This window comes from Molothrus aeneus, chromosome 2 (genome assembly GCF_037042795.1).
Source record: "Molothrus aeneus isolate 106 chromosome 2, BPBGC_Maene_1.0, whole genome shotgun sequence".
Lineage (NCBI taxonomy): Eukaryota > Metazoa > Chordata > Aves > Passeriformes > Icteridae > Molothrus > Molothrus aeneus.
In genome coordinates, this window is record NC_089647.1 from 28,243,855 (window position 1) to 28,314,051 (window position 70,197).

The 70,197-nt window shown below is 42.4% G+C and overlaps 3 protein-coding genes across 13 annotated transcripts in view; 1 reads left to right on the forward strand and 2 right to left on the reverse strand.

Moving 5' to 3' along the window:
- The first annotated feature begins 5,682 nt into the window (after positions 1-5,682).
- Positions 5,683-50,319, forward strand: LOC136571653 (rap1 GTPase-activating protein 1-like). 11 transcript variants are annotated; one of them, XM_066572210.1, is made up of 24 exons: positions 9,041-9,129; positions 14,094-14,187; positions 14,640-14,675; positions 19,861-19,908; positions 21,027-21,065; positions 21,190-21,381; positions 26,411-26,514; positions 27,996-28,074; positions 28,364-28,417; positions 28,508-28,591; positions 28,970-29,070; positions 29,694-29,823; positions 30,079-30,234; positions 33,058-33,129; positions 33,311-33,397; positions 34,058-34,192; positions 35,562-35,708; positions 36,920-37,023; positions 39,277-39,393; positions 44,082-44,208; positions 44,299-44,401; positions 47,352-47,437; positions 47,592-47,662; positions 49,622-50,319. In XM_066572210.1, exons 1-23 carry the CDS (start codon positions 9,086-9,088, stop codon positions 47,613-47,615), a joined length of 2,163 nt encoding a protein of 720 aa, XP_066428307.1. In that variant the 5' UTR covers positions 9,041-9,085; the 3' UTR covers positions 47,616-47,662; positions 49,622-50,319. The 11 variants fall into 11 exon arrangements, with proteins under 11 accessions (XP_066428312.1, XP_066428311.1, XP_066428314.1 ...); XM_066572211.1 differs by having other exon boundaries at positions 47,592-47,649; XM_066572212.1 differs by having other exon boundaries at positions 47,592-47,649; positions 49,872-50,319.
- A 139-nt stretch (positions 50,320-50,458) lies between these two features.
- On the reverse strand, positions 50,459-57,953 carry GSTK1 (glutathione S-transferase kappa 1). The gene is made up of 8 exons (XM_066572234.1): positions 57,799-57,953; positions 57,157-57,238; positions 56,250-56,378; positions 55,841-55,941; positions 55,398-55,433; positions 52,654-52,770; positions 52,077-52,170; positions 50,459-50,758 (listed from the first exon to the last, which is right to left on the reverse strand). The coding sequence occupies exons 1-8, from the start codon at positions 57,862-57,864 to the stop codon at positions 50,718-50,720; spliced, it is 666 nt and encodes a 221-aa protein (XP_066428331.1). The 5' UTR covers positions 57,865-57,953; the 3' UTR covers positions 50,459-50,717.
- A 3,353-nt stretch (positions 57,954-61,306) lies between these two features.
- The window catches only part of LOC136571382 (antigen WC1.1-like), a 13,671-nt gene continuing 4,780 nt past the window's right edge, over positions 61,307-70,197 (reverse strand). Inside the window, exons 4-15 of the mRNA XM_066571760.1 lie at positions 69,298-69,612; positions 68,172-68,483; positions 67,559-67,876; positions 66,538-66,852; positions 65,550-65,864; positions 64,661-64,723; positions 64,260-64,574; positions 64,040-64,075; positions 63,593-63,734; positions 63,192-63,290; positions 62,571-62,638; positions 61,307-61,506 (exon numbers count right to left, since the gene is read on the reverse strand). Of these exons, the coding sequence (XP_066427857.1) occupies positions 61,307-61,506; positions 62,571-62,638; positions 63,192-63,290; positions 63,593-63,734; positions 64,040-64,075; positions 64,260-64,574; positions 64,661-64,723; positions 65,550-65,864; positions 66,538-66,852; positions 67,559-67,876; positions 68,172-68,483; positions 69,298-69,612 (2,498 nt within the window). The remainder of the gene's footprint in view (positions 61,507-62,570; positions 62,639-63,191; positions 63,291-63,592; positions 63,735-64,039; positions 64,076-64,259; positions 64,575-64,660; positions 64,724-65,549; positions 65,865-66,537; positions 66,853-67,558; positions 67,877-68,171; positions 68,484-69,297; positions 69,613-70,197) is intronic.

A 70,197-nucleotide genomic window follows, 5' to 3' on the forward strand; every position in this document is an offset into this window, starting at 1 on the left:
TTTTCTAGATATTTAGTGTATGGTTCCTAAGTGATAGGCACATTCTTACCAAATGGCATGAAGTGATTCTTTTTAAGTTTTTATATATGCCAAGTATTTGTCAAAGCAAGTGTCAGCTGTTCTCTGCTGTTGTACATGCTTACACTATAGAACCCTCCTTATTCTCTATGTGTTCTTATTGATTAACAAATAAATGATCCACTATTTTGTCTCTTAATACTCTGCATAAACCACCCTTACCGCTTTTCAGATGGCCTGTTGATGTGGAATAATTACTAGGTGTTTTCCAATGAAATTCTGTTGGTTAATTAATTGTGAATAGTCTGCATGTTGTTTGTTTAACTGTCCTGATTCCTGTAAGTAAGAATGTCCTTGTCTTGCCCTGACTGGAGAAAGGCACTGCTGTATCGCAGGTGGGAAGGAAGAGGGAAACAAGGAGACTGTTCCTGTAACTGGCACTGACTTCTGATTTGGGTCATCTCAGATCAAATTCCAGTTACTACAAAGCCTTCAGCTGTGACTTTAACGAAATCCTTTCATTCTCACTACAGGTCTCTCAGAGAATGGACTCTTTTGGAATGGGGACTGACTCTTACTTTGTGCCTTGGAAACAGGGCTGAGATTTTCCTGAGCTACCTTGCATCCTCCTTCAATGAAAAGAAAAAAAATAGCAATATTTCACTGAAGTACAAATGTTTCACTGAAACAGATCATTTCACGGTATTTCAGGTGTTGATCACGTCTAACAAGCTGTCAGCACGACCCCCGCCTGTATTAATGCCCCGAGGGTGTAAGCCCCGTTGAGCGTCCCTGACACGCTCCGGGCACAGCCGCCTGTAGGCGGGCGGGCGGGCGCCCCTCTCCCGCTTCCTTCTCCTGCTCTCGCTCCCTTCTCCCGCTCCGCAGTGGATCGTGCCGTCCACACTAATCAGCACCGGCTCCCGTTATTAAAGGGGCCGCCGCACCCTTCTCATTTCCCAGAGGAGGGGGCCCGGGTGTTCCGTCCCCGGGGATTCCGCAGCTCGGCACGGTCTGACCGGGGCCGCTCCGCCACCCTTTGTGCTGCAGGCTGCTTTAACCCCTTCTGCTCCCTTCAGAGTTGCAGCAGAGGTTTGTAGGGAAAAATCTCAGCTGGTCCAGATTATCTGGACAGAAGGAAATTGCAAGCACCTTTATCCCTAATTTTGCAAAAGAAATTTACTTGTCCGATTGCCTTTTCATCCACACATTGTCCTTATCTGCACAGCATCTAGTTCTGACCTCCCTTCCTTCTCATCCCATGTATCTTTCTAGCAGCCACAAAAAAAATCTTGCCTGTGCTTCCTGCCCTTTTGTTTGGATTAAGCAGCTATTATTCCCCTTGTTTGAATACCATTTCATTACTGCAAATTGTTAAACTTGTTGATCCAACCTAGGCAAGGCCAATATCCTTACCCTTGTGCTTTTCAGCCTTTCCTCAGTCTAATGACTTGCCTCTCTGCTGTCCATCCATCTGTTTTTACATGACCCTGGCAATCCTTTCACTTCCCTGTCTTGGTTTCATACGCAATTCACGGATGCAAACTGGCTTTGTATATTCATATAACGCTGCTTTTAAAGGATTATGCTTACTGAGAGTGTAGAGAGTTTTCCTTTGTTAAAATCATTAGTTAAAGCCTATTATGAAGTTAATGGTGCAGTAAAGCCTAGAAACTATGTCCTTTCTCTAAGCATGATTATTATATAGGTAATGCAGTACTGTTTGCAAAATATGGTCTTTAATTAGAGGGTCTTCCTCTGCTAGAGCTGTCCTCACATCTTGCTCTCTGAGTTATCCTCTTGTTGAGCCTCTGTGATATATGGCCAGGGCAAGACTTGCCCTGGACTTTGCTGGATGATACAAACTATGATTTTCCAAGTGCTTGCACATATGCCAAGAAAATTTTTACCTGCTGAATGATTAGAGAACTTGATTTCTGGGTGGAAACCATCAGTGACGAATTTCAACTTGGTTATGATCTGACACACTGCAGAACTTGAAGGTCTTACATATTATACTGAAATTATGAACTTTGACCTTTTGAACATTTCATGCCACAGATTTTCTAACATGCAGTGGATAAAACCATAGAATACATTAGTATGAAAAGGTCTCATTTAGGTCAACTGTGCACTAAATGGTCAACTTCAAAGCTAGAAGGGCCTTGTATGTATATCTCTGAAGATCTCCAAGAATGATATTACTGAGTCTCGGCACTTCTTAGTACTGAATCACCCTCATAGAAGGAACAAATTTTTCCTTGAATATAGCTGAAATTTTCCTTGGTGCAACCTGAATGTTGTCACTTGTCCTTTTGCTGTGCCTATAGAGATGAACCTAAATGTCACTTCTGTGGAGGAGCTGCTTCATCTTTTCCGAATTGTGGCCATTCCAGTCTTCTCTGAAATTAGCAAGCAATCTCATAATTTCCTTCTTAATGAATTTTCCTTTTTGACAAATTTCCAAAGTTATACTATCAAAATCCCCCCATTTCCCCAATTCATTCAGTACTGACAGACAGATAAATTGATAAATATTTCTCATAAAATTAAGTTTTACTAGCTGGCAATTTTGCTCAAAACTTAAATGTAAACTGAGTCATTATCTAAGGGCGCTGGAGAGAGACTGATGCTGCACTGATATCATGGGCCAGTTTAAAATCCAGTTGCTTGCAAAGGAGTCCTGCCATATCCCTTTTCCATTGGCCACTTGTTCCAGTCCCCTTCATTGCACCACCACTGGCATTCAGGATGTCACCAGGACCCACTGGCTGATCTGAGTGGGGCTCTCCTGTGTCAGCACAGTATGGAGGCATCTCAAGCTGTTTATACAGCTGTACTGATGGACTCAGAACTCTGTTTCCTTTCTGTGGCCCTGGGAGATAGTGAGGGTTAGTATCTCTGTGCCAGTTTATCCTAATGTGGAGGAGTGGTAATAATGGGAACCAATATCAGTAATGAATTGTGAGATATGCAAATAATGGTGGCAAGGAAGTGGGAAGTGTTTGTATTTATATGGAAACAATTTCTTCTACAGTCTTGTCGGAACCCAGGAAATTCCTCTGGCTGCCCTGGAGGGCTTGAGCCCCTGCCCGGGGGGCTCAGAGACCTTGGCACAGAGCCCAAGACCCGTGTGCCTTTGATCTTGACCCATGGAAAAACAATTACCAACCTTTATATGAAGAATTACAAGTCAAAAGAGTTTAAGTAGCATAATAGTTTATTTGTCACAGGGTTAAAAATAGATTTTTTGGGGTTTTTAGAATGGGGGTTCAGGGGGCAAGATGGAGGAATCTGGGAGTGTCCAGCCTTTCTCCTTCTTCTTCTTGGCCTCCATCTTCTGCTGTGATATTGGCACTTTTAGATTGGTTTAGAGTAGAAGCTCACTGTCTAACATAGGTGATAGGAATTGGAAAGTTATTGTGAATATTGTACACGTAGTTTTTAGTATAAAAAGACAACACCGCCTCTGAGGCAGGCAAAGTGCCTCTGACTGTCCTCTTGAACGGACCTCGGCAGGCCAGGAGAAAGAATTTTATAGCTAAGATACAATAAACAACCTTGAGACTGAGAACTGAAGAGTTCTGACTCCTTCTTTGACTGCCAGGCTGGGAAAAGAGATTTTCTAACGCAGCTTGGGGTCACTCTGACTGGCAGAGATTCTGAGACAGTCTTTACAGACAGATGGGAAGACCCAGTCAGTTTATAATCAAAGGGTGATTTAAAGACTTGTATGAAGGGCAGGGTGTTAAAATTATATTGATCAGGTTATGAATAATACTCATTTTTAGTATATAATACTAAATTGTATGCAGTATATAAATTGTATATATACTATATAATATGAATAATACTAAATTGTAAGATACCAAAATAGTCATACAATTAGTCCAGTAAGAGTCTAATATTCTGAAAAATATACATAAATCTATGCTCCTATATCTGTAGGTAGATGCACAGGTATATTTGCTGCTAACTGAAAAGCCAAAAATTACTGTTTTCTAATATTTATAATTATGATTTTCTTACTGTTATTGAGTTTTACCATGTCTTGTTCTTAGTCTGCTTTTCTGGAAATAAAACTTACTTTAAACAGTCTGCCTGTGCCTTATATACCTGTATACCATTATTCCTTTACAACCTCTGTAATAGCTCTCTTTTACCAAAATTAGGGTATCAAGGTCTCAAAGATAATTTGTTGATTTGATAATTTTCTTAAAATTATGTTCTGATAACTTGATAATTTTTGCTTTGATAATTATCTCATTGAGCCTTTTTTCTGTTATCTCAGAGAAAAGGCTCCTTTAAATTTAATTAAAATGGCCAATGAGGAAAAAAGATCCAAAGGAGGGAAAGGTTTCAAAGTGAACCTCATCAAAGATCCAGCACAAGAGATGGGTCTTGTAACTGCTCCAGCAGGCTCAATTAGAGTTCTTGGACCTGGAACAACTGCACAAAACAAATCTTTGGGAAATTTGTTGTTATTCCATCCATAGAACTTGGTAGTTCCAATGCTCATACGAAAAGAAAAAGGTGATGACTTTTTCTTAATTTAAATTAAAACTTTTCCAGCCTGCAGAATTGTGGAGAAATGCTTGACAAAGCTTGATCTGTAAAGTTTTGAAAATGAGAAGATAATTGAAAACAATCAGAGTACCCTCTTAAAAAGAGTTGCTGGTCTTCAGGAGTTTTACTCTTAACTGTAGTTGCAATACCAACGTTTTCTATTTGGCATTTTATTTTTAATGTAATTTCAGGATATTCTTCACTACTTCTGGTAAAATTCCTGCAGACATTGTTTTCAAAAGATGGGAAAAGTTAAATGACCTACTGTTTGAGCACTCTGGCTTGGTTTTTTTTTTTTTTTTATTTGTCTCTGTGGTGATTCTGGCACAGCTATGATCATGTGAAGAAATAACAGAACAAATTAATGTGATGTTTGAGACGACACAGCAGGAGGGTCCCCAGCAAACTGATGGCACTGGGATGATTCAGGGTGAGTTACTCCAGTGCAAAATGGAGCAGTTGATTTGTCCTGGGATTTCAACCTAATTTTGCTGTGAGGCAGATCTAGAACATTCACCCAGTTGTGGGCAGTAGCCCTCTACAAAGGCAAAATGCTTTAAATGCCTTCACCCAGGTCTGCCAGAATTCATTTTACCTTTGCCTAAGACTGGTACCACATAAGAATCCTTTAATTATCTACAAAAATTGCGACTGAAGAATCATTCAAACCCACAGGTCAATCTCATGATTCATGATGACCAAAAGCATTTACAGAAAGTACCATGTCATCCTGTCCCCTTAAATTATCCTCTCCCTGTGCCTTTGCTATGGGACTAAATCAGTACTACGTAATCATGTTTCAGATTTTTCCAGTCTTCTACTTTCCCTTCCTGCTCTGATCTATACACATGAATTGGCATGACCCAGTTCACTGTCACCAAATAACAGTCATTATACTTGAGAAGACTAGGAAAATGTGCTTTTCTCTGGTAAAAAAAAAAACCAACAAAACACCAAAAAACCAAACCTAACAAAACCAAAAAGCCTTCTTTCATTTTTAAAGGTCATCCCTGCAGGTCTGAGATTAGAAGCGCAGGGAGCAGGATGTGGATGTACAGAGCTGCCTGTCTTCCACCTCTGGAGCTGCCAGTCTGTCCCCTTCTGCCAGGGCAAATCTCTGCTTAAGAGCACAGCTGCTCCACAGGCTGGCTGTTCAATCGACAATGATCTCTAGTTTCAAGTGTGACAGCACCGACCTGCTCGATCTCCATTCAGCTGCAGGTGGGGGCAGCGGAAGGGAAAGGGAGGGAGGGAGAGGGAGGACACTGCAACCTACGTGAATAATTGATAGTGCAAGGAAAGGAGAGCAGCTGGGTTCCCTGTCTCCATCTGCTCACCAGCTGGGGATGAGAGATCCTTGCTCAGGTAGGGGATGAACAGCTTAGCTGCTTTTATTCTTGTCTTGCTTGCAATGCCAATTAAAAATATTTTGCATCTAGAAGGAATGGGAGCAAAGCTAGGTGGGGGAGGGTTGATCCAGATCTTCTCTGCTGCTTGTGTGGTGTTGTGTAATGGATAGAGTTTGGGGCAGTTTCAGCCTCATCAGGGAAAGTGTGTGTGCTTTTTAAAAGACATTGTGCTATTCTGCATTGTGTAGAGAAGCAGTTGCAGAGAGAGAAATGGAGAGTGGAGGTGGGGAGAGCGGATGTCTGTGTAGGAAATGAAACAAACTGAAGGGATGGGGGGGCATGAGAGAGGGTCTGCCTAGACTCAAAGGAATCCCACCCTGATTATGTCAGTCCTGGACATAAAATGAGGAGTCCAAGTGCGCTGCGGGAGGTGCTGTCTGTGCACACCCGGTGCTATATTTAGAAACTGTGTGCATAGATCTGTGGAAACAGCTGATGTGAGAACATGTGTGTTTCTGTCTGTGGATGCAGCTATGAGTTTGCGTAATATTGAAGTAAAACTTAAAAAAATACAGGTTTTGCCCTGAAGAGTTTACCCTTGAAGGATATACTGCTGTGTTTATGTGGTACTGCGCAGCTTCCGTGGAGCTGCTGATGTTCTTACAATGACTCAATTAACAGAATTGCAGGGACCAGTTTCTGTGTACAGCTAATACAGACTTCTCCTATGTGAGCAAGAGAAAATGCTAATGAAATGAAACATATTGAAAAAATCTACTAACAAAGATGGGAAAATACATTGCAAAAGATATAGACAGCAATTACTGTAATACATATATTAATGTGCCTACAAGGATACCTGAAAGAACAAAAACTTATATCCCAGTTCCTAAAACACGTCATCACTATAAAATGCCTAATGATCCATGCAGGTATGGACACATATAGGGATTAAAATCTGAGACTGTAAGTATACTGTATTAGTCATATAAGAACACAAGTATTAATAGGAGCTGAATCTACTTACTGCAACAGAAGGCTTATAACAGAGAATATTTTTGCATCAGCAGGGTAAATAGTAACAATCGCTGGCTTGATTGTAAGTTGAGGAACAGAAGCGGTCCTGTGATTTGCTTACATGTGATTTATTCATATTGCTCTTGCTAAAGGAAGGTAATTAGAACAGTAATTAGGGTATTTAATAATTGTTTGTTGTTTTGCTTATGCGTGTTGAGGGCTTTGTACACAACTGGAGTTATACAGAAGGTTAGGTAAAGCTGTGAGGCAGCTAAATGAAAGCTGAGTTCAGTGTGGTTTTGTATGTGAACAAAGTTGGCTCTTGTCTGTTGTGGCAAGCTGCCGAAGAACAAGAATGGCAGAAAGACCTGAGCCTCTCTGTATGCTTTGCTTTCACCGTGGCCAGGCTTGATAGCGCTGCTGATAATGACCCTGAGATGGGGGAGGGCAGTAGTTACTGCTGGCAGCCCTCTCTAACAGCAAAAAATAATGTCTCTTCCTCCTTCCTAGATGCAGCAGAAATGGCAAGCTTGGCTCTTTGCCTTGGTCCAGTCACATCTCTACTCAGAGATTCAGGTGAATGAGTTAAGACCTGCTTGTGCAGAGAGCAGCTGCTCTATTCAGTGCCCTGGGTCCATTTAGGAGGCATTTGAGTTGGAGTGAGGATGTATGAATTATCCCATGCTTCAGCATCAGATCTTCTGGGGAATTACAAGAGGTAGACAAAAGGAAATTGAGTCACCATGGCTCCATGCAAGTTACTAAAAACAGCAAGTGGACCCTTTCTTTGTCCATTCAAAGTTGTCACCTATCTTGATTCCTTACTCTTACAGTCTCTTTGCCCACCCACAGATCCTTGAAGTCCCCATAATAATTTCTATCCAGGTCTTTCAAGAGTAGAATTTATAGGAAGCATTAGGATGAAAATGGTGCATTCATCCCCAAAACCTTGAAATAACTCCTTGCTCTCTGAATTTTTCTTTTTTTCTCTATCTGCTAGCTCATATTTTCTGCCTGGTCTGTCTGCATACTGTTTGCACTCTTCCTTTACATCTTTTCCTAGCTCTCTGGCAAATTTCTGTCTCCTGTTTTGTGTCTTCTTCATTAGTTAGGAAAAACCCAGTGTGAGGCTGACATTTGGCATAAGGCTGTAGTTGCTGCTTTTATAGGTCTTGATGTAAAGAGAATAAATGACATCATCCTGTGGAATGAAAGTGAGAAGCACAGGGAAAAAAAATGTGTCCAGAAGAACTCTGTGTTCTCATTTAAACACAGGTATATTCATATTTTTCTATAGCAGACCATGTTCTCATGCTCAGTTTTTTCTTTTTTTTTTTTTTAATCAGGAATGACAATCTGTTGATGAGTGAATCTGTTGATGAGCGAATGGAAATACATGTGGTTAAGGCATTTGTGACCTCTGAAAAATTGAGCCTCCCTAGTTTACACATAGCATCAATAAGCTATTTCATAAGGGGTGCAGAGCCAAATCTCTGCGGTACTTGATGTATGTCAGATCCAAATGACACGGATTTAGATTTAGTGGATGCAGTATCTTCCTAGCCTTCCCTTTAAAAGAATGGGGATTTGGGGAGAACTGCTTTGATGCTCACTTTCCTCACTGGATATTGAGAACCTGAAGATGTGATGTTGTTCTACAGCAGAGTTGAATAAGTGAAACCCCTCTGCTGTCCCTGTCTAACGCTGTGCTTGTGTTGCCCTCACACAACCTGGAGAGCAGCGTCCTCGGCTCGGCTGTCCCAGCAGCTGCTCCTGCACGCTGTGCTCCATCCATGGGCTCCCACAGCGGGGGCTCCAGGGGAACCGCTCTGCCAAGCGGAGGAGGGGCAGAAGCCATCACCCCATCCCCCTTGTCTCCTCGTCCTCCATCCTTCCTCCTCCTCCCCTCCGTGCTCTCCGGGGCCGCTGCCCGCCAGGGCCCGGTCCCGGCCGTGCGGATCCCTTCCCTTTCTACTCGGTGAATCCCGACCCGAGAGGAAGAGGAGGGGTGGGGGCGGGAGCCGGGGCTTCGCGGGGGGCCGGCAGGGAGCTTGTGCCCTTCTTCATGGCGAGGCCGGGGGAGAGCAAGCTCCCGAGGAGGGAACCCGGGAGCTGACTCAGCGGAGCAGTCCAGCATGTTTTCCCGGGAGCACGGCTTCCCTGCCGGAGCCAGCGGAGGGTAGGTACCGGCACCGGGACCGGTGCCGGCGGCAGTGGGGCCTGGGGCCCTGCCTTTCCCGGGCAGCCCGGGGACGGCGCAGGGCAGCGGCTGCCGGCGTTGGGATCGCAGTGCTGGAGCAGCACGAAGAGCCCTGGCGGGTTGGCTGGAAGGGCGGAGGACCGGGGAGGGGGAAGGCGATGGCCGTGCCCAGCCAGGCAGGTCCGGGTCTGGCTGTGGGCCCGGCCCTCGCTCCCTCCCTCCCTCCGGCCCTCCCGGCTCCGCTCCGGCCGGGGGAGGCGGGCCGTGGGGCGGCAGCGGGTGCCCGTCTCCCTGGAAGGAAAGAGGGAGGCTCGGCAGGCTTTCTCCTGCCGTCCTGGGAGTGGGGGACCTCTCCTGTTGGGACTTCTCAGGAGGTGGGAGTGCGGGTTGGATGGCAAGATTAATTTCCCCCTGGAGTCCTCCTTTCTCCTGCCCCGCAAGGAGAGCTGGCGGGGAGAGTTCTCTGGGCTCTCCCGGTACCCTGCCCACCTCTTTGTGCGTGCACGAAGTCCTGAGCACGGGCTGCCCACGAGTGGGAGCGGTGCCCTCCACGGGAGCTGCCCAGCAGCCAGAGGGGAGCGCGGGTGGGAGGGAGGTTCCTTACTGGATGTCAGAGTCTGTGGGCAGAAAGTTTGTGACCAGCTGAGAGCAAACTGCCTCTCATCTCTAGTGGTAGCTTCCTTTTCCTAGTTCTGCTTCAGTAATTCCTTCTCTTGAGCTCTAGGAATCCATGTGTAAGCAATTTTCAAAGCTGTACAGGTGTTCTGAGAGTAGGGCTACTCGTGTCGTGTTTTCAGCTGTCTCCACCGAATAGCTGACAATTGTATGTGCTAAAGCAAATGCACCTCTCTGAGGCAGAAATAAGGGAGTGAAACGGCAGAAGCTGTTACTCAGGAGAAGTGGTTGCCCAGAGTTTTCCTTATGAGCATTTCAGGCCTGTTCTTGTCTCACATTACCTTCAGTTCTTCTGAATTGCCTGTCCCTTCTAGTGAGGGATTTAAAAAACACATTAGCGTCTCTCTGCAAGAAACTCTTATCAGGCTGGGACACCAGTTATTATGCTGACTGTTGTTCCATAGATAGCTGCAAATCATGCTGTGGTGTTTCTCCTACTGGAAGGCTTCCAGATGAGCAGAAGTATTTACAACAGCTATACACCTGCTTCCCTGTGAACTTTCAAGAAAACAGTTATCTGAGGATTTGGGGCACTTGCCTTTTAGAGTGCAACAAATCCCCATTTGCTCTGGAATATTTATGAAAGGATGTATGAAATTCTGTCCAATTTGTGTTTTTCTTAGAGCAAATACTTGCATTGATTTGGTTATTGAACTGGCTCAGCTACTGCAGATAGCAATGATTTTGAAAGCTGGGTAGAGAGATCCTATGACTGAAGTAGCAGAGGATGCTGCAAGACAGGAATACAAGGCACGATCACAATTGTAGTGGCTTAGAGATGTTCAAATGTTCTTCTTGTTCTGTTTCAGAATTGAGAGTGGAATTTATCAGTGGATCAGCAGTACCTAGATGTAGTTTGACTGCCTGCTTGAAATTAATGTACTGGTTAGTGTCACTAGCAAATCCCAATTTAGCCTTCAGCATTTTCTAGGCCCTATGTTTCCCCTTATTGCCATTTCCTAAGAATAAAGCTTCAGCAAGTCTACATTTGCACATAAATATTCCTCTCCCAATCTGCAGAATTGCTTTCCTTTTTCAGAAGGATGATGTTCTTCTTTTCTGTGGTCAAGGAGTTTGAAGTTTCAATTTGAAAAGAAGTATGTTCCCTTTTTATAATACAGTCTAGTGCTTTTCATTCCAGAAGTTCAAAGTTCCAGAAATTGAATGTGGACTTCAAAGTGATAATTATAATAGCCCCAAATTTTTGTGATATTTTATAAAAGATAATGTAAAATCTAAGGCATTCTCTTGGATTTTCAAAGGCCTGTGGTGTATTCCCAATTTGGGATAATTACAGAATTGTGAACATCCCTGAATCTACAGTAAGACTGGTGATTTTGGCATCTACTGGACTCATTTGGTCAATAGAACTGTGCTAGGATTCAATGGTAAAGAACAGTTTCTGCCTGAAGTTTTCCAGTCAGTCCAGAGTGTTGAGATAAATTTATGGTTAGAGGACAGGGGCAGGACTGGCCACACTGACCATGTAGGAGCTGCCAGATTTCCATGATGCAGGTGTGTATTTAACTCCTCTGAATGATTCAGCATTCACCTCAGTGACATGCCAAAGAAAACACTAGCATGAAACAAGGCCCCAGGACATCCAGTTACACAAAAGGTTCTATTGTTACACTTCTTTCTGAAAAAGATAATTTATCAAATTAAACTTGTGCCTTTTTAGGGCTTACAGAAAAGAATCTTCAGATTTTTATGAGACAGGGAAAATGTTTCATGTACTGCCTTGGACATAAATTTTGCTCATCCCAAACATTCTTCAAGTAAATGAAGAGGATGATAAATAAAGCATGTATTAGTATAGTATTAATATTAATTTAAAATACATTTGCCATCAAAATATTTCAATATTTATTTGAGGTTGTCAAGACTAACTCCTACGTCTTCCCTCACAGACACGTTATGGCATTAATTTCTAGATGCATTATACAGATCTCTCTCATTTGAATTTCAGGAGAAAATTGTGGGATGGAAGCATTGTGTTATTTTGTGTTGATGAGCCTTATGCAAGTTACATTATGCCATTGGGCCACTAAAATGAATTGTGAATTGTCAAAGAACTGGTGAGCATTAGGATTCTTGGAGCTTTTGACAGAGTAGTTTCAAGATTACAGAAATATGTGGTACCTCCATACAAGAGGGAATGTAGCCACTGCTTTCAAAGCTAGGGTCTGCATAACCACTCTCCTAGCATGGAATCAGCAGCAGTCATGCATCTAATAGCTACAGGACAGCAATTCTTGATTGCCTGGTAGGATTATTATATGCCTTGTATGATGATTGTATGGCCAGTGATGAGTGGTGTCTCTCGGGCTCTGTCTTGGGACTGGTGTCTTTGAGATCTTTACCAATGATGTAGGCAGTGGGACTGAGTGCACCCTCAGCAGGTTTGCAGGTGACACAGAGCTGAGGGGTGTGGTTGACACAACAGAAGAAGGGACCATCCAAAGAGACCCGGACAAGCTTGAGAAGTGGTGGTCCTGTAAGAATCTCATGAAGTTCAACAAGTCCAAGTGCAATGTGTTGCACCTGGTTTGGGGCAATCCCAGACATGGGCACAGACTGGGAGATGAATTCATTGAGAGCAGCCCCGTGGAGAAGGACTTGGAGGTTCTGGTAGAGGAAAAGCTGGGCATGAGCCTGCAGTGTGTGCTTACAGCCCAGAAAGCCAAATGTACCCTGGACTGCATCACAAGAGGAGTGGCCAGCAGGTTGAGAGAGGTGATTTTCCCTCTCTACTCTGCTCTTGTGAGACCACATGTGGTATACTGCATTCAGCTCTGGGATCCCCAGCACAAGAGAGATGTGAACCTCCTAGAGTAGGTCTAGGGGAGGCCACAAAGGTGTTCTGAGGGCTGGAGCTCCTCTCCTACAAATATAGGCTGAGAGAGCTGAGCTGGGGTTGTTCAGCATGGAGAAAAGAAGAATCTAGTACTTAGAAGGGGCTTATTAAAAAGGGAGAGTGACTTTTTACGGGGCAAGTAGTAACAGGACAATGGGGAATGGTTTTAAACTAAAAGAGAAGATACTTGTATTACATGTTAGGAAGAAATTCTTTACTCAGAGGATAGCAAAGCACTGGAACAGGTTGCCGAGAGAAGCTGTGGGTGGCCCACCCCTAGAAGTGTTTAAGGCCAGGTTGGATGGGGCCCTGAGCAATCTGATGTAGTAGGTGACATCAGCAGAGGGGTTGGGACTAGATGATCTTTAAGGTCACTTCCAACCCAGACTGTTCTGTGACCACCTTACAATAGTTCTGTGAACTATTCTATGACCACCTAACAATCATATTCATGATTTCATTACAAAGTGGATGAGTCTTGTGTCTTGTAAACCTGTGCTTAGTTCCCAGCCCCACCTATGTGGCCTTCACCATGACTTAACCCCAATTGTGACTGCTAGTAAAAACTGTGAGAGGTGTGGAATGCTTGTAAAGTAACAGTAGGAGAGGTGCAGCTGGCTGTGAGGCTGTCTGTAGTGCCTTGGGCAATGCCAGATATGTCTTCTCAACTACAGTGTAGTGTTTGTGTTGCTTTTTATTTTCTCTTCTATGAAATCAAATAAAGTCCTCCTTGCTGTTTGTACCCATTGCTGCTCTAGCAGGGACCATAGTAATAATATATTTTCCATAGCAGATGTGCAGACAAAAGCTCACCTAATCTCCATGCTGCTGTACCAGCAGTGGTAACACAAAACGGTGCCTGCATCTCTGCAGGGTGTTATCGGTTCTGTTCTAGTGCCATCTCTGTTATACTCCTGTCTTTGAGATTAATACCCAGGCTGTGGCAACTGGGGCTGTTCTTTTGGTGCTGATTTCAGTGATGGTTCAGAACTACTTTCATCCTTTTTTATGTGGTTCTGTTTTGAGATGTGATTACAAAGCTTCTTATGAGACGTGTCTTAATTCTGCTCCAAATCCATGATGGAAGAGGAACTTGGCAAAGAAAAATCATTCAGCACTTCCATGACAGTTGTGAGGAAAATATTGTATGTGAGCAGAGACAGAGCAGTCAGAAGCCAGAAAATTTTTGCTGTTACATCCAGGATGTTTGAAAGTGGCAAGTGGTAAGTTCAGCCACCTCAGGGATTCTCAAAGGTAATGACAGCTTCCTTATAGGCAAGAAATGGCCTGGGTAGAGGAGTAGTATCCAAAGGGCAAAGGAGGCACTGCAGGCAAGCACTGACATCTTGAATTCTCTTAAGAGTTAATTTTTTCTTTCTTTTTTTTTCTCTTCCACCTCTGTCTGTTGCAGGAGGTCTGAGGAGGTGGTGCAGGGTTTTAGTGATGTTATAGACTCTCCCACTGAAGGCTTTCCATGTGTCCTCACTTCTGCTGTCCCCAACAAGGTAAAAGCAGTCCATGTTTGGCTCGGGGTTGGTGTATGCTTTGAGTTATGTGTGCAGAGGAATTGACTGAAATCAAGCTTGTGTGCATGTATGTCTTACAGGTATAGTTGCCTCCTTTTGTGAGAATCCTAAACTTGCTAATTTGACCAGTTCTTATGCCATTCTATCTCAAGTCAATCTGACCCATTGAAAGAGAGAAATTCCTGATACTGACTGACCGGGTTTCAGGTCAAGCTTTTGCAACACAAGCAGAAGACAATTTGGCCAGTTGTATTGTCCATGCTACCAATTAAGGAAGAACAATTTCATCAGGTCTTCAGCAAGCAAATAGTTTCATTGCCAAAATATGGAAGGAGCTGTTGGCTCCTTCAATATCTGGGTTACCACAGAAGATAATGTTAGCTTCTGCAAATGTCAAATTGTTTTTCTCTGTTGTCTTTTCTTTTTCACAGACTGTGGACTTGTTTGAGATGATTGAAAAAATGCAGGTAAGGAGAAGTAATTCTGTCAAACTTTGGGATCTCTTAATTTTTGTAGCAAACAAATAATCAGCTACTATTTGTGCCATTGCTTCACTCACAATATCCTTTATTGTGGTCTTACAGAATGTTTAGGTCTTCTAGGCTCAATCTCTTACTCTTCAATGGGATTTCAAAAGCATTTTTCTGTGTTCATTTTTCCGTGTTCATTTTTCCATGTCAGCATGATGGAAGTGATAGACACAGGTTATTATAATCCTGTCTGTTCTTTGCAGAAGTGTGATTCTGAGAGAAAATCAAAGTTGCAGTAAGTTATGTCTGGCATCTTCTTCAGGAAACTCTGTTCTGCTGGGTAGCAGATATAATGACAGGTGATTAATGGGATGTTAACCTAACTGCATTTAGCAAGGTCAGACAGTTTAATAAACAACTACTGTAGGTCCTGTCTTTAACTTGTGCAAGAAGGAAGGACTCTGGCTTAATTCTTACACAGAAATACATGCATTTGGCTGCATATATTTTGTTATAAACTTAAAACAGGACAGAGTTGGTTTTTTCCCCCTTTTACCGTATCAGATAAAGACATAGCAATATGTTATATGTGTTAATACCTAGCAATGAAGTCTTCATATTTTTCAGATTATGTGTTTTCAGAGCATCCTTGCAGGTTACCAGTATTTTCCCTGAGTGGTGCACCTTCTTTAAAGTGCTGTGGTTAACTTTGACCTAACACAACCCATAACATGGCACATAACTCCTGCCTTTTATTATGTACAGGGATTAAACTTACCAAAACAACTTAACTTCTTTTCTGGAATTTGGGTAATCAAATTATGAATATGAGGAAAATGTCAGAATTTAGTGAGACTACAAAGGTGAGGAGATGGAAGGTAGCAGCAAAATGCTGAATTTAGAGTTATGAGGCTGAAGTACTTTTTGGCAGACTGGAGAGGAGGGTGGAAGGGAGGGGCTGAAGATTTATCTGCCATGTATTCATGCATCCATGTATTCTGTGCAGACAGACACAGACCTTGCAACCACTGCACTGACATCCAAACTGTGTTTGGGATGTGTTCTCAGTGCTTTAGAGTAGCAAGCTCTGTAAGTGTGCCTGGCTCATTTAACTGCAGGAAAGTAAGCTTGAGCAAGCAGTGCTGCGTCAATTCAAGCACATGTTTGAAGGCTGTGACAGTCCTTTCCAGGCCTTTTAAATATGGATAAGGATGAGTCCCTACCAGGTGTCCCTCAGTGGAAGACTGGTGCTTAAGATTGTCAGTGTTTCAGTTTACCATATGGAAAGTCTGACTGAATTTGCACCTCTTTAGTTAGAGAGATAGCAGGGAGCTGATGGGAATCTCCAAGGCATGCAGACTGCCTAATTTTGCATCTATGATGTTTTCTTAGCTGCCCACTATCAAGACTTTATAGCTTTTTTTTTAATTATTTAATCTTGTTTTGTCACCTAAGATGCACGAGGAGGATCAATAACTGCTGTTTCAGTATAACAGATTTTTTTGAAAGTTAAGTGCTTTCCAAAAGAAAAAAAATTCTAATACTATTTATTGTCTTTGTTTAGATTTTTACTGATTCTTTATTCTCTTTTGTTTGTTTTTGCTTTCCCTTTCCTTCCATTTGACTGTGACTATCCTTTAGATTTGTTGAATCATTCTTGTAAACAAAATCTGGGATTTTCCTTAGCAATCAAAGTGAGTGAAAACCAAAGCAGGAGACTTGAATATTTCTTCCGTAAAATAACAACAAAAAAGCCTCAGGATAGAATTGATTATTGAGTACTTTACCATTGGATTGGAATATAATTGTTGGACTGAAAATTAGGATAGCCATTTCACATACTGTGTGATAAATTGACAGGTAAAGTTGTACTCTCTTTTTACACTGAAACAAATCCCAAGATCTGGGAAAGGAAGTTTACTTTTTTTTTTTTCTTTCTCTTTTTTTTTTTTGTTTTTCTCTTCAATTTTATTAATCATTTCTTGGAAATAAATGGGCTACTGGCCACTTTGTTCTGTGCTTACAGATCTAGTGAAGTCACTGTATATACTCTCTTAAGGACATTTAGTAACACGTTCCTCACTTGCTTTGCAGTGCAGGCAATCGAAAAACAAGGAAATTTTATTTCATCCAATAAGCTCAGATATTTCAGGTCTTCGTATGTTTGCATAGCCAGTCCCTCTTCACTTGACTGCTTTTGTTCACTCCCTCTGTTCTGCATTCTTACAATTTCTGCATATTCAGTTTTATTTTCTCACAAGTACTTTCATGGCTTTTTTTCCTGTGTCCCCTTTTGTATGCAAGTTGTCTGTTTCGAACTAGTCCCCTCAAAGCAATGCTCTTTCCCCATAAAATATGTGTATTATCATAGCGTTGTTATGCCATGTTGGACCCTGACTCTGGGTCTGGACATCTTTTTCTCTGTCATTCATTCTTTCATCTCGCTCAGGCCAGGTGTTTACCCTGTGCAAGACCTTGGGAATATGAGATTCCCAGGCTGATATGAGATTCCCAGAGTGATGCTGTCTCCAGTTAGCTACCCAGGGAAACTGGCAGTGCTGCAAGCCAAACCAGCTCAAACCAGAAGGATGTCTCAAGGGGTGGCTGAGACTGTTTATTCCTCTCCCTTTTGAGGCACGACGGTGATCATCAAGCAGTTGTTCTGCCGATGCTTTGACGCTTCAACAACTTATGCTGCATGTTTCCTGTGGTCTGGTTACCCTTTAAAGTAAAGCTTTGGACTGTACATCCCAGGGTTGCATTACTCTTACCTTAAGCTTTGCTCTAGAGGAGAGGCTGGTAGATTTAAACTTGTCTTCTGCTTCCAGGCTATCAAGAGCTTCCTTAACAGTGCAGAGCCATGGAATGTACTGGTACATTCCTTTGCTCTCTGTAGAGGCTCTGATACAGAGCTCCTTTACAGCAGCCCAGAAAGTTTTCCCTCAGGCTTGCTGAGATACTGGTCTCCTACCAGGACCTCCTTTGAAACTGGAAAATTCTTGCAGTTCTCAGATCTGCCAAAAATGCCAAGGAAGGAGAGAGAAATATTAGAAGATTGCAGTTTCCCAATCTCCATTTCTATCCCAGTACTTCCCCCAGTCTCTTGCGGAAGTCTGTGGCTGTTTTGTATCTGTGTGTCCATCGTGCCTCAGCCCTGTTTTGACAGTACCGGACTTTCTGGTAGTGACAGAACTTTCTGTCTCTTTTTCAAATCCCTGTTTCAGAACCTGGTCTTCCTTGTGAACCTCAGCTCAGTAGGTTGACAACTGAAATTCGAGACCACATCAACAAAGCACTTTTTAGCACTTACATTCCGTGAACTCAACTTTTTCACCTTTACAACTTCCCTAAATGCAAAATGGTTACTAAGTACTTCTGCAAAATATAAAGGTCGCTTGTCAACCTGTGTTCCATCTTAATTTCACAACTCACCATATCCTGGTAATTGGTTATTCATTTTGTCAATGCTGTGTACTGACATCACAATTCAAAACAAATTCTAAAGGTTTCCCATGAAGAATGTTTCCCAGCTGGTATTTGTTTAGTCTCCATTGTTGAAAGTACAAAAGGAAAACAATGTTTTTGGGGAGGGTATGTAACTGTCTTTAAACTCAGCTTTTGTAGTTTAATCTTGTGTCACCCTGTAGACAACATGTGAAGCTTCTTTCTCCTAGTAGAGCTAAGGAAAATAATTTGGTTTTTTGTTACCTGCTCATCGTTCCTCGCTCACTTTACTGTGTTTCTATATTTAACCAATTAAAATTTGTTGTTACTGCTACTTTTTGTGATTGAACTCAACTTCAGACTTCTGAAGAATAATCTCATGCATCTATTACTAGTCTCCCTTACCCTGGAGTGTGGCCATACTGTTTTACTTCTGATGTTTCTAAGAGTATTTTAAAGGTGTTAAGCATTTGTTGTGTACTCAAGGTCTGGCTCCTCATGAGTTCATGAACGTTTAAGTTTTTTTATGGCTCCTTCTTAGGTTCTTTTAATAAACTTTCTCATTTTCCTAAAACCTTGTTTTTATGTGAAGTAGATGTGTTGGGTTTTTTCTTTCCTTTTTTTTCCCCTTTTGTTGCTCCTGCAAAGAGCATCCTGATTATTATGAATCCTCAGTAGTAAGGTTGCTGTTGCTCAGTGTTAGTGGTACTATGCTAGCAGTTTTTGCACCCTGTACAGCTGGAGCATTGCCCAAAACTTTTGTTCCTGAGCCTCCTAAGTCTCCACTGTAGAGCTCCTCTGAGATTTACCTATTTCTACCAGAATCTAGTTGACAAGCTAGTTCCACTGTAGAATATGTGCACAGGCATGGCTGTTATAAATCAAATCCTGCTTATTTTCACAACAAAGTCAAGAGCTGCTTATCCTGTCTGGAATCCCTGATTAGCCACGCCAGTAACTGATGGTATATAAAAATGTAGTCTCAGCAACATGTTCCAGTATGAGAGTTACAAGATTTAGGTGACAGTAGTTGAATGCTCACCTGCATTTTAAATTCTGGTCCTCACCTTCCTATCTGATGATGCAAATTCTGCTTCTTACTCTTCTGTCTGTGATGCCCACTTGGACTATGGCCTGTTGACCCTCATATCTTCTGGTCTGGGCCTCTGCTCAGTCTGTGTTGGGACTCTCCTCACTGAAATTGTCCTATTCCTCTGTGCTTCTGCTGCGGAGGTGTGGTGGAAATGAGCTACTTTGCCGTGGTGAGGAGGCAGAGGATGGAATAACCTTAAGGAGGAGATTCAAGTCTGGATGCCAGCTCCTGATTCAGGAGGAAACTAGGCAGCCAGTAGCCTTTTGCTCTGTTCTTTCAACCCACCTCATAGTCATTCCATTTTTTCTTTTTGTTGCTTAGGATAGGAAGGAAGGTAGCTAGAACAGATTAGAGAATCAAGTAAGAGAATCAGTCTGGGAGGTTGTTTTTAATATCTGCCAGTTGTCTGCTTTTTAAGAGATGTAAGCTTGGGGATAGCATTTCAGTTTTAATGCCATATTAGGGGGCTGGACAAGTTCTAGCTTCACTTTTCCTTTTTATTCCAATCTTCCAAAGTTGCCTAAAATAGCAGATTTTATAGAGAGATAAAATATGCATATTGAGGATATGGAAAAGGACACAGAGGGTAAGTGAAGCAGACATGCTGAAATACAGGATTCACTGTCTGTGACTTTATGTTTCCAGGGGAGTCGTCTGGATGAACAAAGATGTTCCCTTCCAGCTCCTCTCAAGGTCAGGCCGACTTGTTGTTGCCTCCTAAATTGCTGAGAATGGCCGATAATTACTGACCTGGCTTGCAGTGTACTTTCATACTGGAATGAACAGGGAGTCTGCAAACATCCCAAAAACACATGCTTGCCTTTTTTATTTTCTTTTTTTTTTTCTAGTTGCTCCACAAGAGAATGAAACTATGTAGCTGAAATAGAACTCACTTTTCCCTTTTTCTAATTTAAGTGGCTCCAATAAGAGTTTATTGTTATTAAAAGTGTTAGTTTTGACTAAGTAATTTCTTAAATTTATTCAATTTAAGAGCTGTAATAATATTTATGAAACTACATAGTATTTATTTCCGTAATCTGCGTGATGACTCAGAGATGCTACTAGAAAGTTGATCTGTTTTGCCAATATTAAGGCAGTAAGAGCAGATTCCTATCTTTAAATCGTCAAGCTGAGGATTAAACGCCACTTCTTCAGTCTCAGCTCAGGCCTATTAACCTTAAAATCAAACCTGACCGTGACTTTTGTCTTGGGATGACCTGTAAAATAGCCACATCGAGAATTGATACAGCTTTACTCTGACAGAGATAGTCAGTGCTCTTTGTGGCGATGGAGGGGGCATCCAACTGGCATAAATTGGCTCAGCTACTGCTTCTGTTCTCTGAGTCACACCTCAGCATTGCTCAGATGCATACCACAGAGCAGCCATGGAGATGACACAGCCTCAATCTGACTGTAAATTACAGCACTTTTTCTACCATTCCTACTGTCATCCCTGTCAGCAGAAGGACAGCAGCTCTCTAACACTGTATGGAAGGAAAGGAGAGAGGCTGCCACTCCTAACCACATCAAATTTGCCTATAGTTTGGCTACTTCCTCATTTTGCATGCCTGTATTCCCTGTAGTTTGGAGGAGGAGGGTGGGTAGAATCTGACTCCTAAGTTTATTGTTCACAGAGTTCTTTATTATAATGCCGAGACCTTGGAAATGGAGTCTAACCTTAAGTCCTGAAGTAAAACTCTAAGGATGACCTAGGGCAGAGTAGAAGCTGAGGGCACAGTTTGCACAGTCGTGAGAGCAAAACACCTTTAAAGAAGTCACATATTTTTGCTAATGGCCTGTTCTGATTTCAGACAGAAGAGGAGTATATTCCTTATCCCAGCATCCATGAGGTGAGTTAGTACTGCTCTCTCCTCTCTCTGTTTGTCCTTGGACTTCACTGGTTTTTCAGCTTATTAGCTTTCCGGTTTTCAGACCCATCAGCTTTAATGCTTTCTGTCCTTCTGAAAAATCCAGGTATTACAGAAAGGGTGGCCATATCCTCTCATTATCCTACCCCAGTTTGGGGGCTACTGGATTGAAGGGACCAGCCACAACCTCTCCAGCTTGAGTCCAACTCTGTCTGATGTACCCTTTTCCTGGAGTGGTAAAGTGAAACTCGAAAGTGACCCTACTGCCAAGCTGTACCGCAAACATTTTCTGGGAAAGGTAAGGGTGACCTTCAGAGCCTTCTTTGCCCACCCAGCCACAAGGCTGAAATGTTTCTCAGGCTTTTTTTGGTGGATTTAAAAATGTATGCACTGCTGCTGCATTTCAGTTCCTTATGATGCCTTGAACTGATGTAAATGAGGTACATACTAAGATACTGTCTGTAGTGTTTCCAATTGGTTGTGTCCCCATGTGAAATGTGCATCATCCTGTGCGTTAATAGAAAGATTTGCATGGGAAATGCTTTTATTTAGTTAAGAAGGTCTTTTGAGACTCCTATACAGATACCAGCCTTGGGATAGCAAGTGGACAAAAGTGTAATAGTATTGGAAGTGGAAATGGCATTATTTTTAGAGGGGACTTCAGCACTGACAGTGCAAGCTCCTGAGTAGGAAGCAGAACAGTCTGTTTCCCTCAGTGCATGGTCATTACAGAATGTATGTGATGAAATCACACCATGTGTTTTATAGTGGTTGATATAAGTGAGTTTGGTGCTGAATGTTCCATGACTTTAAAAATTTCAGTTTGACACAAAGGGAAACAGAGCAAGGCCTCATAAAGTGAATGTTTGCTGGCCAATCATTAAGGTCCATCTGGATGGGCCTGTTTAGGGAATTGGCTGATTACCAGACTGAATCTCAGGATGACATTAGCCATAAAGAACAAGTGTGAAAAACCCATGATGTTTTTTTGAGATTTGGTTCATGGCATCAGGAGATAAGAAAGCTTGACAAGTATGCTCACACTGCATCTTATTCAGTGATCTCCCTCAGTGACTGCTGAATAAGTTCAAAGCCAGGAATAGGTGGTGCTTTGCACAGTGCTGGGGACCTGTTCTGCAGTAGTTATTCTTGTCAGAGTGATCTTCTGTAGAGAATCTTGTTCCACAACAGTGGAAGATTATATATTAATATGATTTATAAATAATTAGGGAAAAAAGAAAGCCTTCCTGGAGGCTTCCCCTCAAGTATACAGATCTGCTGTGCAATCTGTTAATGGACATTTATCCTGTAACCTTCTGAAAGCTTTCAGTATGCCAACTGTAATTATTTTTCTGTCATGGTAAATATAGGGTTGTGCTTGAAGGCTTCCAGAGCCAGACAGGACAAGAGGCAAATTTGGATATGATTTTTTCAGTCCAATTGTAGGATTCACTGCTGACCTGATATTACAAAACAGTTGAGGTTGGAAGGGGCCCCTGGGGCTTATCTTGTCCAGACTCCTGCTCAAGTGAGGCCATATCATCATTGTTCCTTCCAAGTGAGATCCAGGACTTCCTCTGTTGTGGAGCTTTGCCTTTGCAAAGTGCCCGACTGCTAGTGCCTCTGTACTACAGAAAAACTCTCTCCTATATTCTTCCTTTTCTGGTGTCCAGTGTTTTATTCTTTGCCTTAACTGACACGAATGTGTGTCCATGTTCAGTTAGACATGCAAGTTTTTTCAGCAATCCAGTGTCAGAAAAGATCAAGGTGAACAGGAGTCTTGTGCCACTGAAAACTCTACCCATGGCTAGAAAACTTCCCCAATGGTTTAAAAACTTAGTTATGGAGAGAGCTCAGAGCTTTTCCACTAGAAGAGTATTTCTTCAGTGCACAGTTAGCAGTGATTTTGATGCTATGTTGGATCTTTTTCTTGTTGGTAACATGGGAAGGTTATTTCAACAATGTCAGGAAAGGTCTCTTTCATGCTTTGAATAACAGCAAACAGTTCTTAGCTGAAGAAGAGTCTGAAAGCATCACATGATGGGAGAGGCATAGCCAGTGGTTTAGGTAATATCCTTTAAGCAAGACAGGAGATCAAAGTATTGTGTGGTACTACAAACTTAATGTGCATGTCTGTGTTGTGGATGTGTGTATGTAGATTGCTCAAACTTGAACAATTCCGTGATACTTTTTACAGACTATATTACAGCAGACCCTATAAAACAATGACCAAAAACAGTGCTAGAACATTGAGGCCATAGCTCAGTTCCTTTTCCTTGCCTCATGATCTGTATTTTATATGACAATTACACAGTAAGATTTATTTACCATTTAGGATAAAGGCTGTAAAATCTTATGTCTTATACTGCGGGAATAATTTGATGTCTGTGTTGTTTTTCAAGGCTGTAATAAAGAGAAATAGCCTGAAGCCAGGAAGGATTTAATAAAGGTGTGCATTGTAACTGCCAGTCAAATAAACTTAGGGTCCAGTTTCTCAAGCACTTGAAGCTCTCGGTGCTGAGGGAGGAGCTTTCTTGCTATGCATTCATATGTAATCATGTATTTCTCCTTTATGCTGTCCTTTCTTTGTGCTGGTTAAAGTTGCTGCAGATGGCAGATGTCTTAGTAGCTTTATAACTTCTTAGGCAAACTGTCAGCATTCCTTGTGTTTTCTGTTAGTCTTTTCCCTTGGCCCATGGAAGATACTTAATTGTTTTTAGAGAGATCTATTTGAAATCCAGAACTACCTTTCAGACTATATTAAATGTTACAGAAACTGCTTCTGTGGCTGAACAAATTTGTACTTAATACATAGGTCATCTTAGCTCCAGGGTATCTTGTCATCCCTGACTTGCTATCTTCAGTATCAACTGCCAAGCCTTTTGATGGTTCATCTCTAACTTGAGGACAGCTAACAATAAAGGCTGCTGTCCACTGAAGGAATATGAGTCTGATGTATGTTGCCTATGTGTTTCTACAGAGAAAGAAAATCCTAAGGAGTAAATTATAGGTTTATTCATATATACGATTGCTCAGATCTCAGTTTAAACCTCAGATCCTGGTTCAGGATCAAGCTACATAGCCAGAGTGGCTTTTGCAAAAATTCAGTTGTTTTAAGATCTCCATTAATTCTAGTACCCATTCCCCTGTGAGGACTGCACCCATTTGTGCAGCTCTGCCTAGCTATGTCAGCTGCAGAACTGATGGCCCAGTCTCCAAAGCAATTGAGATCCCCCTGTATTAGACCTGCTGGGGTCTGACTTAGAAGTCTCATCAAAAGGCATCTTAATTCCTGGTCTTTGCAACTCAGTGTTACTTTTAGCCACTGCTAGCCTCAGGCTTTAGCTCCTCTTCCTTGCTTTGCCTTCTAGGTCTGATTTTTGTTGGCATCATGCCATCTTTTTCCTTAACAGGCTGTCTTGGCCATCTAGCCTGGCATTTGACTTCTTTGGTTTAAGGATTTTGATTCTAGACTTCAACTGACCATGGAACATGGTATTGATTTGGTCCTTGAATCTGTCTGTTCCTCAACTACTCTGTCTTTCTGCCCTTGGTCACAGTGACTTACTGCACCTGATTCTTGTTCACATCCCAAAAATCCATTAGTATCCTGAAACTGATGGTCAGGAGAAATTAACTGTCCTTTGTTGCTTCCTTTGATTTCAGCTTTTTTTTTCCCATGTACTGTCACTGACCAGTGTGGCAGATCACACTGGACTTCTGTGATTTGAACACTGCAGCTAGAGGCCATATTAATCTGTTTGCTTCTTGACTGCTCTTAGACCTTGCCTTTTTCAGACTGCCTTGTTTGATCAGCCATGGAACCTTTTGCCCAGTATCAGGGCAGTTCTGGGTGTTGGGTGTTTTTGGTCTCAAGGAGGAGGTGAGGACAATAACATCTTTAATACTTAAAAAAGTTAGATAGCTTCATTGCCACATTTTGTTTTAGGGTAGTGACTGTAGTTTTACTTATTCCTGCTTTTTGTTTCAAAGAGAGGATTGGTTTATGTCTGTTAACTTCAATTTGGCTGTGTCCACACAGATATCAGAGTATTTCACTAGATGTATCTTTATTTCTGACAGTGAGTCAGAACTATGACTTATACAAAAAAGTCATACAAACTATGGCTTTTGCTTTTAGATGGCAAAAGACAATCTTACCAGTATTTTGAGAGAGGTTTTAATCCATCAGAGCCAGAGCAGACTTCCTAGGCATACTCCTAGGCATGTATATATTCTATATATTCTAGGCAAAAGACTGAGGAAGGAACAGATTAGCAACCATTTTTTATCAAATTACACTTTGCTCCCACTGAGTTCTTCACTAATTTATTGTGCCTGGAGTATTCCTTTCATGGAACATATTCCAAGTCATGCAAGTTTTGACTGTACAACTGAATACAACTTGCTGTCCCACTTCAGTGTCATGCATGAGGATTCTTTTCCACTAGGATGATGGGAGTGATCAAGGCATTTCTGCATAATTTCACCTTAATGTTATTTTCATTATGATGGAGGTTTCCATTCACATCCTGTGTCAAAAGGCTTTAACCTCTTGAGGTTAGAGATTATATAGCAATATGTATGATACAGCAATATACAAAATATACATTGCTACACCTAGGCCACTGGAGTATGGCTGTATACCCAGGAGAAATGTATGGCCACAGCCACTTACAAATAGAGATTGTGAAAATGTTTGCAGTATCTTTCATTGTTTGACTGCATGACTGTTCCAGGCATGCTCCACTAAAGCTCAGGCAGTGTTAGTGGCACTGCTGAGACCAGTCTGCATCTGCAAAACCTCTTTACTTGCTGACTTTATCCTTCCTGACATGTGAGCACTCTTGGATTTCAGCCATTCACCATAATCCTGCCATTGCTCTTTAGATAGAGAATTTCCACAACCGCATCCAGTTGAAAGTCTGGAAGACACTGCTTAGTAAAGCAGAACCTGAATGGATGCAGGGAAAGTCCATGAAAGATACAATTTTATTTACAAGAAACTCAATTTCTTCAAAACTTGTTGCAGAATGTTCTAACACTATTCCTTCTCAGGAGCCCTTGTGATGTTGGACAGGTGAGGAGGAACTGAACTGACTGGATGCACTTTGACTGATATACTCATGCACTGATGATCAAGTGGGCTGGAAGACAACATACACACATCTGGAAGCATGCTACTCCTATTGAATTAAAAATATTTCCTATTGAATTAAAAATTAGCTAATCTTGAGTGACAGCTTGTGTGCAAAAAAAAAAAACAACTTGGAAAGCTTCTCTAGGAAGTGTGTTGGGGATAATGCATTTTGGTTTCCTGTTTGCAGGAGCACCAGAACTTTTACTCCAGTGACATGTCCTTGGGCTACCTAGTACTTTCTGTGAAGTATGAACAGATTGAGAAACAGGAAAATCTCCGCCTGTTGCTGAGGTAACGGTGCCTGTTATTGAAGTGTATGCTGCTGTGCTGTGTCTCTTGTCTTACCTTGTACTCCCTCTGCATAGATGCAGGTGTGAATTTCGTGTCTTTCTTCTGGAGAGAAAAGAAACTGAAAAAAAACCTTTGAGCCTTTTTTTCTTGCCTTCTGCTCTTGAGTTGCTCTCAACAGTTTCCTTGAAGAAGATGATGTGGTGCTTACAGGTGCATATTTGTAGTACCTGTGTGGAAAATACCTGCTCTTCCCTCAAATAGAAAGTTTTTCTGTTTATTCTGTCTGCTTAGAGACATGTGAGTACTCTCTAGGAGAATATGGATTCCTTAATGGAGGACAGCCTAGCCCAGGCTTTGTACTTCAAGAGATTAAGTACAAAGATTAAGGCTCCCTTGAAGGCGATCTAGAACATTCCCTAGATTCCCAGGGCAGTCTATGAAGCCATAACCCTTAGGGTTATGAAGAGAGACATTACCTAGAGAGAGCTGCTGGATGAGCTACAAGAAAAACAGAGAAGGATCTTGCATGGGTGAGAGGCCACTGCAGAGAAGCTTTTTACCACACTATGGGCTGGATGCCCTGTAGGCAATGCTGCTGGAGCCAGGTGATGTACAGTTGCCACTAACAAGGATTTGTCCAGGACTGAGGGGGAAAAATGATTGCATAGGAATCAGCTACAAGAAAATCACTGGAGGTTTTCTCCAGTGTCTGCAGAGAATGCTTCAGACTGCCAGCATAATCTAGGAATAAAGAGAGAGCCTGTTTGTGAGCCCTGTGCCTGGGAATGTTTATCTTCCTATGTGGAAGAGACCAGGGAAGAACAAAAGGGGAGTTATTCCTCTATTAAGATATTTTATTCTATGCAGTACTTTTTGCTCAATAGCTTGTTTATAATGCTTTTAAGAGGCTTTTGACAGCACAATATTTCTTCTTCCTTAGAAAGATATTTCTTCTTAAATACACATACAAAGAGGAATGTAGTTTTCCTCTGTCAGCTTTCTGGAACAATGCTACACTAGTTTCTACCTCCTTTACTTTGCATAGATCTGCTTTCCTAGGCTGTTTCTAACAGACTTTTTAACAATCTTCCAAGCCCTCTGAAATGGCTGATCATGGGAATCCCTTATTATTCTATGTCCATGAATTGAATTTTGACATTTAGATTTCTGTGAAAGAGAACCTGTGGGGGGGGGGGGGGGGGAAGCAGAATACTTCTTCAAGGCAGACTGGAGTGCAAAGGAGGAAAGACACCAAGGAATCCTGTTTTGTCTTCCTCTGGTCACCACAACAAGTGATGGGTAGTAAGAAGTGAATACCTCGCTTTTCCAGTGATTCTATGCACCACAGTTAACATTAAGCCTCTGGAATTAACTGGTTTAACAGTACTCTGAAGGAATGGCTACTCTTTCTTTAAAGATCCAGTGTTGCTTGTGTCTCCCTTCAGCCATCAGTCTCTAATGCCTTTTTTGTTCTATGTCAGGACTCGTACTGGCACCAAACATGATCTTATTCCCATTTCCTGTCTGAATGAGTTTCCCAATGCTGTTCAGATGGCAAAGGTGAGATTCATGCTTGCCTATTTTTCTTAAGGCCTCATTATTCAAGTCATTTGCACCTCTGTCCTTCCATTTCTCTCTTTTTCTACTATTCACCTGTAGAACTGTTATATAGTTCCCTTTTACCCTTCTATTTTGCCTTCTTTTTTTTCTCTTCTAATTTTACCTCAAAATTTTTGCCTGAAGAGGCTCCTGTCAGATAATTATATACAGTGCCTACACTATCATGCCTTCAACAAGCCAGGGCACATGATAATCACACTTCTGTTTCCCTGTCTCTCTCACTCAACAGCTACTGTGTGAGGATGTGAATGTTGAACGCTTTTTTCCTGTCCTCTATCCCAAGGTACAGTGTTCTGATATGCCTGTATATCACTTTTCCATCAAGGTCTGGCTAATGACATCCAGGTGACAATTTCTGTTTTCATTACCTCAGGCTTCGCAGCTTATTGTTGCATTTGATGAACACGTCATAAGCAATAACTTCAAATTTGGGGTCATCTACCAAAAACCTGGACAGGTAAGACCCATCGGATCCCACGGTACTTGGGGCAAAATGAAAAGAGTCAGTTTTCCTAGCTTAAAGGATGTAATAGCAAGGTCTACACTGTCCAGAAGCAATGGCATGGAGGCAGCAGTGTTTGTGCAGTGCTGTGGTTCCCTTGGTATGCCTGTTCCACCTGCAGTGTCTCTGGCAGTACAGGCTTTGTGAATCTCTGAATCCTAACTCTAACCCTCCTGGCAGCTTGGGGCTGAGGCACAGGACCCCAGCACTATGGGGGGCTCAGATCAGAAATGTATTCAAGCGGAGATGTTTGTTGATTGAACTGTCTATAGAAATGACTGCCTGTTCTTTGTACTCCTCATGCTTCTTACTACTTCTGCTTTCCTTCTGTAGACAACTGAAGAAGAAGTCTTCAGTAACACAGTAGAGAGTCAGGGTTTCCTGGAATTCCTGGATTTCCTTGGTGACAAGATTCAGCTGCAGGATTTCCGTGGGTGCGTACACAGGGAAGCGGAAAGCCGGATTAAGTTAGGGAACATCATGTGTTCAGGGTCTGTGATTCTGTTACAGCTCAGCTTCCAGAGAAGTGCTGTGTCTTCTGAATCCCAGTGCAGGCGAAGAAGCCCCAGATGCTTTTGTCAGCCATCATGTCTGGGAACTAGTTGGAGCTTAGGTCTCTGCTGGTATTTTTATTTAAAGGTCTCCTGATATCTCAATCTGACCCACAGCATCAGCAAAGAATAATTTTACTTGGCAGTGCAAATACAAGTTTGTTCCATAGTGGTATGGGGCAGTATTGTTTCAGGCTCTTTCTGTGAGGCATCCCATCCCTTCTGTAGTTCTAACATACAGAGTGTGTTTCTCAGAGGAATGCCAAAGAAGGTAGCTACTTTGAGGATCCCTGGTTTTTAACAAGCTGGTATGTTCACCAGCACAAACATGGTGCAGCTTCAGTCATCGCATTGGTTTGGGGAAGACTTGGTGCCTCACTATCATTGATTTCCTAAAAATCACCTTTGATAGTCCTGATGTAGTACTGTTACTGATACTGTCTGTCTTCTCTCTGCTCTCTCATTCCTGCACTGCCTGACCTGTGGCGTGGTGTGGATTTGCTCAGGTTCCGGGGAGGCTTGGATGTTACCAGAGGTCAAACAGGCACCGAGTCAGTCTATACAAATTTCCGGGGGAAGGAGATCATGTTTCACGTGTCCACAAAGCTGCCCTTCACAGAGGGAGATTCCCAGCAGGTATCAGAAGGAGGAGTAAGGATTACAACAGCATGGCTGGGAGAGGAGGGCTATTTGAGGAAGGACTGCATAGAGGGGAGAATGACTGACTGTATAGTGTTGGGAATTATGGCTGGAGTAATGGCAAAAGTAGTGATGAGGGGTTTGGTGAACAGATGGTTTTGAGATATTAGGCAGACTGGTGTTTGAGGTCCCATCATACTGTTCTGCTCTTTTTCACCTGCCTTCTCTCTTCATTATTTCTTTCCTCTCCAGCTTCAGCGGAAGCGTCACATTGGGAATGATATTGTAGCCATCATTTTCCAGGATGAAAGCACACCTTTTGTCCCTGATATGATTGCTTCTAATTTCCTTCATGCTTATGTGGTAGTTCAACTCACTCATAGCACCACTGGGGACACTCTCTACAAGGTAACCAGGATCAATAGATTAGCCTGTACCGATTTTGGTCCTTGATGTGTAAACAGGTTCTTCGGCCTTTGGGAGAGTTGCAGATTCAGCCAGATGTCATCCTGATTTCTTGAGTGTCTATACCTGAAAGCTGAGTTAAGTTGTATGCTTTTCTAAGTAGCTGATTAATTTCTGAAGCTTAAAGCTTTGGAATTGAAGCAGAGAGAATTCAGGTAAAAAATTTTGTTTACATCGCAGAGCACGAGCCACAGTTGATCAGACTTTGGGGGTTGTCTTGCTTACATTGCATAAATCAGGTAAAATTCATGTCTGCATTGCCTGTGCTGCACAGCACAGTTCTTGCAACTTGCACTGCCTGAGGCTGCAGGTCAGGTACAGCTGGTTAACCTGACTATGGAATCCAAGCCAGCTACACCTGCTTTTGGGGATTCCAGAGATGATGCCCATCTGGCAGGGATGTGTTACCTGTTAGGGCCTTCCAGCTGAAAGAAGCCCTGCTAGAGCCCAGATTAATTATCTGCGGCCTTTGGACACAGCTTGTTTCTCTCTCTGACGTGACTCTGTATGGATATCTGTATAACTTTATGTTCAACTTTCAGTTATGCCGAGAGAGCAGAAAATATAAAAAAAACCTTGGATTTGTGATGGATTTTCAATTGTAGAAACATTTTAATCCAAGTGCCATGTGTTGTATTATGTGGGGATCTTGATATGGTGATGATGAATCCTTATGCCTTGGAGGGCCATAGAACACCAAGAATATCAAAATTAGGACAGTATCCCCATCTTCTCTTCCATCAAGAGGGTGTTGGTAGTGGAGCTGCCACCTTCCCTTGTTCCCTGTGCTTTGGGCAGCAAGGCTTTCATTACAAACCAGCTGGGGTTCCAGTCCTCCTCTTGCTCTCTGTTTTTTAGGGCACAAAAATTCACTGGACTTTTTAATGACAAGGAAAGAGCTGGGAAAACTTGCTATTTGTTGTGTGTCTTCCTGCCATTGTTTTCATCTTTGCCTGTCTGCAGTACGTTTTTTTATTTGTTGTTGTTAGTGTAATAGGGCTGCTTCATTCCATAAAGAAGAAATCTTCCCAATAATCACCCTAGAGCCAATGCAGAGTTTTCTGTAAAGGCTTTTCTAAAGGAGCTTTAACTGATGCTGCCTTGAGAGCATTGTAGTACACAAAAGACTGCCATTTGAAAGATTTCTTTGCCATCCCTTGTTCCATTTACTTAAGCTTTAGTGCATCCTGTTAAATTGGAGTATTAATGGAATTTATTTCACAGAATCAATTTTTGCAATCAGAAAACTAAAAGTGCAAAGCAGGATTTTAACTGGTAGATATCTATTAGGAGAGAGATGGAGGCTTTGTAATTAGGGGAGGTGGCCTAAAATGTGAGAAGTCTTAATTAAATCCAGACCCCATTTCCTTCTTCCTCTCAATAAACTCACACCTCTCAGTGGCTCTGTGACATTTATTTGTTGTTTGGACTCAGTTGTGGTTGTTATGGCATTGTTCCCTCTTGTATGAAAGGACAAATAATGGTCTTGTTTCATCTCAAATATGACAAAAAACCCCTGTGAAATATTGTGAAGTACTCTATGTATTTGGTAAGATAGCTACGTATAATTATGGGTAGGTGCTGTGAAGAAACAAGTGACCATGTAAAAACTGGACTGCATTACAGTTACTTCTTTAGACATTGGTATGTCAGGTAGGAGCATGCTAAAAATAAAACAAATGAAATCTATCTCTTACTGGGAAAATGCATTTGCATGTTTACCACCTGTGACTCCCAGAGGCAGTGGCACTGAGATACTCCCCTCAGGGTGCAGTGTATCTCCACCAAGGATTCTCTGTAAAAAAAATAGGTCAGTACAACCACACTGACTATGGAATATTAATCCCAATATTTCTGAGTGGGATGTGCCTGGCCTCGTCTGGCCCTTGCTGCTGGACCAAAGGCTGCAGCTGTGGTGTTTCACCTCAGAGATACCTTTGGCCAGCTAGGTGCTGCAGCTGGGCACTCGCAACAAATCCAGGCATAGTAGAAACTCAGTTTACCTCTGGTGGAAAAGGTTCAGGCGATGGTGAAGAGAAACAGGAGAGGATTCTGCTGTAGAGTTTTAATCCAGAGTTTTATTCCAGGATGACAGACCTTTGAATCTTGTAACAGCTCCCAACAGAATCCAGACTGCATGGTCCTGTCTCCTTTTAAGCCCGGGGACAGGGGGAGGGGAGGGACAGGTGAGGCACCAACCAGGTGTGAGGAGGGGAAGGCTCAAGGGATAAAGACACTTGGACAGGCCAATGAGCCCAGACCTGAGGGGCATCTTTTGAACTTCTGCCAACCACACCACGACCCTGCTGGAATGTTAAGATCGATGGACAGGTCTCAGCAGGAGGGCAAAGGGGGAGGGGAAAGGAGAGGTTGGCACACCTGGGGGGTTGGGATAGGTGAAACAGGAAATGGCATCACACTGCAACAACTGACAAAGGTTCTTTAGTGGAGGTTAATCTTGCAGGCTGAATCGGAGCATTTTTTTGTTCCTAAATATACTGGTTATACTAGTTATTATTTAAAATATTTTTAAAATAGCAGTTCAGCTTTTTTTACTGCTCTTTACTTTGTGCACATCTAGCTGTCTGAGTTTCTGAGAGATAAATGAGCACATCCACTGAGTTCAGGAACAGAAGGATGCACAGGACGCTATATTACATTCCTTTTTTATAAGTAAATTACTTAGGAGGAATCAGATCTATCATAGTAGTTTGATGGCCTCACTTGTGTTCTGATACTCATTTTTTCCCCCTTATATTATTTCAGGTTTCAGTCACAGCCCGAGATGATGTCCCCTTCTTTGGACCGCCGCTGCCAAATCCAGCCATATTTAAAAAGGTTTGTTTCTCTGGTCCAGTGTTAGTTGGCAGGGAACACACACTTGTGTTCTGAGTTGATATTGTCAGTCTGGCTAGAGCACTTTGGAGGTCCAAAGAGTAGTAAGCAGAGCTTTTATAATCTGATATTTTTACTAGTGTTTTCATCTCCAGTTTAGTCTAGTGTTCATCTTGTCTTGTAGAGTGCAGAGTTTCGTGAATTCCTTCTGGTCAAGCTCATCAACGCCGAGTACAGCTGCTATCGAGCTGAGAAATTTGCTAAATTAGAGGTGGGTCTTTTACCTACCTGCTTCAATTAAAAATAATACTTATTATCAGAAAAAGAAAATAAAGTAAAATTTCTGACTTCTGGTTTTGTGTTGCTTAAGAAAGGAAGATGAAGTGTGATTTTATCCTCAGCTATGGTATATTTCCTTCATATTTCTTAGCAGGTGTGATAGAATATGAATGGGCACACTTTAATATAAAGATCTAATCCTCAAGTATGGATGGGAATATGATGCATATATTTTGCTGGAGGAAATTCTCTATTAGCTGAAATTCAGTATTATGTGACAGGATGCATGCTGATATCACTGCTTTTTGGTTTAAGTTACCAAAATTCTGTTCCAGACTCTGCTGTTGCCTGATCTAGAAAAAACCATGTCTCTATTTCATCAGCTGTAAAGAAGTGTCCTTTAAGATTTGCTTTAGACAGAGCTTGAAGGGTCTGGGTGTTAGTGCAATATATTCTGTAACTATGCAGTTAAGACCACTTGATACTCTTTAAAGTGATTTTCATGGGGTTTTGTTGTTGTCATTGTTGGTGTTTTGGGGTTTTTTGTTTGCTTCTTGGGTTTTTTTTAAGAAGGATGGGAGACATTGAAAAAACAGGAAAAAAATCGCTCAGCTCTCAATAAAAGCTGTTCTGATTCCCAATGTTGATTCAGGAAAGAACACGGAGTGCCCTTTTGGAGAGCCTTTTTGAGGAGCTGCAGCTTCGCAGCCGCAGCATGATGGGATTGCCTGTAGGGGAGGATGACAAGATAGAGAATGGCAGTGGGGGCTTCCTCGAGAACTTTAAGGTGAGCCTTTCTACAAACCTACAGTGTGGTCTAGAATTCCACACTGGCCCTTAGAAGCCAAACTCTTAATGCTTTGTGCTGGTGTCAAGTGTCAGATGTGATTTTATTCCATGACTTACAGAAGAAGGAGTCAGTGTTTGAAAGAGGAATTGTAATAACTAGGAGCAAGGGGCTTTCCGTTCCTACAGCAGATCTCTTTCAATTCATTTTCATTATAACTAAAAGAATTGCAGGAGTCACTGCAAAAGTTTCTAACTTATCTCTGAGTGTACTGTCTAGAAAAACTGTGTTGCTTTCCTTACCCTCTAAAAGCCAGAGTTAATTTACCTTTTTCAGTGTAGATGGCCTGTTAGGGGGTTTTTATTGTTGATTTTTTTAAAATAAACCAGGTGACAGAACTTTCTTTTAGAAGTGATAAAGATAATTGATGTGAGAAAGCAAAGGTTTTGTATGAATGGGAAAACTGAGTTTTGAACTGGTCATACAGAGAGAATCTTTATTGCTTTCCTATTTTATCTACTTGCCCTTTCCCACTTAACGTGGTAAGTGCCTTGCCACCTCTTTTATATAATAAGTTATCTCTCTGGAAAGAGAGATGTGTTACAAATAGCATTTCTTCAGATGACTTTATGGCTTTATATGGTGGGTAAATTAGAGTTATTAAAGTCTGTAAAACTAACCTGTTCACAAATAGCTTTGGTAGCTGTGTGCGTAGCTTTGGTCCGGATTATATGGATGCTTTGGTGAGGATTATTTTTTTACATACAAACTGCCTTTGCTGCTAACCATTAATTTTAACCCATCCATGTCTTACACTAATTTTTCCCAAAATATCCTTTTATGACTTCTGGCACATGCTGGGATTTGCACATCATGTACACAGATGACATTTGTAAATGGCTGGAAAAGGCTGAGTTAAGTCAGAAAATGGCTTTTTTAAATGCTGCAGATTTTGATATGGCTGCTTTCCCATTGAAACCAGAACTGAAGTTCATATGAGACTGAACCTTACAGCCTTGAACAGGAGTTTGACTTTGTGTTTTAAAGCCTGTACTGGATAGGACTGCTCCGGGTGATGCTGTTTAATCCAGTGTGCAGGGATACTGGTAGGAAACCTCTATTCATTGCAATAGGAGAAGAGAAGTGAAACTAGAGAATATACTTGATGAAGAGTTCTTCCCAGAACTCCATGAATCAGCTAGGACCAGTCTAAGGTGCTGCCTTCTAGGAGCTAGGATCTGTGTGGTTCTGGTGTCATTCTGTCACAACTTCCCACTCAATCTGTGGTGCTTCTCACACTACCCTACTGTGTGCATGTCTATATGTGTATATCTGTGTTTGTCTGTTTCCCTGCCTCCCTCCTGTTCAGCGGGTGATCAGAGGCCGCAGCCAGAGCCTGGATACCATGGGGATATCCATGAGAAAGCAGCAGCCAGCCACCTTGCCCAGCCGCCCAGCTACAGCTGGCCTTGCCCTCAGCCAGAGTGTCGCCGAGGGCCCTAAGGCCATTGCTGCGGTAAGGTATTCGGGTGGGCTGTAAGAGAGAACCCGGCATACCTTTGTAACCACCCATACATTTCCTTTCCCTATTAGTTTGTCCTCTTGTCCCACTGTGAATCTTTTTGCTGTATCATCCCATTTCACAAGTGGTGACAGCATGTGTTGCAGTCTGTTTTGTCTGTGCCCATCTTTAGCCCCAGTTCATGAGTAAACTAGAGCTGAGATTGATGCAGACTGGGAGAAGAAAGCCAAACATGATTCTGCATCAGACATCCATCTCTGATATCCTGGATTAGATCCTGTATGGTGCCATGTGTTAAAAAATGCATGCACTGTGGTTTGGCTGGAATGATACTGTATTGTCATATGGCAAGACCTGAGAACATAAGGACCCTAGAACGGTTTCATTTTCTTTGATTTCACCAATCAGACTATTTTCTGTAATATAAACAGGCGCACAAGATATTCAAGGTGCTGTTTTGCTGTAAATAGAATTTGTTTGTTGGGAACAAACAACAGAATTAATAGTTTGGGGTGAGAAGAAGAATGAATATTTCTAGTCACTATCAAAGCCTTTCTTATTTGATAGGGATACTAAATATATGTGACCAATGAATTAAAAATCTATCACAAACCTTTCTAGAAAAGGATCATCAGTTTCTGATACTGAAAATATGGTTACCTTGGCCAAAATGCATCCAGCTGGTTGTGGTCTCTGCATTAGTGATGTCAATACAGGCAAACTACAAAAACCCACCCATCTCTGAGTAAGCCAAGAAGGTGTCCTTCAGTGTGAAGATTTCTTGGTGACAGTTTACGTGGTTGTATGCATTCTTTATGTCAATACAACAAAGTCATAGCATACTAATGACTTGGGTTTGCTGCCTCCTTTTCTCCTTTAACTTCTGGTTTCTTTGTCTTTCTGGTTCTGCCTCTCCTCTCACCATATGGGGATACCTCCCTTCCCAAGCCTGTTTCTCTGTATACTGGCTGTGTTCTGCCTTTGTTTCTTTATAACTCTGTCCCGTTCTCACGCCACCTTTGTGAGCCCTGGCTGCTCTTGCTCACTGACAGAAAGTACTCCTTGCACAGGTGGAGCTGAGTCTTGTATTGCAGTAAAGGAGAGGATCTGGACCCATGTTGCAAACTCTTCTCCTATGCTTTCAGCTCTCCACAGCTTTTCCTGTCTTGTTCCTCTCTTTTCTGTCATGTTTTCCTTTTTTCTAGTCTTTTGCCTTGCCTGGTAGGAGCCCATCACGTACTCGAGCCAGCCGCTTCCACGGGCGACGGAGTAGTGCCATTGGCATTGAAAACATACAGGAGGAGAAGAGGTATGAGCTGTGGGCAGATGAGACAAAGAGGGTAAAAAAACCAAGAGGAGATGAGAAAAGGAACATAGGCACATATAGGCAGAGGGGGAACCATCAGGAATGAGAACTAAAATGTAAATTGTTGGAATGGGAAGAAAAGAGCCTGATTATTGACTGATGGATACATGGACAAATAACAGAAACAGACAAAATTAAAAGAGGGTGTTTGGAATTGGAGAGATTCAGTATTTGAGTAAGAATGGAGGAAATGGGTGGAGGAACATTATAAGATCACTCTTAAATATTGTGCAGCACTATCCAGGACTCTTGAGTTTCCTGCTCTTCACTGACCACTTTTAGAAGCAAGTCAGATGAAAGGCTAGTATTTGGGAAGGGGATGCTTGATTGTTTATTTGTTTTAATGTTAAAATATTCAAATAGGCAAAATTGGTAAATTACAGGATTTATGAAAAAAAAGCTTTAAGAACAAATGACTAGTGTTTGAGTTAGATCATCTGAGAAATAATTATAATTTATGAATAATATACTGCTTCAAGGAGTGATTTGGCATATTTGACAGAATTATAACCATTCAAAAGTTGTCTACTGGTCACGAGAGATTATTTAGTTAAATTATACATTTCTCTCAGCTTTAGCTGAGACATCTTTTTAAGATTATACAGAGTCTCAAAAGTCACCTGAATGCTCTGGATCTAATATGCAGTTTTCCCAGTTGCAAGAATTCCAGGAAACAGCTTAAAGACTGGGTGCAAAAGGGGAAAAGTCATCTCTAAATTGGAAACTAGTTATTTTAGGAGGAAATTACTGCATTTTCCCTTCTTAATGAGGTGCCTATGACCTAATCCAAATAAAAATAGAACTTTTGAGAAAAATCTTCAGAGACAACTGCCCTGTAGTAGTCTAAGCTATCACAGTAGCCATAGCTTCTTACTACTTTAAATACTTTTGTACCTTAGGCAGCTGTGTCCTTCAGTCCATTACCCTGTCTACAACATCTGTTTCCATCCCCTTGAAGGATCTGTAAAACTTTCCTACTACAGGGAAAACCCCGGGATTTATTTTCTTTTTTTTCCCCTGCTCTTTGCTTGGAGGGATCTGATGAACTAATTGGCTTATTTAGCTTTCCTTTTGCTTACTTAGATGTGAGGAACAGGGAGCCTTAGTTTGTATTTTCTGAAAGACTTTTTGGGTCATTCTTGAAGGTGCAGTTTCACTAGCAACTGCTCTAACAGTTCATTGTTATTGAAAGCAGATGTGATACTTCCCCTCTGTCCCTTTCATCTACCCAATCCTGACTATTCCTTGTGATGATTGCTCAGATCCCCAGTGGGCCTTTCATGGAACTGATTCAGCCCAGTAATCAAATAGAAAAAGTATCAACTTTCTTTCACTGGATTAATTGTCTGCCAGGTTCTGCCATGAACTGGCTCGTGGAGGAGTCTACCAGGACTGGTGGAAAGTGCACTCAGCAAGAATGAAGGAGGCTGGAGCATGCTCTCTTTCTGGGAACAGTGAGCTCAAAGTGTCACCTGTGACTTCACCCTGAAGCTGTAATTTAATGATATGCAGGCTTTGCTGACAGAGCTGACCCAGTCCATCCCCCTTGTTAGTTTGTTGTAGGAGTTTCAGGGTTGTTTTAATTTTAGAGTTACTTTTTGTCAGGGTAATTTCCAGTCTCACAAACAATTGTATCAGCATAAGTGAGGGTATCAGAAACTGTGATGTGTGGGGCACAGGTAGGGTCAACTGACCAAGAGAGCAGAGGAAGAACTTTGTGACAAACTCCATCACTGAAGCCCTAAGAAATCCCCCAAAATCCCCTCGTTTTCCTTTCTTTAATTAAATGTACCTCTCATTTCAGTTACTCACACAGACAACTTTCTTCAGTGGTATCTTGACAAGTCCTAGTAGCAATAACACTTTTGTAACCATCATCTTTATGCTCTCTATTAAATCCTGTAGCTTCTTAAGACCAGTGGAATGGGGAGGATAGAGGAAAAAGTTAAAAAAATAAAGGTGACTACTGAAATTAATTCAGGCCTTTATATCAATTCAAAAGGAGCTTAAAGTTGGCCATTTCCAGATGTCACATGTGACATCAAAGGAGTCTGCCCTTTTCAGCGCAGCTGTGTTTGCTTCCCTTTAACATGTATACAGGACACACAACTTTCTACTGTGTCTTGTAAGGGAGTGTTAGAATAGATGGTAGTTAACTCTGGCCCTGGGGTATAGCTGGTTTCTCTTTTCTCCCAGCAGAGATGCCACAGAGAGAATACAAAGGGTGTTGGACAGTCCAGGAACTTTCTTTGACCTGAAGTCTGATGGATCATCTAGTCCCAGCTCTCCAGAGTTCCCCAGCAGGAAGAGCAAGTGAGTTGAAAATAAATTTTAGTATTTGAAAGATGGTCACTGTCTCTGGTATTGGCTTAAGTGTGGTGCATGTCTTGCTCTGTTGAAGGCTTTACTGAAATTGTCCACGTCAGGCATTGTAGCATCTCAAAAGTTGGATGTCTGGCTGTGGCACAGTGATTCGGAGCCTGTCAGGAACTTGGCTTTCTTAAACAGACCGTGATGAAAGATTGGACCACTTGATTTTGGTTATATCTTTACTGTAATGTAAGCTTGCATCCAACAGGATACACAAAATCCTAGCTGTCCAATTACCCATGTTTACTCATGTGTATGTTTCCTCTATAGTTTGCTCTGGAGTGATTTTGGAGCTTCATGGAGAAGCTTGGACAAGGGTATGTTGGGATGTTGGGTTGTACTCAAGTTCTGCCCCTTTAAGCAGGATTCATGCCGCTGCTCCCAACCAGCGTGAACTAACCTGTCTCCAGTCTCCCCAAAGTGTTACAGCAGGATTCCAGCACGGTCCCATGTGTTGCACCTATGTTTCATTGCTAAAGCACGCCATACCACACCCAGTGGTATGTGCAAAACACTTCATGCAGTAGTCTGCAAGTTAATTCTCCAGTTTCTGGTTGTCAAAAACTGGAAAAATGCAATTTCCTGGTAGTGGAGCTTTGCTGCTGCTAAGCTGTATTATACTGGGATGTGATCCTACCTAGAACACTTCAGGGAAACCATCCATTTACATTTCCAAGACCCCAGAACAGCCTGTCTTTAAATCAAAGGCTGCAGCTGACTTTCTGGAGCATTTTACTACACCTAATTTTTTTCAAGAGCTTGGATGAGACTTGTGGCAAGAAAGGTAACAAGTACTTTGTATTAGAGCATTTCCCTTTCTCAGGACTGTGGAGATTCTTAAAAAATTTCAGGAAGTGCCCTAGGACCAGGCATCTATGGTTATAGTCGCTTCAGGTGCCAAATTTGACAAGGAAGGGCTGTCCTTCCAACTACACCCAATGCCCCCCTAAGAATTACAAGCTGGTGACTATCTGCAGTAGTTCAGCTACCCAGTTGTGTGCTGTAGGACTGCTCAGAATTTTGTCACAGCCAAGGTGCAGTGTTCTAGTTTTTGTGTGTGTTCTAGTTTTTGGGTTGGATGAGTGCCCAGAATTTTGGTGCGGAGGAGGATGGGAGCACATCTAGGAGATACAGACCATTTAAGGTGCTAGCTCTGGCAGCTAAGGACTAGAGGGAATGCAGGACATGCTGATTTGTCAGCACCTCCCATCTTCCAGCATTACCAAATCATTCCACCTTCCCTTCCTCATCCTGCCTGGGGCCTTGTTAGTGAACTAGAAGTTCCTGACAGGCATGTGTGAGGGACTCTTGCTCTGATTAGATAGCAGATTACCTTGCATAATCACCAAGAATTCTGCTTCCCCCACTTCCCAACCCCCATTCTCCATCAGCTGAGGAGGTGAGCCAGCTGCAATGGCTGTTTCAAGTTGGTGTCCACATGCTTTCAGAGAGCAAACATAGCATGGGATTTTACTAACAATACTTGCATGAATATTGTTTATGCACATTAGGCATGACCTGTATGATTTGTCAGTTTGTCTAGTTCTGTTCCCAGGATTCTTTTTCCAGTCATGGACTCAAAACCACTTAGGATCACCAGAAAAAAAGAAGTATTTTCATATCTGTGGTGGTTTAGCCCATTCCTGGACAGTTCATTTACAAGGTGGGATGCAGCATGGAGTTTTGCACAATTAGTGATTAGTCAGAGTTAGAGTTGTGATCTCAGAGTTAGGAACTAGCCCATGTGCAGCCATACTTTTTGCATGACATCGGGGACAGGGAATTAAGAACATGTCATTCCACCATGTAAAGCACACCATTTTCAGCAAGACAGTATTAGCACAATATTGCAGGAGAAGGCTGGGAGTGTAAAGTCTGTCTTGGAGACAGTTTATTGGCATTCTGCTGAAATAGCCTACCTGGTGTTCATCAGCTGTGAAACCAGGATCAAGATGTAGGCATACTTCCAATGCAGAAGAGTTCTGCCTTGTTCTAGAATAATTTATGTAGTCCCTCTTAGATAATAGAATGGGCTATCCCTGGGAGTATGTCATCGGTCTATTCCTGGTTCTCTCCATAGAGTCACAAGAAATTTCTGTTACCTCAGAAATGTCCAGCATGATGCTACTGGTCTTACATAATCATTTCAGACTCTCAAAACTTTGAATGATCAACCTCTTCACCTGTGTTCTGCTAAGAGCAACCTGGAAATAAATGCAAAGGGAACACATAAGTAATAGATTAATTATTTTACAGTAGAGGCAGAGCATGCTGCTGAGTTTAACAGATGTTTATACAGAGATCAGCTAGCAATCCATGAAAGTGCATTGTTGACTTGAGCTAACGGTGTCTTCTCTCCCACATACAGGGACAATTGTCCTTAGTTTTTCTGCTTTACTGTCCAGGTAGCCTTCCAAATAATCCTTCTTCTCAAGGGACAGACTCAAAAGAATGAACCCAGCCTATGTAACCAAGTAGTAGAAGTCCTGAGGATCAGACGACTCTCTGGGTTGCATCTGAAAAATCAAGCACTGTACTGTGTATGTCCATATCCTAGGAAAAGTACATGGGTTTTTTGTATGTGTGTTTTCCCTCCTCAGACACATCTGAGTGGGGACATCAAGCCAATCAGGAGTGGACCGGATGCTACTCAGTCATTGGGTACCTCACTGAAGACACTGGCAAGACTTTTGGGGTGAAATCAGAGTCCTGGCTAAGAGGAGCATGAACGTACTTAGAGGACCTCAAGGACTGTGGAGAGACCGAGTGGCACCAAGTAACGCTCCACTGGCAGTTCCTGGAGCAGGAATTCTGTGAGAGGGAGATGGACAGATAGCTCCTGTTGGAGCATTTTGGCTCTGTGCCCTTCCCATTGCCAAATCAGCAGCCACTGAACCAACCTCTACTAGTGATGGGGAACGGAGGCCACCTTGAGTGCGACCCCTTCTCTTCCCTTCCTCTCCCCTCAGATGAGTGAGAATAGTTTGGCCTGCAGAATGCAAGAGCAGAAGAACACAACTCCACCTCTGTCTCTAGTGCCTTGACACAGGTCAAGAAATGTAGTGTAGAGAACAAAGATGGAGAAACCTGCTGAGGAAGGGTGCTGAGGAGGAGATATTTTGTGGAAATCTAGATCCCACTTCACTTAGATTCATGTTATTGATTTGCTCTGCTAAGGGAGAAGCATGTTGGCCTTCATTTCCTCCAAAATATATTTCCTAATCTCTTGAGGAAATATCTTCGGCCTTTATTGGCCCTGTCTTCACTGTTCTCCTTGTTGCATGCTGGCATGTAATATGCCTGGGACTTTAGGTTTCACAACTGCTTGTAGGTCAAGACTGGCCACATTTTGCAGTGTTTCTGAAGGAATAAATATATTTAGTATGTTAAAGGTGTCTTATCTTTCTTGCCTCTCTTAACTTTTTTTTTTGTTTCTTAACATTTTAAGCTCTTTGTCTCTCTCTTACTAGCTGTTTTTTTATGCAGACAATGAGTATTTCACCATAAATTTGGGGCTTACATGCACAGTGCACCTTCTGCTATGTAAGAGTGTCAGCCTCATGGCTTGCTGTATCTCCTGAATATCCTCCTAAGCAGTGGATCCCAAATTCTCAGCTGGGAAGAGCTGACCTTAAGGGTCTTTGATAGATCTGAAACATGCACCAGGCTACCTCAATGTCTGTTCCATTTGATAGAGTGGTGGTAAAGGTATCCAATACAGTTTGCTTTGGATGTCCCCTTTGAATGGCCTTGTTGGGAGCTAAATTTTAGGGGGAGAGACCTACAGGAGTCAGTCTATTGGCAACTGGGCCCATGGAAAATCACCAGGATGGGAATCCTGACCTAGGTGTGTTCCTGTCTGTAAGCAGGAGGAAGGCTCTGACTTGTCTGTGCAGGAGCTTGGCACTTGATCCTACATAGTTTTACACTGAGACATCCTGCAATAATGCAGATCTCAATAATGTGTTCCTACCTCCCCATTGCTTCCTTAAACTTTCTTAGTTAACTGTTCTGTAATACTGGTTAATGTGTGTCTGCTTTCCTGCTTCCTCCTGTTACACCTGTACAGAAAACAGTAACAATTTATAAGCTCTGTGACATGAAAAGTATGCTTTTTATGGTCCCTTTGTTCTGCCTGGAATTTCACATAAGACAAAACACGATAGCCTGAGACCGGCTGTGGAAATGGGTGGCCTAGACTGGACTGCACCTGCTGCTTATACTCAGTTTAACACCTCTTCCTTCTGTATTTAGGCTCTGATCTCCACAGTAGGGCATCTGTTGATTTTAATGAATATCTAGATGTATTTAATACTTAAATGCAGGTGGTTTGAGTCATTCCACTTTATTACACTTACCTCTGTGACTTAAAAATTTGTTCAGACTTGTCCTTTCATACAGTTATCCAGAATGGAGACAGAGAATTGGTGTTTCTCCTGAGTGATGTAGCAACAAGAAATTAAGGTATGCATGCCAGTTCACCTGAATTCTGTTCCTAGGTGGAAAAACTAGCTATGGATGAATAATATATTCTTACTGTTTCTGACTGCTACATAATAAAGCTATGCCTCAAGAAGTTAAGCCTTTGTGTAACAATAAGCATGATCATGTTGAATGCTTGCATTTCACAGAATGCTCAGGAGTCAGACTTCAGGATACTGTGTGATGCAGCCACTCTCACGTTCATCATCCAGTGTAAGCAGTTGTTGTAGTGGATTGAGGGAAAATGGAACATCTGAGGAAGAGGAGAATGACAGGGTGGGTGTATGATCTCTAACAAACAGAGGCTACCCTCCCTGATTTTTTACCAGGTGCATTATTAAAACACATCTTCTTTGCCCTCTCCAGGAGCTGACGTGCTCACTTAAGGGCCCTCCAAAACAGGATTCAATGGTTCAGAGTATGTGGCTGGATGACAGTGACTGCACACCCAGTACTTCTAGCTCACCAGGTAAAAAAGAAAGAAAAATAGAAAAAACCCTCTACTTATGCTTCTAGAAGCATATGAGAGGTTGAGACAAATCTTTTGTATGCTGTACTTAATATTTTAGAAGCACAGGTAGATGATAGCCCAGAAAAAGGGGGAGAGCAGCTGCCATGCAAAGTTTAATTGGGAAAGAATTCTTCAGTGCCATGAATAAATAGTGCTGTACATACTGCAAAAGGTGTTACAGTAGACTGCAAAGAATTAAAGTGTTCATGTTTTTTCTGTGGAGAGCTATGGTTGCATTTCTGAATGCAGTCCCTGTATAAACTAGATAGTTTGGATATGGGATTATAGGAACTACTTCCTGAACAAAGCAGTGTGCTCCTAAGAAGGTGGGTAATCAGGAAGCCAACCTGCACTGAGAGTTTTTTGCCAAGGTTGGGCTCTTAGTCTAGTACTTGATTAAAGCTCAGATGTAGTTGATTAAACTCAGCTTGGATCCATTCACGATAATCATCCATTTGGTACAGAGATGATTATAGTCCTTAGAAGTTCTCTTCAGTCCTGTAGCAGAGACACCTGTTGTGTTTCCTGCTGTAGAGGTGGATCACCTGCCCTGATCTCAGACCCTGTTTGCAGTTGCATTTCACTTTTGTTAAAATGAACTGGTTTGGATTGAAGTATTTCTTGTTGAGCATCAGCCTTAAGCTAAAATTAGGGAAAGTTTAAATCAGTTTCAGTCTGTTTCTGAGAATGGGGCTATGTATGATTTTGGGAAAGTATGATTGAAAAGACTAAGCTTTTGAGTTTGGGAAGTCATTAGAAACTGTGAAAGGCAAAACATTTAACATTTGTTGCTAGAAGACTGGAATAGGAGCATGTTGAGGTGGTAAGAGATACTAGGGATTATGTGTATGGCAAGGAAGAGAGCTGGTTGGAATGAACCCTGAAATCTTTATAGGAATTGTGTGAAAGAGGATTGTTTGTAATGATTACAAGGGTCAGAAAGTGGAGTCAACTTACTTTGAAAATAGAGTTAGGTCTCATTCCCCACAGCTCCCATATATGAGATACCAAGAGTGGCCATCAGATCCCTGCATAAAACTGCCTGTATCTTAGCAACACCATTGAAGATGTGATACTGTCAGATATTCTGCAGAGATCTCTGTTCTATCACATATTCCTCTTTTGTTGTGGATGCTGGAGGCAGGGATGCTTTCCGTTGGCCTCTTCTGCTTTTCACAGATAGTTTCTCTGTCTGCTGACTCAATTATCGTACAGTATATAGATCATTAATATGCATCACTGAGAATAATCATTACGAGAATGCAGTGTTAACTTCAATGTAATTTTTAGGTTTTACAACCCTGGGGACAGAGAGCAATATCCTGGTGGTTTAGTTTTGCCCTTTATTAAGTTATTTAGTAAGTATTCAGCCACAGTTAATGCACTGTGTAAAATCAGACCAAACGAATTTTCTTTAATGGAGAAACCTAAGACAAGCCCACTGTGAGTCTAGATCCTACGCTGAATAAATCCAGCATTCCTGACCCATGTACACATTCTTGGCTTCTCCAATTTGCCTTTCAGATTGAGACAGCAAAGTTACAGGGAAAAAAAAAAAGTCAGTCTGTGGTCATTATGCTTCCAGATCATGACATAGCAAACTGCCTTTGCCAAAATATTTTCTGACTTGGCTTTAAAATACCAACAAGTCTCATGTGCCAGTGCATGTCACATGAGGCAGAGGTGACTTTCTCCCTAGCCTCAAGGGCAGGATAAAAATTCAGCTATAACTCTCCTCACTTAGACGCTACCAGATGTGTTAGGTGTATTTTTATTTAGTTACTTGGCCTGTTAGTCACTTCCTACAAAAAACATACATCATTATTAAATTCTAGCATAGTGGAACTGGGATATATACAAAATAGAGAAGAACCCTCATATTGTAAATTCATGTTGTTTAAAAACACAGTTTAGCAGCATTTGGCAGTGATTCACCAATTTTGATTTTAAATCTTGGTTTTAAATTACATAATTGCACTGGGAAAGGGGATAGCCTACCTTGGAAAAAATGCTGAAACAATAATTGCATCTTATCTGTTTCCTAGAAAATACTGGTGTGATCACATATAAGTTAAAAAAAAAAAAAAAAAGAAAAAAAAAAGAAAGAAGTGTTCCTGGGAAAAGCATCTGAGCTTACCATCTTAGCAGGAATCCCTCATTAGCTTTCTTCGTTTTCCTGATTGAATGGTGGTTAGATATGCCATCAGAGGTATTCACCTGCCCATTCTACCCCTTAGCACATTCCACACTAAACTCTTTAATTCAAACTCTTTCCCTTTTCCTCTGATTTAAAGAAAAGATTTAGTATTTTATAATAGAGATAGAATGGAGGATCATCTAAGAGTTAATGTAGAATGGTTTAAGAAGGCTGTTATGTTAAAAACGTCTTACTCATTTTTTGAGAAATGTGTATGGTAAATATCAGCTGATTACAGAAAGCAGAAGAATGCTTTTAATTTGTGAATTTTGCAAGCATTTAATCCCTGGTTTTGCCATGGTGTTGATATGTGATGAGAGGCAAATTCCTTAAGCCCTGAGGTCAGATATGGGAATCTCAAGGGAGGGGTCAGAGGGAGAAAGAAGAGAAACACTGTGAGAGCGTAAGATTGGAGTCTGCTTCACAAATGTGTATCCTTGAGAATAAGGCGTTCCAGATTGTCTGGAAACAGTGGCTGATGACTATTTTTTAAATGAAATTAAAGCAGTCACTTTCCTCACATTTTGAGCTGGAATGAGAAACAGGTGAAGGTAAACCTAGTCAATTTGGGCATAGGTACACTCCTTTCACTCTTATCTGTGGATGAGCCACAGATCTGTGAGAACTTTGGAGTAAAACCAGCTATGTGTGCAGCTCCTGGGATACCCTCTTGATTATTTTTGTATTGTTCTGTGCTTGGTTTCCTTCTAGGAAGCAGGTTGCTTCCTTCCAGCAGTGTTGCTGGCTCCACTGGAAAAGGAAAAGGCAGCAAAGCAGAGGCTCAGCACCATAATCCAGTAAGTGCTTTAATAAAATGTTTTCTTCTCGTTTGCACAGAGATAAGGACGGGAGAAGAGAGAGAGGCTTGATTTAGGTGTTGCTTGCTGAGGGTTGAAAGGGCGCTAGGAAGGCGCTGGCAGGGGGAGGTTAAAGCGGTGCCTTGTTCTGCAGGCCTCCATTTTGTGCTGTGTGTGATGTCAGCGCTGGAGCACTGTCTGCTGCACGCAGGGTGAGGAGCACAGGTAATGGACACGGGGGAGGAGAGCCACGGGTCCCTGGCCATCCCTGCCTCTCTGAGACAGTGCAGCAAGTGCTGTACAGCTTCTCAGGAAACAGAATTAGTCCTTTACCTTCCTCCCCAAGTGATCTTCCGTGGCAAGTGACTCTGGCCTGTCTGATTTACCTAAGCGCTCCCTTTCCTGGCTGCCTCCTCCCTCTCAGGGAACAGCATTTCCCATTGAGATTCTGTTCTCTACCCTAATCTAGGCACAGTTTCTTTCTCTTCTTTGTCTTTCATTGTTTAGTTTCCTTTGCTCATCAGATACCTTTCTCTGTGCCTAACCTCTGCTTTTTATAATAGTTTCATTACTTTGTAGAACCCCTTTTTGTTGCTCATTTTCTGATGTTGTGCCTATCTGTACACTTGCTTATTTGCTTTCAGCCTAGCAGTGGTGGGACCTACTTGTCCATGCCAGTTTCACAGCTTTTCCAGACATGGGAAGTGGGACTTGATTTCCTGGTGAGGGAAAACGGGAACACCACTTCAGGATTGTTCCCTAGAATTCATAGTCCAGTTTTGTCTGTGTTGTTGCGTCTTTTTGCTCAGTGTCCCTTTCCTTGCCCACTATCTTGTCTGGCCTGACAGCTAAACAGCTACCTTGAAAGTGGTGGGGATGTGAGGCTCTCAGGAACTAGTTTGGTATGCAGCTGAGTAGAAGAGGATCACCTTTATGGAAGAAAATTCTTCCGGCTATTCCTAAACATTCCTAAATAGCTGGTAGTTCTTACCGTTTCTGTTCAGATCCTCAGCGCTCAAGTTTTAGCTGCTCTGCCACCTTGTGGCATTCAGAGCAGTCAGGTGAACAGTTCAGCCCCATGAGGTGGTGGCCACTGGCGCCGCAGCAGATCAGAGAAGGGAGCTGATACTCGCCACTGAGGCTGCTTCAGTGTGTGCCACAGCAGAGATCAGAACTGAGCGTGACAGTGCCAGCTGCCAGCCACTGTGTACTGGGGTCATCCCCAGAGTTTTTGCCAAGAGCTTGTGCTCACAGTACGGCTCTGTAACATAGGAGCAAGGTTGTCTAAATGAGGGGCAGAACTCCCTCAAAGTTCTGCTCCCAAACAGGCGCATTTTGCTCAGAATAGGTAGAGAGTCAGAATTGCAACAAACTCACTGATACAAAGGCAAAGGCTGTGGTTTTGCCTTTAGTGGTGGCTATTATAGGCAATAAGCAATTTATCTCAGTAGTACTCAAGTATGATTTTAGTACCTAAGGTTTTGAGCATGTCATTTCCACTGATTTGAAGTAGGTCAAAAAGCATTTAAGATAATTTCATTAAATACATTGCAGTCTGTAGGATCCATGTGTTTTGGTTCTTCTGCCAAATCAAAAACATTCTGCCACAAAGGCTGGTTATTTTTCAGTTGATCTGGCTCAAAGAACAAAGTTTCACAAGACCCTGCTTTTCACTGTGACATTATTTGCAGATGTTCTTTGAATTCTCACCAGGTCCTTACCAGAGCACATTATTTCCACAAAAGGGCATTTTACCCACTCCTGAGATAGCACTACTGGCTTAAAGTGATGTTTTAGTCATTGAAGTTTATCACAACCTCTGAATCAGTTTGATAGCACAGATTGGAGACTAGCAAGTTTCAGGGGAGAAATGGTAAAAAATTTCTGGAACATGGCTTCAAGGGGCTCAAAGAAACCTATGGCACCCACATCCATGGTAACCTCCTTGTCATTCTAACTCCTTTTATCTCTCACAAAGTTTTCCTTAAGTTCCAGACTGAATTTGCCCAAAGACTAATGGGTGCACTGGTAAAAAGGAGGAAGGACTCCTCCAATCCTAGGGTATTTCCTGAAGAGCTGAAAGAAGTAAAAACTGTGGATGGGGGAACAAATGATACTCCCACAACACTCAGAGGTGTAATAACATGAAGGATACAGATTTTTTTTTCTGATGCTTTGTTCTAGGATTTGCTGTTCAAGTGAAAATACGTGAATGTGCTTTACTCTAAAGTTCAGAAAAAGACAAAAAAGGGAATTCCAGCTACTGCTGTTTCATTCAGTGATGCATCAGAGAGTGTGGAATCATTGTGAAATGAAACTTCATATAAATCAAATTCCTGTGTGTCATTCCAATTCAGCCAATACAGGGCCAAGCTCAAACAATTTCCATCTGAAATTTCTTATTTTAATTGTTTGCGTACCTTTCCCTCTGCAGACTACATGCTTGGAAGTCCCTCACAGCCATATCCAAATCACCTTTGGATAGGCAGCAATTAGGGCATCCTTGAGGAAGCAAAACAGAGTCTACTTCAGTTACCAGCTGAACCTACAGTGGTGTTCACAACCATCCTCCAAAGACATTCCTGTAAAACCTGGATTAGTTAAAAACCCCTGCAAGGTTTGGGGCTGGTGCCCACAAATGCACGTGTATGGTGGTTTCCTCAAACATCAGTCACTGAAGGTGTATCAAATATTGTCCAGGATGGCGACAGTTCTTTTAAAATACTTGATTGGTTCGCTAGGCTTTTCTTTAGGCTTGAATTGTGTCCTTCCAGCAGCCATGATGCAAAGTAAAAGGAAGCATTAATATTTTAGCCTGTGCTTCTTATGTCTATGTAGTACACTGGACTTAAAATAAAAGGAAATGTGGCCAGCTTCTCTTAGGTTTTATGTGTGTGTGTGTGTGTGTGTGTTTTTAAAGGACAAGCAGGAAGACATAAGAAACCCAGAGATCATAGTCCAGTAACTACGTAATCCTCATGTTTTTAGGGTAAAGGAAAGAAAACCAACCAGGGAAGAATGTTCATTCTGCAAGAAGTTAAATCTTTAATGTTAATCTTTGATCTGTTGAAAGAAAGGAAGCACATTTGTATTGGTAAACACCTCACCAGGCTGGTAATACTGGCAAACCTTGATATTTTTCAAAATTACAGATGAGACCAAGCAGTAAAGTTAACTGTTAAGGATAAGAAAGCCATCTCTCCATACAATTGAATACATTCAAATAACCACTGAAGACTGACATATATATTTTCCTTCCTATATATTTCCCCCGGACTTTTCACAGCTTAGGGCTTGGAACTGGTCCCAGCCACTTTTCACCTGCAAGACAAACCAGCACAAAAGAGATATGTTAAAATGTAATCCATACAAGTAATTGGCTGGTCATTTTTCTGCAGCAGGATTACTGTTCCTACTCCGGTGAAGGGTAGCTACTGGTGATGGAATAAGATTTATGGAACAAGATTTATATCTTGTTTGGTGTGCTACAGCCAGCTCCATAAATCTTTCACTGTCTAGTCACAACTGAGACTGCACAGAAGAATTATTTTCCTCCATTAGAGATGAGATGTTCTACAGGTCAGGGATATTCCACATGAGGGAGAAATCAGTTCTTTTTAGGACTCATTTTGCAGGGGGTGCTGGGGGTTAAAAAAAAGCAAAAAAAGGGTGCAAGGCTGCAGCGTCAGAGAATCAAAAAGAAAATCTGATTAAGTCCTTGGAGTTGAGACTAGAAACCAGGCCACAGCATTTCAGTCAGTATTAGTGACTGCTGTAGTGAATGTTGGGTACTCTTCTTCCTCACTCTCATGTTCATCAAGAATATTTTATAGAATCAGAAACTCATCCAGAACACTAAAAAAGAAAACCTCAAAAAATTTCCATTCTGCTTAAGCCTGTGACTAATACTAATTTGCATTAATTCTTTCTGCTGAATGTTTTCCACAAATGCGTGAGCTAATTATGTGCATTACTCTTTCTAGAGACACTCTCTCAAGTGCCAGATCTTGAGATGAATAGTCAAATGCCTTGTAACTCATAAAAACAGGTAACTTTAGTTTTATTATTTATCACAACCTACTTCAATCTCTTAAAGAATTTAAAGTGTGTATTCTGTTAATAGAAAAATGAAAAGAAGGATGGTCAATACATGAACAACCTAAACAGCTGTGTAAGTAGACACAAATTATGGACTGGGGAGCTGTAATAATGTGCTTTAAATAAGAAGGAACAGATGAAAATGTTAGAACAAAAAAAAAAAAAAAGCACTACCAGCCATAGTCATAATCTTAGCCAAGGTCTACTGTCCAGTACCAAAAGGTTACATATAGATATTTTGAGAACTAAACAGTTTCAGTAGTGTTTTGAGAATGGCACACGGAGCACAAAGCCTTGAAAAACACCAAGAGAGGGTGTGTGAGAGAGAGAACTCAAGTTACTTCTGGTCTGGAAAAGGATCATTTGGTCATTTTAAGTGTACTGGGACAGATTTCAGTCAGCAGTTTCATTCCAGAAGAAGGATAACCAACATTATTTAATATTTGAAAACCCTTAAGAGTGTTTTACTCAGCTGCATTATGTATTTTATTCCAAGAGGGTGAAAGTATGAAACCAAGGTGATGAAATGAGGTAGACTCACCTATAATGCTGCCTAGCAGCTCTAAACGATCAGAGCCAAAAAACAGATGAGGTTTCCCATCATAATGTGCCACAACAGCAGGCATCCCAAATGCCTATTGACACCATGGAGATGAAACAGAGAATGTTATAATGGGAGAATTTCTTGCAGTCATATCATCAATCATCAGGAATAAATCCCAACAACTTTTTACTTTTTTTCCTCCCCTTCTTTTTACCTTCATTCTTAAAGATAAGCCTAATGAAGCCATCTGAAAATGGGTGACTCTCCAGAGCCTGTGTGCCCCTTTTGAAGGAGCATAAAAAACAACCTGATTAATCCACAGTTCTATTCCAAGTAGCAATAAGTGGTATCTCTCAGTACTGGTTCTGTCCTTGGAATGAGTGGGTCAACCTTGTTTTCCCAGGTGACAGTGAGATGAACTACCAGCAACAGTGAGGTGGCTTTCACACACTGGAAAACAAGAAGTCTATATAGTGCTTTCTAATCATCACCCTCATTGTTCCCTGCTTCCCTGTATTCTTAAGAGAGAAAGAAGGCACAGCTGTGAAGCCCAGTGCCATTGGAAGCATCTCACCCCATATTTCAGTGCTTCAGTTGTTGTGTCTTTCAGTCGGTCCTTCACTGGAGGGGATGAAGTCATTTCAAGTGCCTTCTGGGAGAGCTCTGCTGACAGCCCAGCCTGTTGGGCAATCTACGAAAAGATGATTTAATTAAGAATACTCTAAAAGTAAATATTCTAATTCCTACTCTGGTCTAATTAATTTAATCTTCAGGATTATCACCTAAGGTCTATTAACAAAAAAAATTTTCAAAATACTCTTGAAGCACTTCTTGCACAACTGTATTGCTGTATTCCCAACCTATTCATCATTTAACAACTCTCAGATACAAAGTAGAAGAGACATTTTAAATCTTCCAAGCCCCAAATCTGCACTTTTTTTTCCCAGGAGTTCCTAAATCAAAGAAAAAAAATGAAAGAACCTTAGATACAATGACTCATCAGATAACTTACAAAAAACCTCAAACTGGTGTTATGAAAAGTAAAATCTCACGGTACAAGCCTACCAAGACAGAAACAATTTGTGAAATGCAGCCACATGGGATCTGTAAGTGACACTGAATGAAAGACACCAAATCACAGAGGTTTAACAGTGGCTGTTGTTACTGCTGGATCTTTTTCACCTCCTCTGAGCCTCTGCCACACAGGAATGAGACAAAGTAGCCAAATTTAAACGTTCAGTGTTTACCTGGTAACAATGACTTAAAAGTACTCTTTGAATAAAGTATTTCACAAAAAGAGAGAAAAAAAAATGCAATATTGCACATGGAGAAGTAATCCTGCACATGCAGGATTAATGTTAGTGTTAATGACTTTTTCAATTAGGTTTTTTTGTTTAGCACCCACATTTTCATGTGCCTTCTCCTTCTAACATCAGGAAAATGAGGAGCTCTTTTTGACTGTGCTTGAAGAGGAGGTTAAACAAGTGTACCACTGGACTAGAACAAAATGCTTGGTAGCCACAGTGTTTAGAGTGCAATATTGACACTTTGAAGTAGTATTTGGTCCTCACCATTTCAGGGCAGAAAGAGGATTTAAGTGGACTGGGGCAGAATTCAGACCACACATTGCTGATACAGCAATTTATGTGAAGCTGCTTTTGAGTAAATAAAGAAGTAAAAGAATACTAAGGAATTATTATCAAGTTTTAAAAGTACCATTTTTCTGACTGATGTGTAAAATAAATCCACCTGTAAAGACTCAGATGATTGGCTGGGACCTCTCAGCCACCTTTGGATGACAAATTTCCAGAAAAGTCTAGTACTTGTTGCAGGAGTGAATGAAGACAGACACAAGCAGACAAGGGGACACCTCCCTCTCTGCATTGATGCACAGGGGGGATACTCATCGACTGCCAAACTGTGACTAAATTAGGGATTGTTCTGAGTATGAAGTTTGTGGCGCATGAAGTTCTTGCTTTATTTAAATAATGATGGATTCAGAGACAATGTGACAATGTTCTGCATATATTTATGTATTGGGTCTAGCTGGAATGGAGCTACTTTGCTTCAGAGCAGCTCCTATGGTTTTGTGTTTCAGATCTGTGACCAAAACAATGCTGATAACATCCTAATTATTTTAGCTATTGATGAATGGTGTTTGCACAGTGTCGAGGCAGTCTCTGGTTTTCACTCTCCCCCCACAGTGAATAAACTGGAGCTTCACCAGAGGCTGGGAGATGACCTGAACTAACCCAAGAGACAGACCATGCCAGATGCCATGCTCAGCAGTAATTGATGAGGAGGGGGTTTAGGCAGGTTAAGCTTTTTCTTGGGAACTGGCTGAGCATCAGTCTATGTGTAGGGATTCTTTGTTTTCTTTCACTCTGCTTCCAGTTCTCTTTTGTTTATTAAGTAATTTTATCTCAACCCACAAGTTTTCTGGCTTTTATTCTTCTTTTCCTTTTCCCCTGTCCTTCTGGGCAGTGGGAGGAAGCAAGTAAGCACCTGTGTGGTGCTTGGCTGCCTACCAGGGTAAAAGTACCACTTTAATTATATCTTTAGCTATAAATATAGTTAATTAATTAAATTATGTGTTTAAATAAAAAATAACTTTAATTACATCCTTCAAATCTTGCTTCTTAAAAAGGCAAAGTGCAAAACTTTGCTGAAACTTTGGTAAAAAAGCTACACTAAGATGAAGCTGAAGTGCAAGAACTAGACTTAGGGAGAAACAGCAAGACTGCAAACTTAAGATTTCAGCTAGAGATGTTAAATAGGAGAGACTAGTCATGGACAACTCCTCTCTTTTCTTCGCATTCCAAGTACTTATAAAATAATGAAGAAAGGAGAGACCTTCAAGAGGATCTGCTGGTATACTACCTCACATGCTATTACAGCTTTTACTGTAATAAACAAAATTGAAATGGCAAAAGAAAAAACATCAGGAGTATAATTTCCAGATATATAAAAGGGCAATATAGGACTGAGCTTAACAGAAAACCTGACTCCATCACTCTAAGGAAAGTCACCTTCCCCAAGTGTTGCATTACAGCTGAACATTTCACATAGCAGCAATGCCCCAATGCAGAAACTTTATACCTTTGTGACTTTTAATAACATAGTATCAATAGGTAACTCATTGTCCAGCCTGGGTAACTTGCCACATGAATTACAAAAAAAAAAGTGTATTCTGGTTCTGAGAAAAAAAAAAAAAATCCAAACAGAGCTGGAAGGGAATTTAAATCAGTTTTTCTTCAAAGTCATCAATAAGAATATCTATCAGAAATGCAGAAGCACCAAGAAAAAGGAAACACTTACAGCCAATATGTTCTCTGGCTGACTGATGTCTTCATGCTGGTAAAAGAATAAAATAAGTAAATCAGTATTTATGAAACAAAAGCTCATCTGGATTTTTAAAAGCAAGTTTTCTAAGAAAACAAAAATAAACCCAATAGTAGTTGCTGGAAAAATTACCTCCAAAAAGGTCTTAAGTAACCTAATCTAGGAATGTATTAAAGTGTTTTCTGATATGAACCACTGATCCACTGGTCAAGCCTGTTGGACCCACCATATATACCTAAAAGAAGGCAAATAAGGCTGATTATAAGCTTGTGGCTTCTGAACCACTGTGACCTTAAGTTCCTCCTATGACTTTTCATTAAAAGACATTTTCTTCCTCTTGCTGGAATTCCACATTTGAATGATGCAGAACAGGGAAGTTGATAGAAAGAGTCAAGAAGCTGGCTGCATAAAGTACTGACCTGTGACCAAAAGCGCATCCAGAACTCCCTGGATAAGGGTTCCAGGTACTGTGGGTTTGTCATGTCAATGGCTGTGATAAAGCGCATGGCCGTCAGGCTGCCTGGATTCGTGGGAGACAGAGGAACACTCAGACAAGGCACAGCAGCAGGAGCAGGTGTGGTCTGCATGACTGCTACCTAAGAACAGTGTGATCTCTCCTGTAACAGTCCTGAGAAACCCACAGTCTGTACAGTAAAGCTCACAGTTATCTCCCATGCTAGTATCATTCACCGCCACATTTCTCCAGAAATTTCCTTCATGGCTATGAATGCAGACTTCATACTGCTCACAGGTTGAGGAAAAGGCTGCACACAGGGAGAACTGGAACCAGAAGTGCTAGGGATGAGAAACAGCAGCTAAGACTCTTACTTGTGCCCATGATGTGCTGGAAGGCATCTGGGGACATGCGTAAAGGCACCTGGTAGTACTTTGCCATCCTTTTCATATCCTTCAGCAAGTATTCCCCTCGCTTTGGTAACATTCCTGGCGGCTTGTTACCTTTTAGGAAAAAGTTCTGTTGAGATTTCCAGCTGTATTATAGTAATACTGAACAAGCCAACACTGGACAAATTATGCTTCATATGTACATATACCTAAGGAAGAGTATAATTTCATAGTATAATTTCATTTTGGTTTACTGAAACATACTTGGCTTTTCTAAAGATAATGCTACAATTTAAACATGGTTTATTTCAGTTTTGCACTGATCAAACCTTTAGGATAGTTGAATCAGTTTTAAACCAAGGTACAAATGTCCTAGCAGGGATTTATGTTGATTCAGACAGATGACTTTTAAGCTAGACAACTCCTAATCCATGGGTAAACCAACGTAAAGACTTGTTAATTCATGATTTATGCGTTGTAAGTCTTGGTGATCCAATTAAGGCCATAAGTACTGTCTCAGGACATAGTTGTATCCTTCCTACATATTACAAAGTGCAAGTGTTCCACAAATTAATTCTGGTTTAAAATCTTAACTCTAGGAAAACACTCCCCGTCAAGTTGTTATAATTACTATTTATTTATTGTATTTCAGAACAGATGGACTTTAGCACAGACTGTCTGTGTAGTTGCAACAGTGTGAAATTCCTTATGACTAATTTCTCAATCTCTTTGGGGCTCCACAATACTGTAGTTAATCTGTTACTGGTGCCATAACTTAGTTCAGAGCTGGCTCTGCGTGGGTTCTGCACACACCCAGGGCCTGCACACTCAGTACTCTGCTAGTGAAGAAGGTATCTCCCTGCAGAGCTCATCTCCCTGCAGAGTTCCATACCAGTTTGTTGCATTATGCCACCGAGGAAAGCTGGACGGAAGCGCAGCTCAATATTCCAGATGTGCCGGTACCGGCAGAGAGCCTGCAACGTGAAAGAGTAGTGAGGGATTCACAGTCAGAGAGGTCTATAGAGCTGTGTGCAGCTAAGGCAGTAAATACTACAGATAAATCCTTTCCTATTGTATTAGGGCTAGTCCTAAAGCCTTTCCCGGATGCTGCCAGAGAACTCTGATCTCAGAAAAACTGAGGGGTCTCTATTCGTGTCACGACTATCCATTGCTAAGCAGCGGTAAGTATGGGAAAGGTCAGGCTCATGTCATGATCAGGACACCTGCACTTTTTAAATATGAAAGCTACCCCCGAAGCAAAATGTTCAGCACTAACTCCTGCACTGCCGTTTGGCTCGGACACGCTTCCCTGGTGTCCCTGGATTTCAACACGCGAGGGAGAAGCCCAGGCACCCGTCAGAGGTGAGAGAAAAATTAACTTCGGGGCGCAAAGGGCGCTGCCTGCAGCCAGCCGGCCGAGCTGCCCTTGAGCGGCCCCTCCGAAGGGGAGGCGGCAGCAGGACTGGCCGGGTGCCAGGGCCGCTCCGGCACCGCGGAGACCGGGAAGGGCCTCGCTCCCTGTGCCACCCCTCACCTCAAACGCCAGCCAGGAGTACGGGGAGATCACATCGTAAAACAGCTCCAGGAGCGTCCGGCCCATCCTGGCCTCGTTCCGTGCCGTGCCGCCGCTCCGCAGCGTCCGGCGTCCGCAGCACCGCCCCGGGCAGCGAGCGGCGGCGGCAGCGGGGCGGCCCTTCCGCCGCCGCTGGACGGAGCCGCCCCCGCCGCCCCTCCGGACGGGCTCCGCCTCCCCGCGGCTCCCGCTCGCTCAGCCCGGCCGTGCGGCTCGCTTCGCTGGCTCGCCGGAGAGTGCCGGCCCGGGAGGAAGAGCAGGGGTGGGATCGCAGGCGGCCGGCAGGGAGCCTGTGCCCTTGGCCGTGGCGAGACCGGGGGACAGCGGGCTCCCGAGGAGGGAACTCGGGAGCTGACTCGGCGGGGCGGTCCAGCATGCTTTCCCGGGAGCACGGCGTCCCTGCCGGATCAGCAAGCGATTTACGTGCCACTGGCCCTAATATCCCCCTACCCTCCATTTTCGCCACACTTGTTTGTTCCTCCTCCATTCACCTAAGCCCTCCCCTTTCACCGCCTTTAGTTCCTCCCCTGCCCATCCCACAGAAGCGCCGTGCAATCCCAAACCGCTCTAGCTCTGCCACGGTTCCCTCCCTCCCCACTGCAACAACGCCCTTTAGTCCTGGATGTTATCGGGAACGTGCTCCTGGATCCCTCCTTTGGCTGTAATCTTGATTATTTTTTTTAGCAAAGCGGATTTCTGAATTATGAGTAACTTTAACTCAAGAGTGAAAAACCTGAATGCCAACAACAGTTTGTGACCCCCCCTCCCTGAAGTCTTTCTTAACACCTGAGTACTGGGCTGCGTGCCAATCGTTAAGAAAATATTTGGGAGAGAGCTGGGAAACTTAAGTGTGAAGACTTTACCAAGCATATTGGTGGCAAAAAAAGAATAAATGAGTGGCTGAATAAAAATTCTGTTTAGGAGAATTGGTAGGATTTCTCCAAAGGGGAATTCTGCCTTATGTTTTTCTCAAGGGGTCAAAAATATTGCAGAGTGTGACTTTAAAGAGGTGCAATAAGTCACTGCCTCAGGCATTCTCTGAGGTCTATGCGTTCCTCTCTTCGGGCCACTGGAGGCTGTGGATGTGACTGCTGCTTTCCCACGTGCTGGCTCAGGCAGTAGTGAGGCTGTGTGTCCCAGAGAGATAAATTTGTACACACAGAGGTGACTCCAACACAGCTGGCTGCACCAACTGCAACAAGCACTGCTGCCTGTAACCCCACTCACAAACTACCTCCTGTTGTACCTGCTTTTTCAAAAGTTTGAAAGATAAATTTGTAATGAGTTCAGCTGTAGCCTGATTCTCTAGGATTTCAACCTGTCTGCGTCTGTTTTCATCCCTTAGAAGAGAAACTTTGCCTGACAGATCCCACAGTTAAGCCATTTTACATCTTTTATTAATCTTGTTAATTGTTAATATGCTTTTAATCCAATTACTTCAATTATCCTAAACATTTCCTTGTGCAGGTGCCATTCAGGTGCAGGCAGAATGCTGTAAGAGTTTGGCTACAAATTTTAACACATTCCCAATATCAGTCCACTTAGTCACACTGATAATTATACAACCCAGTCACCTGGGGAGCACTCAGCTCAACTGGACCATGCCTGTGACATCAGTTGTTGCCATCTCTGAGTCTCCAAGGATTCCTTCTTCCTGGTCACTGCCTGGTGCACCTGGAGAGGAGAAGTTCTGTCCTGTGCAGATAGTTCTGACAGGGATAAATAGCTTGCTACACCCTTTTTCAGCATAACATTTGTTGCCCCTGACGGTTTCTGCTGCCTTTTACTATTCCTTGCAAAAACTTTTTACTTTCCAGTTTTCCTGTTAGTGAGCCAGGAAAAGTAGATTGCATGATGCCGTTAAATCCCATGGGTGTATGTGTTTCCCTCTTTCTGTGCCTCACAGCAGGCCTGCAGCACACCTGTCAGATCTTGTTGATGTTGCTGCAGAAGCAATCAGCAAGAATTCCTTTCTCAAAGTCTTGGCTGAAACAGAATTTTGATGATTTTCTTGCAGTTCAATCTTCATTCCAAATAATTACCAGAAGCTGTCCCCATATATCTGGGAGAAAAAGCATAAATTTGAGATCTTTGGACAGTTTCTAATAAGAAAAATCATAATTTTAAAATTAACTCAGGAAAAAAAAAAGGTATTTAAAATAAAATCAAAAAGTGTCCACTAAGTCTTAACAACAAGAAATTATAAGAGAAATTTCAAAGATCTTCTTAACTGCCATGCTTCCTTATCTTTTATGTATATAATCTCTTCTCTGGAAATAACCAAAACTTATGCAAGCTAGTCCTAAATGCAGGTTGTTCTGGTTCTGCTAGTACAGGATTAGCATTTTATGAACAGTGGTGTATTTCCAGAAGAAGTCAGTACAGCTCAGCAGTCTGTATCAGTGCCCCAGCTCTTCAATGTCGTCATAGCCTGTATCTTCAAGAGCAGGGGATGAGGATCTCTCAGCCTCAGAGGTCCTGTTTCTGGGAATCCAGTCTGAAAACATGAAGGGAAGAACACTGAGATAGATAAATGCACATCCTGTATGTATTACCTCTGTGTGGTTGTGCAGCTGCCAGCTGTCTCCTCCAGAAATTAGAACCTTAGATAGGAGTGACTGTGAAAGACCTGAGAAATGCTTGTGTCACTCTGCCTTCTGCAGTGTGTATACATATCCAAGGATCAAACTTTATACACAATGTTAAAAGGAATGTATTCATGGGCTGTCAAAAAAAATCTCTAATGTCTCTCTAGTTACTTTGAGTCCTATATTTTGATTATTTTTCCATGAGATCTGATAAGGACATGAGATCTGATAAGGACACTTAAGAGACTACAGATGAAGGGAGAAACAGTCAATTGCATAATTTGAAAAATCCTTGTCTAATGATATGTAGTATTTTACAGAGCACTATTTGAAGCTGCACCAGGCATTGAGCCCTCTCAAGACTGTCATGTTGTTGGAAAAGGGGAAGTATCACACGAGCATCCATAAACAGAAGGATATGGTGTAAGAGCTCGTCCTTGTGCTCTACCTGACACCAGTACCATGCTGTAAAGAAATACTTTACAGTACCATGCTGTAAAGAAATACCTTAAAGATTTGGCTTATAGCCATTTTTGAAAGATATGGACTGAGTGGAGACACATCATGGGCAGAATGTAGTCTTCAAGGCCTAAGTAGAAAGTTGACTAATTTAGGTTGTGGCTGTGTAGAGAAACAAAATACAGAACAGAACTGAGGATAGGTATGTGAACAAACTGTTATCCCTCTTCAAGTACTTAAAAGGCTCTTACAAAGATGACTACAACCCTCTGTCCCCATTGTCATTCTAATGAGAAGTAACAATTTTAATTTGCAGCAGTGGAAACTTAGGTTGGGTTGGCCACAGGCAAGAATTTTACGGCTGTAAGGAAAGCAGAGGCAAGAATTTTACGGCTGTAAGGAAAGCAGAGCAGAGCTATAGATTAGCTGGATGTAGGAACAGAGAATAGCACTGCTCTTCTAGCCTCACCTGTCTGGGAATCCTTGTTTCTGTCACTTTCTCCAGGGATCCCAATGATTTCCTCTTCATTCTGCTCAGAAAGAGAAGCATCTCTAGGTCCAGGAGCTTCTGTTGCATCATCATAATCATCTTCCAGGGCATTTTCAGGCAGTGGAGAGGCCTCTGGAACAGTACAGGTATTAATTTCCACTAGGGAAAGCAGTAGCTGATAATCCAGCAACACAGGGCTGTAATACTGACATGTCTGTACTTAACTGGAATCCATCCTTCAGCAAATGTTACTGTGCACAGTTTTATTGTAAATACATATGCTTACCAATGATACATGTATAAACAGAAAAGTAAATCAAAGTACTTCTGTTTCACTTTTTACCTAGAAATCAATATTCAATCTGAATAACAGAAAGAGAAACTATTCAGAATAATTGTCTTCTCTATAAGCACTTCAAAGCTTTTTGTTTGTTTTTTAGCTTTTGGTTTGTAATGAAAAGCTTTTAGTTTGTTTTTTAACTTTAAAAAAGTCCTTAATATAAGAAGAGCAGTAGAAAATAAAGACATGGTGCAGCAGAGTCTGGGATATGGGCAACTGAGGTTCAGAACTGCTTGTGCCTTTGGCAGTTGATCTCTTGGACACCAGACAATGGCTAACAGAGCTTTTTGATCAGCTCTTGGAAAATGTAGTTCTTCTCCAAACAGTTGCTCTCCCTCACCTATTTCAAGTTATAAAAAAACCCCAACCTACAAACCACATGTATCCCCCAGGCAAACCCCACAGCTAGGAATCTGTATTTTCTTCAGATCACTTGGATTAAGATCCCTTGATCAGCTCAAATTGAACACCAGTGTTCTTATTTGGAATATGTCTTTCCTCTGTTTTAATTCTCCCCATTTGTCTCAGAAATAAGGCAACACTTTATGAGCTATTATGGATGCAATATCTGGGGCAAGCAGTTGTCACATTGTTGGATTCATGTGACTGGATCCTGTGAAGTGTCTGCAGAACTACCAGCAAACATTTATTTTGAATTTCTCATATAGAAGAGAAAACTAGCACTTGTATATGAGATTGTATGACACTCTTCCACCACAAGAGTTACACAGAAGATTTTGCATCAGTAGGAAACATCACTAGGACATGAAAGTCTTAATCACTCATAATGCTTTGGATATTAAAAGTTACCCTGATTTGAGATCTCTTTCTTTGTAAAAACCCTTTCTCACATTACCTTGAGTTGCTCCAGGATCATTTTCTTCATCACTGCCTGCTCTATAAAATTGTTCCTTTGGTTTTGAGCTCTCTGAATAAGAATCTAGGCAAATGAGAACGAGCATGATACCAGATTAAACTCTCCTTAAGTGCTAAAACTGCACCATCAGAAAAAGAGCAGTAACAGTATCCAAGTCCATCATATTCTTTGACAGTCAGTATTACTTCTGCAAGGCTTACAATGGATTACCAAGAATCCCTCAGGGGGCCCCATAACACCTCTCATGGATCATGGGGGAGGCATTCCACAAAGGGAGAAAAGCAATTCATGGGAGGAAACCTACAGGGACCCAGCTGCTGTGAGGGAGATGCCAATAATTCCTTTATTTGTTCCTGCTTTAAATAATTGAAGCAAAAGGCTTTTCTTTGTTTGTTTGACCTATACTGATCTATGGTCTGTGGCTGCAGTGAGACCTGCACAAAACAAATTGTCCCTAGGAAAGGAATTGACAGAGTCCACTGGGCAGGAAACTCCTCTCCTCAAATCCAGGAATTTTAAATTTCCCAGTAAATTTGGGAGCTGCAAGGTATCAGATTGGGATCAGAAAGGAGGAGCTTTCCCTTGAGAAAAGCAAGAAACACACACAGACCTGAGAGGAAAGTCACTCCCTGCTTTTCCCTCATCAGGTTATAATCAATCTCTTCATAGACAGCCTCGGAGAAGGGGTCATAGGATAGTCTGGAGCCTGAAAGTAAAAGGTAATGATCACTTTCACAGACTCTGCTTGTATTCAGGCTGGAGTCTTGAAAAGGAGAAGTACCTTACAGGGGCCTACGTGGCCTGGTGGGTACCTAGAAAGGCACCAAGAGGTGCTGACTGAGGATAAGCACCTCTGGGCTCCTTTACTGTCAGAAAGTAATGAAAAATCTCAGTGTATCAACAGATTTAGTTCATCTCAGTCACCCATCCCCACTGCCTCCCCAGCCTACTAAACATCTGGGGCCATGTAAAGGAGGCATTTCATACCAGTCCTGAGAAACCTACCTCTCTGCTGTGCCCTGGCACATCGGATCTGCCCAGCAAGAATGGCAAGGACCAGGCAGAGAAGGGTGCCCAGGATAATGCAGAGGATGACAGGCACTGAAAGCCTCGTGCTGCCTGTGGCAGGGCGGCGGGGGCGATCTGAGTGGAAACCAAGAGGAAACAGGTAGAGAATCACGTGTCCCAAAGGGCTGCTCCTCTGCAGCCCCTTGCTGTGCCCACGAGGGCACAGCAGGGTGAGGCAGGGCACCTGCTGCTCTGCTATGGGTCCTGCTCAAGAAGATAAAATTCAGCAGCTGGCGGTGGTGCCTCTCAGTGTTCCTTTATGAAAGGCTGGAGGGAGGGCTTTCTGATGAGCTGAAATAAACTGCTGTTTTATCTGTCAAGTATCAGGGACATTAAATTGTCATTTGATGGGAGAAAGAAAAGAGAGAGAAAGAATTTACCTGCTCTCGTGGGTGATGCTGTTGTTTCTGTCACACCTGCAAAAGGAAGGTTAGTCCAGATTGAGGCAAGTGTGGAAAATAGGGAGAACATCTTCATATAATTTGTGATACTTTAGCAGTCAAAATTATGAAAGGGCTAGTCACTGGGAAGTACAACTGGCATAATGCTCCCCTACCCACCTCCTTCACAGACCTGTGTAATAAAGGACTGGTCACTAACCAGAGCAATTCACAGCAGCATCTTCCTTATGATCGCAGTTTTTGCCAAACAAAGGTTTGGCAGGACAGTCCCAAAGAGACAGCTCTGTTCCTTTACAGTGCACCTTCTCCAACCAGATGGGACCAGTCCCTTCCCCAAAGGCAGCCTCACTCAGAGCAGACACAGCAGATCCACAGCCCAGCTGCCTGCAGACAACATTGGCATCTGCCATGTCCCAGGTGTCATCGCAGATTGTTCCCCAGGAACCTTGGTGCCACATCTCCACTCTGCCTGAACATTCATCCACTCCTCCCATGACTCGTAACTTCTCCCTGTCTGCAAAACACAGAAACCTTCTGTTTTACTGAAACAGCAGAAAGGTCCACAGGGACCAATAAAGAAAAACAAAGAAGTGGAGGTACCTGAGCAACTTGTGGAGTTTGGACACTCAGCAAATGCAGCTGGAGATGTTGCCTCTTTTCTTCCTGCAGAATTTAAATATTGAAGTAAATAATTTAATTATTCTCTGAAAAAAATGAGGGAGTGTAAAATAGCTGAAAATTAACCATCAGGTTAATTATTTCCTGAAATATGTGTATGGCCTGTTTAGTTCTTGGCAGATGGCTGTTTGGCTGTTGCTGTGAGTAATAATCTTCCTGATGGGTACGCTTTCCTTCTTCTCACGAGACAGCTGAAATCCCTTTCAGGATATCTGAATAATCATGTAGATTTCATTTTTATATATTTTATATTATATTTCATTTTTATTTTATATTTTTATTTAATTTTATATATTTTCTTATATTTTATTATGTATGAATGCAGATATTGATACCCATAGGTGTGAAATACTGTCATAAGAGCAGGTATTAGAAATGGACCTTTAGAACCAAATGGATTTGTACACTTGTCCATGGCTATGTGTACACACAGATACATGTAGAAAACATGGAGAAACATGTAGAAACAGACTTGGCTCTAGACCTCTTGGGAAGTCTCATCCTAGCTCAGATCTCACAGACTGACTGTGTATCATAGATTTTTGCATTAAAAAATATGCAATGGCACCATCCTATTAGGGAATTCCTTAGGATTTCACTGAGCCAAAGCACTCTGATAATCTTGTAACTTTAATTCACTCATTTAAGTCAATGATTTTGACCAAAAAAAAAATGTTGCTGCCATTTTCATGAAACTAGAAACAGTAGACACCAGCTAACAAGTGTACACAAAATAATTACTGTGACGTCCATACATGCACCCCTATGTTAATGTACATGTCTGGCCACGTACAAATACATTTCTGATTACCAGTGCAAGTAATGTGGGTCTCTTCAGCTCGGTTGCTGCACGACTGAGGGTCCCAGGGGTCTGACTGACATTGCCAGAGCGAGCTGTGCTCCTCAGTGCACTCAATGTGGTCCAGCCACGTGGGCCCAGACCCTCTGCCGTATTTGAAGTCCGTGGCTATTCCTCCTCCATCTCCGCAGCCCAGGTGTTTGCACATGGTTGCTGCAGTGAGCAGGGACATGTGGTTGGAACAAACGCTCCCCCACGTCCCGTTGTAGAAAACCTCTACACGCCCGGCACAGTCGTTGCCGTTCACCAGCCTCAGAGCCAGGAAATCTGGAAGTGAAGGCATAAAAATGGAATTAGTGCCACAGACTTCTTGTGATGTTTCTTTCCTGCTTGTGTGATAACATGTTTTTTACAGTGCTAACTAGCTGTATTGGTTCTACCTGTATTGTGAAGCATGGATACTCCAGAGGCTGCAGTCCTTTCAGGCTTTGTTCAGGCTCCAGCATGGGCTCTAACAGGCCCTAACCTCCTTCAGGGGTCATCTGTGTTTTTTTCTACTTCTCTTTCATTTCTCCTCTCTATTGCTGCTGCCATTCTGTCTTAAATATGTGTGAGAGAGCCACCATAAGCTACTTGGATTGTCTGATGCTGTAGTGCACAGTGGATTGTTCCTATTGGTTTCAGAGCCAGCTGTAACTGCCTGGAAGGAGCACACAGCCCCTTGCTGTGGAAATCTTTACAAACTCCTAATATTTATCCCCCAAACATCCTACTACACCACAGATTTTTTTTTCTGTGTGTGTGTGTGTGTATGTGTTGGTGCATAATATGGGCTTGTGTAGATCCTTTGCATCTTGGTAGGACCAAGAAGATGAGCTGACCAACCATGCTTGTCATCAAGACAGGAGGAGGCTGTCCAAGCAAGTCCCCACTATTCTTCCCTTTTATACAACCCTCCTATTTGAACCCACAGGCTCAGAAAAGGCTTTTCCAAACACACCTGAGCACAGGACTCCAGCATCCTCTTTGTGTTGGCAGTTGTGTTGGCCCCACGCCCTAGAGGGACATGCCCAGAGATCGGATTCAGCCCCAGTGCAATTCACATCATCCAGCCAGATCTGCCCTGACCCTTCACCATAATGAGCAGAGACAAATGCCTCGATGGCATGCCCACATCCAAGCTGTCTGCAAACAACATTGGCATCTGATAGATCCCAGTTATCATCGCAGATGGTGCCCCAGATGCCATGATGATAAAGCTCTACTCTCCCGGCACAGCGGTTTGTTCCGTTCACCAGCCTCATCTGTCTGCTGCCTGTAGGAGGAAAATCCAGATGTCAACGTGCAACACAACTGTAATGCACAGGTCAGCATAAGGGCAATGTTTTTAAAGCACTTCTAAGACATCATGTTCTTGTTATATCCTGGTCCTTCTGCCATGGTTGCTTGGGCAGAAGTCCTGTGAGGCTAAAACTGCATAAAAGGAAAGGCCTACTCCTACATCAGGTGAATTTTTGAATAATTAAGCTGAGTTATTGCCAGCAATAAGAGTATAATCATACCAAGTATATGCAGAGGTCACCTTATCTTAGAAAGCCAGACAACCTGTTTTCTGTCTGTACTCATTTAGTTAGAGACAGACACTGTTCCTGTTACAGATGGGTTGCAAAATCAGAGAAGAGTAGAAACAGTTGTAATATTCTGTAGAATAGCTGCAAGTATCTATAAATATAGAAATGTCACAAAATAAAAGCTATTTAATTCTCAAGTGGCAGTAAGAATGCTTGGAAATCATGGCCAAATTAGTGTTCTTATGGCTTCTGTGTTCTAATAGTTCTTTTTGACTCTGGAAGATAATTCTGTAAGAAATTCAGATGAAGAAAGCATTATGTAAATTACACTTGCTTCCTTAACTATCATCAAGCTCAGACTCATGCCAACTTTAGATCTGTGACACCACAGTGCCACATGGGTTGGAGAAATCCTAGGAAACCTTCTGTACCTTTCACACAGTGACTCACCTGAACAAATCACACCAACATCTTCAGAAACTCCCTCTGGCACTGTGTGAGAATGGGAGGTGTTGCAGAGCATCAGCTGAGTCTCGTTTCCAGTACACTGGACACTCCTTAGGACAACAAGACCTGTGCCTCGCTCAGACTTTGGGAGGTAATAGGCTTTCTCAGCAGTTCCACACTGGAGCTGTCTGCACACCACATGGGCATCCCTAATGTCCCAGTTGTCATCCAGGACTCTGCTCCACACACCATGGAGGGAGATCTCAACTCGCCCAGCACAGCGGCTCTCACCCCCTGAGAGTCTGAGTGATTCGGCAAGACCTGGGCTCAAGAGAGTTGGGAAATATATTGAGTGGCATCTGCTTATCTCACTGCAATAGAAATAACTTGCAGGAAAGCTATGAAAGACAAATTTCTGTGCTGGCAAAATATTAATTCTCACCACTGATTAAGGAGACTGCCCCCATTAAGGCTTTGTTTGCTTTCATGCACACAAGGGCTTGCAAAGGAAGCAAGAAAGGCTTCCCCACCTCAAAGACTAGATCCTGTCAGTGAGATCACCAGCACTGCTTTGGTCTGACGTTGCACCACCCATAAAAGGCCACTCCTGACTTACCTGAGCAAGTTACAGTGGCTGCTTCTTTGGCTGAACAGGTTGGATTGCCCAAAGTCACTTGAACACAATCCCATAGGCAGGACTCTGTCCCTTTACAGTGAAAAGCATCTCTCCATATAGGCCCATTTCCATCCACAAAACCTTCTTCCATCTGGATTGATTTTGCATAGCCACAGTTCAGCTGATGGCAGAGAACACTGGCAGCTTGCAAATTCCAGTGGGAGTGGCAGAGTCTTCCCCACGTGTCTCCATGGCGGATCTCCACTATGCCAGAGCACGTGGTGCCATTCACCAGCCTGCCCCCTGGACACCCTGAATCTCGAGAAAGGGAATATTGGAGTGTTACATATGCTCATGGGCCGGACCTGGAAGTGACTGAGAAATGGGAATGAGTTTTCCTTATCATTCAGTAGTGAGAATGACTTAACTGGGCCATACTCATAACTAGAAACTTCCATACTCATAACTAGACTTCAGTCCAGCCTATTTTACTGAGAAGAATGACTAGAACTCAGGATTACATCCCATTTGCAATTTTTAAAATCAGGGCATTATGGGTTGGGGCTCTGGGTCAACCAATAGACCTTAATTTTTCAGACCAATATCAGTGAGGGCCTACAGCTCTGCATCCTTCAACTGCAGGTCCAAGTCCTCACTTAAACCTGGACCAGGAATTCAATCCCTGCCTCAAGTACATGACAGGTATAACTGTCTCCAGTCTTGTCTCATGCTGTGCTGGGCTGCTCTCTCCAGCCAGACCCTACACCCTTTGCTTGTTTCGACTTCTCTGGGACTGCTCATAGACCTTATTACCAAAACCTTCCTCTGTCCTCTCTGTAGATGCTCTGGATTGTGTCTTCATGGCAAGGACTCTGCCTGTGCTGTGCTCAGCCTCTGAGCCCAGCTCATCCTGGCTTCTGCAGCAGCCCTGCTCTTGCTGTTACCCTACACTAGGAGCATTTCAGAGAGAGCAGCCCTGTGGTACAGTTGAAGTGTAGCCTTGACTCCTGTTGCAGCAGTCAAACGACAGAGCCTGACTCCACATATGCCCTCTGAATTTTGAGTCCATATTTTTCCTCAAGGAAGGAGTTTTTCAGTTCTCTTCTTAGACCTTTCCACTGCTCACCTGAACATACCACATGAGCTTCTTTTCCAGCAGGGCATTCATTCTGACCTAGAGCACGCACGGGACAGTCTCTCAGGAGTGAGCCATTCTTCTGGCAGCTGAATGTGGCATTCCAGACAGATCCATTTCCTTCCCCAAAGGACTGTCCACTTGGGATCAGTAGTGCAACTCCACAGTCTAGCTGCTGGCAGAGGATATTGGCAGCTTGTAAATCCCACAGGTAGTCACACAAGGTTCCCCATGTGCCTCCGTGAAGAAGCTCTACTCTCCCTGAACACGTGGTGTTGCTGTTTGCCAGCCTGTACCCACCGTAGCCTGCAGAAAGAATAAAGGAGCTTAGCAGTTACTTTTGGGCATTTTTGCTACTGCACTGAAAACTGTAAGAGAGGTCTCTCTATCTGCAAGAAACTAGCACTCATTTTTGTGTCAGGTTACTGGAAACCATCTTAGAACAGGATGCTGATAGGCCAGCTCTTAAAGTCTCTATTGTCCATGTTGTAGCCTGCACTATATGACTAAAAGACTTTTGACTCTTTAAGTTCAGTGTCACCTCTCTGCTCTGCTCTCTCCTCCCCTCACAATACTGCTGCTACCTTACATTTTCTCTTGCAGAGGCAGTTTCAGCACTGCCTTGCATGTGAGGAACTCAGGGTAGGAGCAACTGGTACCACTCTCTCTCCCAGTAGTTGGTCATGTCACATTTCCTGGTAAGCAGAAACTGCAGTGGGGAATTCTCAGCTTTCATCTATGCCCCAGAGCAAAGCTCTGAACACCCCAGGCCATAACCATCAGCATACTGACAATAAATTAAGGGCGGCATGGATGGCGCTGTGGTGTCCTACTGCCAGCCCCATGCAGTCCCTCTCTCTTCTCACACTGTTACTTTCTGCCCTTACCTTG

Bases quoted from the DNA above. Each gene is read 5' to 3' on its own strand.
- LOC136571653 (XM_066572207.1), top strand. From the start codon at position 9,086: ATGTTTTCCCGGGAGCACGGCTTCCCTGCCGGAGCCAGCGGAGG. The intron at 29,071-29,693 runs GTGCGTACACAG...GGATTTGCTCAG, and splicing joins CAGCTGCAGGATTTCCGTGG to GTTCCGGGGAGGCTTGGATG. The intron at 47,438-49,871 runs GTAAGTGCTTTA...TTCCCTCTGCAG, and splicing joins AGGCTCAGCACCATAATCCA to ACTACATGCTTGGAAGTCCC.
- GSTK1 (XM_066572234.1), bottom strand. From the start codon at position 57,864: ATGGGCCGGACGCTCCTGGAGCTGTTTTACGATGTGATCTCCCCGTAC. The intron at 55,434-55,840 runs GTCAGTACTTTA...TTCTTTTACCAG, and splicing joins GGATGCGCTTTTGGTCACAG to CATGAAGACATCAGTCAGCC. The intron at 50,759-52,076 runs GTGAGTCTACCT...TTTGTCTTGCAG, and splicing joins GCTGCTAGGCAGCATTATAG to GTGAAAAGTGGCTGGGACCA.